The following is a 72,089-nucleotide window of genomic DNA, read 5'->3' as shown; positions in this document are numbered from 1 at the left end:
AATAATTTTGTATCAATTATATATTAATATTGGAGTTTAGATTTTAGATTTTTTTCTTTTTATAGAATTTATGGAAGAAATTTTCTTTAAAAAGAATTTACATATACGAAATATTTGCATAAAAAAATTACATAAATATTTCAGAAAAAATTTCAGTACATACGAAATTCTATGTTATATGTTTGTCGATGATAGTCAATGGAGTCTAACAATTTAGTATAAAAGAAAGACAATACTAAATTATGGGAGGTCACCATTATCTCCATGCATATTTTTAAATTGTGTAAATAATTGGTTTAAGAAATTTTTTTTAACTAAAAATAAAGAGATTTGAACCCGTAATTTATTAGATAAGTATGGAGAGATTATGTCATTTGAGCTATAACTCATTAGCAAAAAACTTAAGCAAACTTAGCCAAAGTAATAAAATTGAGTAGAATTTGATTGATTTAAGATTATTTGTAAAATTTAAATATTATCTGAGGCAGAAAGCAAACTCAGTTTGATGAGATATTTTTTTATTTTATTTTGAGTTAACAATGGAAGAAAGAGGATGAGTCATGTTTGATGTTAGAGATGTAACAGATATTATATTTATTTTAAAGAAAATATTGTATCAATTCAAATATATTGATTGTTTTATTAAATTTGTTGTTTCAATGGTAATAGTAAATAAGTTAACAATTTTTTAGTTTTGTTTCACAATTTTAATTTAAAGAAAAAATGGACATTTTCTTGTTGGTGTCTCATTATTCCAATTTTAGTGATGATGTAAACAAAAAAAAAATTAAAAAAATAAAAAGAAAACATGCAATTTGTGAAAGAAAAATAAAATGCTAAAATTAAAATAAAGTATTAGAAGATGAAAATGATAAAAAATTTATAAAAAAATAAAGAACTTTAATTAAAAAATAGATAATAAAATACAAATTTTAATTCAGCCTTCTTAAAAATTATTTAAGATTTCCTATTTACTTTGTACTATTAGGGAGACTAAGAATGATTTTGGATTTCGAAGTGTTTTGTAAGAAGGAATGAACTAGTTATTCACAATTTTTGTCCAAAATTCTAGTTACAGAATAATCTAATGTTAATTGACAGTGAATCCTACAATGTGTTAGTGTGTGTTTGGATTTCACACGTTTGCATAAAATTGATTTTACAAAATTGATTTTGATGAAAAGTAAGTTTGGATTAACGTGATTTATGTTTGATAATATTTGTATTAAAATTGATTATAGCAAAATAAATGTTGTTTGAATTATACTATTTAAAATCACTTTTAGATAAAAAATTACTAAAAGAGACATCAATTTAAATTTTTTTTGTATACATGGAAAAACAGAACCTAACAAAAATAATATAAAAAATATTTATTATATAAATAAATAAATACAATAAAAAAATATGAAAGAGAGTACTATAAATTTTATAATGTTAAACAAAAAAAAATATTCTATAATTTTTTAATATTACCCGTACTCTTTCATTTAGTATTATTTTGGACTATAAATTTTTATTATTTATGGTTCTATTGTTATTTATAATTAATTTTTTATTTATTTTGTCTTTTTTTATAGGATCATAGTTTATATTATACAAAATTTTGATAATAAACGTAGTAAATAATAATTACAATTACAAATTTTACAAAATCAAAATAAAAAATAAAAAATTAATATAAAACAAAAATAGAGTACATCAAAGAATAGAAAAAAATCGATAAAAAATAATAAAAATTTCATAAAACCAACAACATATATCATATGAACAAAAAAATACAAACTAAATAAAATTCATATGAATAAAATAAATTAAAAAAATAAAAAAAATTTTATACACAACATAAATACAATGTAATAAAAGATAGAAAAAAAAGAATTCATATGAACAAAAAATAATAAAAAATTATAAAAATTAATAAAATACCTAAAAATTATAGTACAACAAAAAAAAATCAACAATATTTGTCGTATGTATAAAAGAAATATAATAAAATAAATAAAAAAATCATATAAACAAAGTCAAACAAAAATAAAAAAAAATCATAAAAAATATACATATAAAAAATAGTATAGGAAATGATAAAAAAACACATATAAAAACATAACATCAGAAATCGTAACACTAAAAATTAAAATATGAAAATGAGTACTAAAAATAATAAACAATTAAAATATTCAATTTACTAGTAACTGAAACAAATCTGAACGATTTTGATTGAAAGAAAAATGAAAGAAAGAACTATGAAAAAGTAGAAAGAACTAGAGAGAACTACTATGAAGCTTATAGTTATTGGTATCCTTTTTATAGAAAAAAATGAAGGGTAAGGTTAGTAAAAAAAGAAGAAATTTTTTCACCTAATTTTTTAAAGATAATTAGCAACCATAAACGTGAAAAGTAGAAGCTACAAATTTTAGCTTCTTTTCAACGTGGGTTCAGAGGCAGAATCATTTCTGCATTTAGAAAGAAAAAAATTACCAAGAATAAAAGTAAAATTTTCAAAAAGCTCAAACGCACTTCTTTCTTCGTCAACGTGTTTGCCAAAAATTCAATTAACAATTATTTTCTGCACTTTTTGGCTTGATAATGTATTGCTATCATTGACAACTATTCCCGCACTTTTGACTTTCATGTTCTATTAGGGTCATCCTTAAACGCTCCTTGCTAAGTATGGAGTGCTGTACACCTTGTGAATTTGTAAATCTGAACTCTTCATTTATTATATTTTATTTGAATGACCTGGATTTAAAAAGGTAACCTGTTAATCAGGTTAATCATTTTTTGATAAGTTTTAGATTTTTTTTTATAAGTCTCAGGTATTGGGCTGAAGTTCAAAATAAAAAAATAGTATATAAATATTAAAAATAACATGTTTGTAAAAAAAATTATTGGACTTTAAAATTAAAATAAATAATACATAAAAAATAAATTGAAAATTCATGTACTAAATTTAGAAAAAAAGATATATTAGAATCTTAAAAAAAATAATATTAAATATATATTATGTATATAATATTAAAATTTAAATAAAATTTGTTTTGTGTGAAATAAAATTATAATATTAAATATAAACACAATGCTAAAAAATTTTGTGTTATATATATATATATATATATATATATATATATATATATATATATATATAATTTAAATAAATTTTGTTTTATGTGAAATAAAATTATAATATTAAATATAAATACAATGATAAAAAATTTTGTGTTATATATATATATATAATTTTATTTTGTGAGAAACAAAATTAAAACATTAAATATGAACAGAATGATCAAAGATTTTGTATTATACTAATTTAATTAAAAAAACATATATACAACGTAAAAAGCAAACAAACATATAATAATTTTATTTTGTGCGAAACAAAAATTCATAAAAATTTTTATTAACAATTTTTTTATTGAAATATGTCATTTTACTATATTTATAATATATTATTTGGGATAATTATATTATTTTAGTTAATATATATTATTTAAAAAATATTTAAAATTTATTATTTTGTATTAAGAATATTATTAAAAATATATTATTAGTTTTTCTTAAAATAATATATTTTTTTCTTTGGTTCAAATACTATGACAATAAATTTTTTTTACGTAACTGTGTCTACTCAATAAATATTATATTCATTTATTTCTATATTGTATGTAAAATAAATAATTAATGTTTAAAAAAGTTAATAAAAAAAAATATTCTTTTTTTTTTACCAACTCTTAGGTGAATATAAAGACTATGTCATTTGAACTATAACTCAGTTAACAAAGAAAGAAATATTCTTAATTATATATTAAATAAAATAATTATTTATTAGGCTCATTCTTATACAAATAAAAATTTTTCTTAGTTTTATATAGGTAATATTTTATACCAATTAGCTTCAAAATTTAATTATTTTTTGAATAAATTAATAAAAATAATACAAATAATTATTTAAATATAATTGTATTTTAATTTTTCATTCTATTACGTACACGTTGAGGATAATTTGCTCATGTATCTTGTGCTTTGATTGCGTTGTCATCCGAGAATCATGGCGCCTTCATGGAGACCGGGTTCTTCTACAAAATCAGTTTTACGTTTGGAGTTAGCCAACCAGCAGCGACGACAGACAGCGTCTTCCTTTTCTATGGCAGCAATTTTTCGGGCTTTGAAGATCCATTTATGGTAGATGTGGAATGGGGCGGGTTCAAGAGCATCAAAATCTGTGGCTAGACAGAACAATAGTGGAAGCACCTGCTAGCAAACAAAATAGTGAAAATGCTTGAAGACATCACATCAACAATAACACAATAACGGAGAAAGTCGATCAAATTTTTCTGAGTACTTTTCTGGTGTAAAGATAATCCTGTGTTAAACGAGCGAATTAGTTTTTTTTGTTAGTGCCGGTTTGTTTGTTCAGCCCATGACAAAAAAAATAACAATAATAAATAAATTTAATTTACCTAATTACTTTTGATAGCAGGTTAACTTTTAAAGAGTACTGCACTCCCTACTTTACCTAGAGTGCACTAGCTTTCGCCGTTCTATTATTATAATTGACAGATTCGTCTTTGACATAACATACCCCAATTATTTAAATTTAGTTCAATTTTGATTAAAATTGTTCTTTTGGTAGTGTCAATTAAAATTTTTTCCTAATATATTAAAATTGAATTGTTAAAAATTAAATAATATAGCATAAATTCATAATAAAATTATCTTATATTTATTTACTTAAAACAACTTTTTTTTTAAATGTTGCCTATCATTTTTATTATCAAATTAGTGTATGTTTCCGTACACTGTACAGGATAATTAATAAAAATATATAAATTTTTTTATTAAAAGAGATTAAACAAAAAATATATAATAATTATTACTACAAATATTTTATAAAATTATAATTAAAATTAAAGTTTAACTATTTTTAATGTTAAAAATATTAAAAATAATTAGTATTTTTAGTGGTCATCTCACTCGTCTACCTAAGTAAGTATTAGAGTTTCGAATCCTGCCTTGCGTATGTAACAACTCATTGGCTATAGTAGACTCTTAAGAAATGGAGCTTCAATACGTAGAGGATTAGTTCTCGACCCAGGGGCGGAGCTTAGTTAAGACAAAGGGGGCCATGGCCCCCCAAACTTTTGTTAAAAAAATTAGTAGTACTTTTTCAGAAAATAAAAAATAGTTCAGTTGGCTCAAATACTTTTACTATGACTTAAAATACCAAAGTTCAATCTTCATCTCTTATTTTTATTGCATAATAGTTTAGTTTTAAACATTTAAACCTGGTTGGATTTGGACTCAACTGAGTATATTCGCATTTCGCTGCTCCCTCTACCTTTGAATTCAAATATAAAAAATTAGGTATTTTTTATTTATGCAATTTAATATTATTTTATATTTTACTATTTATTTAATTTAATTTTTATATGATAAAAAAATATTAGAATATTCAATAAATATTGATATTATTATATTTGTATAAATTGATAAAAAAAATTCAATAAATATTATAAATTTTAATATTTGTCCTTCTAACTTCTTTTTTACATATTTTACAGGATATATATTCAAATTTTTATATAAAATAATCATAAAAAAATCAAAGAATTGATGTATTTTTAAGAGGAATGCTAATATTTAAGAAGGAGAACATATAACTTTTACAATATCAACACTTTTAGATAGTTTTTTTACTTTAATGAATCACCAAGAAAGTACGATACAACCTTCAAAAGTTTAAAGAGTTGCATCCGATGAGTTTGACCTTAATTTTTTGGAACGAGATCCTAAAAATCGACTTTAAATTTGACAATATCACCCAAATCAGAAAGATGAGGTTGGACGAGTTTATCTTAGATGGGTCCATATTAAAAATATTTTGACAATTATCTTTTATCTGGCCCCCCAAAATTATCTTTTAATAAATGGAGCTTCAATCCGTAGAGGATTAGTTTTCGACCTGTCGAGTTGGAAAATACAGTGAAAGAAAATAGTATTTGTCTTGAAAGTAGAACAATTCTCATTGATGATAGCAATACTTATGGATATTTGCCTTTGTTAAAATTTAACTGTGACAGTTTTATTTATTGGTATCATATTCATTCAGGAAGTCAAACAATATGATCAACGTTATTACCAATTAAAATTTTATATTTTATTACATGATTTTCAAGCTTTTAAACTTATAAACTTATGTCATTACAAAAGCTATTAGATTGATTAATATCTTTTGGTAATATTACCAAAACACTGTAGTTGAGTATATTAATTTGTGTAAAAAGAAACTATAATAACTTTTGTTATTCAATATATAATTTATTCTATTAAAAAATAAATTATTATTCCTAGATTGGAATATATTTTTTCTCCATTTTTATATCATTTTATTTGACAATAATTGCCATTAAAGAAAAAATGAATAACTACACTATTTTATAATATGATATACAAAATAATTTTTTATTTTAAAATTAATTATGGTTAGTGAAAAAAATTCAAAATATTTTCTTACATAAATTTAAATTTAAATTTGAATTCAGAATTGATTAACAACTCACTTTTTTTTAATTTTAATAGCAAAAACAAAATTAGTTAGTTGTAAAATATTTAGCATTTAATAATTTTAATTATTTAAATTTTAATTACCAAAAATTGAGTTAGAAATTAATTATAACTTAATAATTGATATATATATATATATATATATATTAGTACACAAATAATAATATCTAATATATCATTTAATTTTTTAACAGAGTTAATATATAATTTATTGAAGATTAATTTATTGTCTAAATTTTTTTATAAATTTTGTAGTATGTGAAAATAGTGATCTTATTTTTTATTATTATTTAAAAAATTATTCATAATTTTTTATTATGAAATAACTTAATTAATAACCTTTATTATTGTTTTTCTACCAAAAAAATCATGTTTATATTATTTGTATATTTTTTAATACTAATAAATATGTAGGTATTTGCACTATTATATTTATTATCATAGATAATGGCTTAAGTTACTTATTTCTATGTTAAATAATATAAATTATATTTTATATATTAAATTCATCAATTTATCCATATTAAGAAGAGAAAAATTTGCAATAGATTGTATGTTATAAAGATTAGTTAATTTACGTATAAATTATCTTTAGAAAAAAAAAGAGATAATTTATCACATATAATAATCCTTGATATATGTAGTGTCATGTATATATTAGGGTGATCTATTTTAATCATGTCAGTGAATTATTATTATTCACTTTTTCAATAAGATAGTAAATAATATTTAAAATTAAAAAAAAAAGATAATTAGAATTTTTTAGTTTGATTATAAAATCAATTGTAAGTATACCTAACTTTTATATATACAAAATATAATCATATTTAATAATATAGTATTTATTACAGTAATGACTCAAAATATTAAGTTAAGTGAGTAAGATCAATCTAGGTCTATTGTTAGGATTCTAAATCCGAATTAGGTTCATTATCTTAAAACCCGATGCAAATAAAGTTCATGTGTCCTATCTCAAATCAGCTCAAATTGAATTTTCGTTGTTAGTTAGATATAGTAATAGATACTCGTGTGGACACGGCGGCGGACCCCTTTTCCCGTCCTTCGCTCCTGTTTAAAAAAAAATATATCCCGTTCGCTCTCCATCTTCGTCGTAAGTCCCCTATTTAATTATCCCCTTAACGAATGCAGATACCCACGATTATTTATCAATATTATTTGAAAACTTTTTAAAAAAAATAACAAAAAAAACTATAATATAATAATAATAAAATAATCAATTCAATATAATTTAACACAACTCATATATATTCATCATTAAAAATAACATTTAAAAAATAAAAATAAAAACATCTTCCAACATAATAACATAATATTTTAGAGCGAGACTGAGCGACATAATGACGAACTTAAGAGGCAGAGAAAGTGAGTTCGAGGAAGAGTAGATACAAAATTAAGGCTAGAGATAAGTCTAGAAAGAAAAAAAAAGAGTTTAAATTGGAGACAAAAATTAGGATTACCAAATTTAAGAAATGAATATATATATATAAGGATAAATCAGTAATGTATATTCACGTGGATTTAACGGGTCCTTTGAAGAGGGTACCTATGTCCCATCCCAATCTATTTCACGTGAACAGGTCTTTACCTGTAAAAGTTTTACTGATCCCATTTAGTCCCAGATTGGCTAATCTTTTTTATCATTCCTAAATAACCAAAGTTCAAATTATATCATTTTTATAAAATAGTAACACCCTTAAAAATTATTAATCAAAATACATAAAAAATATATAAAACAAAATCATAGAAAATTTTAGCAAAATAAAGAAATTACAAAGATTATAACGGAAGTACAAAAAAAAAGAAAAAAAAAGTATAAAATATATTCTAATTATATATATATAAAATAATAGGTAAAAAATTTAAATTAAATTCATTTATTTTATGTTCTTATTCATTATTTATTAAATAATTTAATATTTATTTTGGTCAAATTAAATAATTAATATAATTAATTATTTATATTTAATGTTATTTATTTAGTAGTATAACTAAAACATATTGAAATATTAAGAATAAAACTAAAACTAAATATTAAGGATAAAATAAAAAAAAATTATATGTACTATTTTATAATTTTTTTAAATAAAAATAGAAAATAATATATTTATAAATAAATAAAAATTATTATTAAAAATTGAATAACCAGATAAAACAAAAATAAATTATAACTTATAAAAATAATTTATAAGATTTGTTACACAAATATTAAAATGTATGAACCGTCGTGATGTCACTAACACATACAAATTATACAATATAAACAAATGTATAAAAGTAAAAATAAAATCTTCAAACTCAATCAATGTAACAATAAATGAAAATTTTGTTATTTATCTACTAAACGCGGTAATTAATATTGGACAAAATAAAATCATATTTTTATAAATATATTTACAGATAACTAAAAAATTAAAAACAAACACACTAAACAATATAGAGTATCAATGGTAAAATATAGCTTAAAAAAGTCACTTAAATTCAAAAAGAACATGCATGTGATGAATTATAATAAATTTATATATGAGGAGTAAAAATAAAATAAAAAATAAAAAAAAAATAAAGAGAATAATTAAAAGAAGGTAAAACAAATAATATGTGAAATAAATAAAAAATATATTGTAATAGAAGATTAATATAATAAATGAATATAACAGATAAAGGAGAAAAATTAAAATACGATATCATTAGACAAATTTCAAGAAAATTTTTTTGAAGAAGAACCTATTAATCAACTTTTATAAAAATATTATAACAAATTTAAAATGTCTTTAACAAAAATAATTCTATTAATCAAAATACATAAAAAATAATTGATATAAAACAAAATTACAAAAATATTTAGCAAAATTAAGATAGAAAAAATAAAAATAAAGAAATTACAAACATTACACTCAAAGCACAAAATAAAAAGAAAAAAGGGACGGAAAGCACATTCTAATTATATATCATTAAAATATATTATTGAATTATTAAATTAAAAAATTAAATTGATGTCTAAAAATAATTACTAAAAATAATAAATTCTGATGACTAAATATAATAAATTAAACTAAAGAAAATTTGAAAATATTATCTAAGAATATAAGAATCATAAAATATATAATATAGGAGTATATATACATTAATAACAAAATAAAATTGTAGCTTATAGAATTGGAATCCTTCAATATTTTTAAATGAATTAAATGAATTCATTTAAAAATAATAAATATTCATTCACTATAATAATTAATACACATTTTATTTATTGGACAATACTAATAAGAGAGCAATTAAAAAATATATATGACCAATTTAAATAATTTATTTAAGTATCTATTAATTAATACAAAGTATAAACTCGTTACCTTCTCAATAATTAATACTCGTTTTATTATATATATATATATATATATATATATGATAATAAATTAAATTAAATTAAATAAATTCATTTATTTCATTGTCTTAGATATTATTTATTAAATTATTTAATATTTATGTGGTTTAATGAATCAAACAAAATTTTAAATAATTTAATATCTATTCTAATTAAATTAAATATTTGATTAGTTATGATTGATGTAATTTAATGAATCAAATAAAATATTAAATGATAGAATATTATTTATTCTAATAAAATCAAATTAAATATAATTAATTAGTTATAATTAATACAGTTGAATGAATCAAACACATTAAATTAAAAAATAATTTAGCTAACTTGTCTCTTAAAGACATATTTTAAAAATATTTTTTTATAATGTTTTTAACCTATGCTCTAAGGGCACAGTTAGCAGAACCCATAAAAAAAATACTTAATTAGTTAATACAAATAATTAGTATACTTGATTTGGTTCAATAAATTAAAAGAAATAAATGTGAAAGGAAGAGATAAAGAAAAAGTGAACGAATAAAAATGTGTAGTTATCAAAAGACAATTAAAAAAAAATCTTTTTTATTTTTTATTTATTAATTATTAACTTATTATAATTAATGTCACACTATTTATAATGTGTTATTCATCTTACAAATTAACACAATCAATTAGTTTAATTATAGATAATTAATTATAATTGATATAACTCATTTCACTATACTTTCTAAAAAAATAATTAAAAAAACACGTTTTAATTTTTTGTTAAAGTAAAATAAAATAAAATACATAAATTGAATAGATATAAATATGAAAATTATAAAATTTTATTAACAATTCAAATAAATTAGTACCATAAAACTGAATTTAATGTCTATTTAAAATAATTACTAACCTTCTATTCTTCTAATTATTAATAATTTAAATAAAACAATACACTATAACTTTTTTTTTTATTTATTTTAAGTAGTTACTAACATTTTATTCTTTTAATTATTTTCTTGTCTTATTTATCATTCATGCTTTCGATCAAATATATTAATAAACAAATAAACTAAATTAACTACCTTAATTATAGTTGGACTATTCAACAATTCAACATAATCTTTTTAGTTTAGGTCCCTGACCTTTTGCCCTGCGGACATTTTTACCCCTGACCATTAAAAAATACTTTTAAGTCCCTAACCTTCACAAAACTTGGACAGATCAGTCCCTGACAGAGGCATTTGGACGGAGGGACTGATCCGTCCAAGTTTTGTGAAGGTCAGAGACTTAAAAGTATTTTTCAATGGTCAGAGACGAAATAGTTTGCGGGACAAAAAGTCAGGGACTTATTTGTCCTTTTCTCAAATAAAAAAATATAGAGTAATTTAGTTTTATGAACATTAATTATGTATTGTGAAATAACCTAAAATCATAATGTAATTTATTTTTAAAAAATTAATCAAGCATTATTGTTAATTATGAAATAACCTAAAATTATAATGCATTTTATTTTAAAGAAACAATCAACTATTAACATCAATAAATAAAAACTATCGTCAAAACACACATTGAATTTAAAAAATAAAGATTGTTAAGTAATTAAGATTTATTTTGAAATAAATAGTAAAAAAAAATTATAAACTATATTCTTTCATAAGTAACCCTTTTAAGTTGTACGTTATGTTTGGTATAGTTTATTTGTATATTATTTAAATTGACATTGTTTTTATAACGATCATTTATTCTTAATAATTGTTAGAGTTTTTGATACCTTACAATAATTATCTATAAAGAAGAAACATATATATTCTGAAAAAGTTATTAAATAAAATTATTTTTTTTTACCCTATTTTCACATTAAAAAATTTTTTGTTTTGTCTTTTTAAACTATTATCATGTTATTATAATTGTTAAAATAATATTGAAAAAAAATCTTTAAAAATAGAAATAGCGATGACACTTCGAATAATTAATTCAATAGAATTAAATTTAAATGAATAAGATGATTCAATTAATTATACAGATAATAGTACATTTATAAATATTAATAATAAAAATAGTCTCACTAATGTAAATGACTAATACAATAATTATATGAAAAAATAAATAATTACATAATTGCATAATTTTCAAGATCCTATATGATTGAATTTAATGGACAAATTAAAAAATATGTATATGATAATGTCCTAATATTTTAGTATACTGTAAATCATACTATAATTTTATATATCATATTATAACTTTAAGTCAACTCCTTAAACACATGAAGTACACATGATAAAAGAGAATATTACAAAATAAATTATAGTAAGATTATTTAAAAAATCCTAAAAAAGACACATCTCTTTTGTTAATCAAAAGCTAGAAGGAAAAAATATGCGCCTAATAATGAGCAACTAAAATAGACAAAAATCTTTAAAAAATATAAAATAATGAAATGTATAAGTAGTGATAAAAGAAATAAAAAATAAATAAATTACAAAAATTATACTCTAAACACAAGAGAGAGCAAAAAAGAGAAAAAAAAGAAGGAATGAGTAAAAAACACATTATGATTTTATATAAATAGATGACATTAAAAAAATAAACTAATTAAATTAATTCATGTATTTTGTTATCATATTTATTATTTACTAAAATAATTTAATATTTACTCCAATCAAATCAAATCAAATAATTAATATAATTAACTAAATTAATTAATTAATATAATTAATTTGAAATTTAAATATCTAATCAAATTAATTAATTGATATCATTAATATTCGAATATTTCAATAAATTAAAATTGAAAAATATAATAATTTATATCATAAAATTAGGACATGGAACTTGAACGGATTCCAATACTTTCTCCAAGGCTCCGCAACGTTTTTTTTTAATTAACCTATTTTTCAACTAACTAGTATATGTTTCCGTGTCCTGCACAGAAATACATAAAATTATATAAAATTGTGTGTTAAAAAATTAAAATTAGTGTATGTTTCCGTATCTTGCACAAAAAATACATAAAATTATATAAAATTTTGTGTTAAAAATTTAAAAATATTTAAAAAATTAGTATTTATCTTAAATCAATTTGAATTAGTTGAGTGATTATCTCATTCGTATGCTTAAGCAAGTATTTAGAGTTTAAATTACGTCTTGTGTATGTAGCAATTCATTAGCTAATGACAATAAATAGAGCATCAATATGTGGTGGATTAGTATCATATTAATTCTTAAAATCAAGACAATATAATCAACGTTATTACCTGTTAAAACTTCATATTTTATGATTTGATTTCCAAACTTGTAAATTTATAGACTTATGCTATCACAAAAACTATTAGATTGGTTAATATTCATTGATAACATTACTTATACACCATCGTTAAGTATTAATTTGTGTGAAGAAATCGAAACCGTTACAACTGTTGTTATCCAATAATTTATTCCATTAAAAAATAAATTATTATCTCTTAAATTGGTAAATATATTTTTTTTTCAATTTCTGACACCATCTTATTTGACAATAGTTGTTATTAGAAAAAAAATGACCACATTATCTTACAATATAATATAGAAAATAATTTTTTTGTTTTAAAATTAATTTTGGTTAGTGAAATAAAATTAAATATTTTTATTTTCTTACTCAAATTTAAATTTAAATTTTAAATGATTAATAACTCACCCTTTTTAATTTCAATAATAAAAACAAAATTAATTACGTGCAAAATATTTAGCATTTAAATATTTCAATCATTTAAATTTTAATTACCAAAAATTAAATTAAAAATTAATTATAATTTAATAATTGATAATATATATATATATATATAATTTTTTTATTATGTAATTAACTTAATTAATAATATTTATTTTACTTTTATACCAAAAAAATATCGATTTATATTATTTATATATTTTTTATATTAATAAATAAGTGGGTATTTACACTATTTTATATTTATTATCCTAGATGATGGCTTAAGTTACTTATATCGGATGTTAAATAATATAAATAACATCTTATGTCTTAAATTCATTAATTTACCCATATTAAGAGTAAAAAAATTATGTAACAAATTATATATTATAAAAATTAGTTGATTTATACATAAATTAACTATATAGTAATTACAAAAAAATTATGTTTATTATATATAATAATTCCTAATATATGTAGTTTTATAATCTATTTTAATTATATGAGTGATTATTTTTATTTTATTTTTATTATATTAATAAATATTATTTAAAATTAGAAGAGAGAAAAATATAATTAATTTTTTTTTTAATTTGAATTAAAAACTCCCTTGTACGTATATTTAATTTTTATATATACTAAATATTATAATATTTAATAGTATAGTATTTATTATAGCAATTAATCAAAATATCAAAATATTAATTCAAGATATATTTAGACCAAATAAGACTACTCAAGCAAGTAACCTAGCTCTATTATCAGGGTCTCAAATCTGACTTAGGTTTACTACCTTAAAGCCCAATGCAGATGAAATCAATACGTTCCTTCTCAAATCGACTTAAATTGGATCTTCATTGCTAGTTAGGGATGGTAATAGGTACTCGTGAGGGAGCGACAGGCCTAGGGGTGTTTATGGTTTGGTTAATTCAAAAATCAAACCAGATTTTTGGTTAACCAAAAATATAGTCTTGGTTATTAACCAAATTAGTTTTACATTATAAAACTGGTTATTAACCGGTTAGTAAAATTCAAAACCGGTTTTAAAATCTTTATTGGATCTTCACAGGCCCTTTTCCATCCCTCATTTCAGTTTTTTTTAAAAAATGCTTACCGTCCATTCTTCATCTTTGTCGCAAGTCTCTATTTAATTATCCCCTAAAGGAACACATATACCTACAGTTATCTATGGATATTCTTTGAAAAATTTTAAAAAAAATTAACCAAAAAAAAATTTAATATAACAATCATAAAATAATTAATTCAATATAGTTCATAACATAATCATTATGAAAAATAATATTTAAAAAAAATATAAAAACATCTTACAACATAATGATATAATATAAATTTTTGGGATAAGACTGAAGCAATGTAGTGATAAACTTGAGAGGTAGAGAAAGTGAGCTAGAGAAAGATGTGAAATTGAGGCTGAAGATGAGTCTTAGAGAAAAAAGAGGGAGTCCAATTGAAGGAAGGAATTAAGATTATTAAATTAAAGAAATAGTTTTATGTATATATAAATTATGGCAAATCAATAATTTCATATTCACGTGGATTTAATAGGACCTATAAGACGTACGTATATGTCCGTCTCTATCCATCTCATGTAGGAAGGTCCCCACCCGTGGATATTTCATCGTCCCATCTAGTCCCAAATTGCGACTAATTTCTTGGAATACATGTTTTAATTAATTTTTTAATCATCTTATTGCTACTATATATTCATTGGTCCGTGACATAGAGTTACTCCAGCCACTCAGTAAGTTCCTAGATAACCAAAGTCTAGGTTATATCATTATCATAAAGTCATATGTATCTTTATTATACAATATTAATCGAAGATAAATAATAGTTAAGAGTTATTTTTTTTATATATATAACAATAACTAATATTATATATTATAAATTGTGAAATCATAATATTTTAAGAATAATGTATAAACAACTTAAATGTTGATAAGTTTGGACAATTTAAAAAAAACAAAAGATATTAAAAAATTACATGTTGATCCATATATAAGAATTTTTTAAAAAAAATTTGTACATAGTGTATAATTAATATTTATATAATTTGACAAAATAAATTAAAAATTTAAATCAACTATAATAAGGGCTCAAATTTAAATTTTTATAAATAAAATTATATTATTTTTTGTGAAAGTAAATAATGCAATAAAAATTTCATAGAATAATTATTGGTTCTCAAATAATAGAAATAAAATTATATTAATTATATTTATCATATTTATTAAATAATCTAAATTTATAAAGTTAAATATTCATAATATGTATACTAAAGTAGAAAATGATATATTTATAAATAAAAAATTATTATTAAAAGTTGAATATGAAAATAAAAAATATTATAGCTTGTAGAAATGGTTTTTCAGATTTGTCACATAAATAATAAAAGTTAAGTATCTATATAAATTAAATTATATTAAATTATGAGATATTTAAATATTTAATTAAATTAATTATTCATTCATTAATATTAAGTAAATTCAATATTTTATGACCTTTAGAAATAAAAATAATAAAACACACACATTACGTTACCAAAAACTCTAACATGCTATGTTGCTATGAATTAGATATTTAGAACGTGAATTACAAAATTGGACGTAACCGGATAACAATCATTTAATTTCTTTTCTTTGGTTTTACTTTAAAAAGATTTTGAACTAATATTTAATTTTGATTGTCATTTTTAATGTGATTTTTTAAGTGGTAGCATGTTAATTTTAGCGCAGCTAGATATATTTTAAATGTAATCAACATTAATTTTGGTTTGGTAGCATGACGAAAAGATAGTCTAATTAAAATTCTCTATATATAGAACAATAATCTAAAAATAAAAAAATAATAAAAAAACTTATCTCTATGTTTTTCTGCATAAAGAATATTAAAAAAAATAATCGTTTAGCTACATTAATGAATAGTGATTGATATTTGAAATCAAATATAGGTGATTTCTTCTAAATCCATGGCAATTTTGTGGGTAAGTTACTCTTGCACATGTGTCATCATCTCAGTCATTGATCAAGTAAAATTTTCAACCTTGCATTAATGCATTTAATAAATGTGTTTACACTACATTGTATTTTATAGTATTTACATTATACCACATAACGTATTTATACTGTGTGTAATGTGCAAATAGTTGATTTTACAAATCCCTCCCCAAATACCAAAGAAATCAAAATCTTTCCAAAATACCATTTGAATGTCTACAGCTTCTTCTTCTTCTACCTCTCAAAATACACTTAGAAGGAACTGCTTCTTTTTCAACCTCACTGCTTCTTCTCCCCTACTGACCACTGCTCCTTCTTCTCTAGCCTTCCTGTAAGTGATGGGTGTGATTTTTCCGGCGTCCCACTCGCAAAACCTTCCCCAAATACCCGTGTAATGTCCACTTCTTCTTCTACTACCTCACTGCTTCCTCTACCATTCCTATAGGTGACGGGTTTGATTTTTCCAGCGACCCACTCGCGAAACCTTCCCCAAATAATCGTGTAATATTCAGAGCTTCCTCTTCTACCTCGCTGTTCCTCCAACCGTTCCTGTAGTTGAAGCGTTTGATTTTTCCGGCGACCCACTCGCAAAATCTTGCCCTAAATACCCGTGTAATGTCAACAGCCTCTTCTTCTACCTCATTCCTCTGATTTCTTCGGTGACTCATCGTTAGTGACAGATTTTTTCGAACCCCGTCGAAGACCCTGCCTATTGCTTCTTCGTCTAGGGTTACGCAGTTGTCCTTTTCTGTGACTCACAGGCGGAGTGAAGTATTTCCGAAACCGTCGAAGAACATAACTCATCCCCTTGCCGGGAACGGTTCCGTCGATCCACGTCGAAAACCCTCTCGAAAAACCATTGTAAGGCCTACTGCTTCTTCTTATAGCTGATTCGTTTCTTTTTGTTGTTGATTTTCATAACCAATTTTGCGTGATTTGTTCTGTTATTCACGTTCTTTAATCACCATTAATCAAAGCAGATTGTTTCAATTTTGAATGCAATAGTTGGTAATAGTTGTTCATGGTGGTGTTTAATATTAATCAGATTGATGGCCAGTGATGCATGCTCCTCAAACACGAGACGAGGCAGAGGCGAAGCCGGCGGACAACAGGAACTGATAGCTGGATATGCAAGTTCAAGTTCACTGCAACCTGCGGATGTAACAGATGGTGTTGCCCCAAAATGCTTCTGCGGAAAATATGCTATCTGTTACATGTCAAAGACAGACAGCAACCCGAATAGGCTGTTTTTTGGATGCCCATTGTTAAAGGTAAGCACCCGATTCTTCATGTATGATCACTAAGTTTATGCTAAAATTGGCTAAATTTTGAATTTTTGGAATGGAGGTTTAGAATATAGACTTTGGTTATTTTTCCCTAGATCAAGTTGTTGTGGATGTGATTTTTAGTTGTTTAATGGCATGCCTATTGGTTATGAAAATGATTTGATTTTGTGAGCAATATGCTGTTAAATTGGGTTGATATTGTATATGATTTGATATTGATGCTGGTTAATTATGAAGAATGATTGAGAACTGGGAAAAAGTTGATTTCTTGAAAATAGATGTACCTAGATTAAAAATGTTGATTTTGACATGAATTCACATGGAACCTGATCTGATATAAAAATGGCTTTAAAATTTGAAAGGTTTTTTAATATTTAGCCTTTAGGGATTAATTACATTCACATATGTGTATTAGATTGAATTGGAGTGTTTTGTACCACCATACATTCAATGTGTTCTATTTTATATAGGTGACAGAAGCACACTGCAAATTCTTTCTCTGGGTTGATGACCACATTGTAAGGGTCAGAGCGGGGGAGGCTACAAGGGGATCGGGTGATGGGAAGCAGAATCATGTTGAAGAACATTTGAGAATGGATAACCTGATAGCACATGTAGAGGAAAGAATAGTGAACCTAGAGAAGCTGCTGAACAAGAAAAGTATACAAGCAGAGTTGAGGAAGAAGACTAGAGAAGCAGCTGCAAGAGAGATGGAGGCTTCATCAACAAAGTCTAACCATTAGATCAAAACCGGAACCTGAAGCACCTCTATTAGGTTGAAAAACTTAAGAATAATTTCCTTCTTTCAGATTTTTTCTGCTAGAATGTAGACACACAATTGCTTGAAGCTTTTAAAGCAAAAAATTGTCGATGTCGTTTATTTGATATGGGCAACATGGTTGGAATTTGATTATGTTTTACCTATAGATACGTATATGTTTTATGGTATTTATTTTTGTGACTTAGTTATCAAAGTTCCCTACTAATTTCAGTAGCATATGAAGGCTAATATGTTGTAGTAAGTCAGCCTGAATACCAGAAAATAGCAACCTTTTTATTACTGAAACGAATGCTTAAGATTGCAGTAATGTTATAACTCAATCTTCGGCAATTCTGTAAGTTTAGGAAGGTGAAGGGCATGACAATATACACCGATGATTTGGTTGGTAAATCCATGACAAATCATGCAGCCACCACAATAGATAATTGACAAGATCTGTTTTTCTTCTTATATACTAGTGTGCAGCATAAATTTTAAGTTGTGAGAGAATGAAGAAGCTGAAAGTAAACTAGAATGTTATGTTAGGCTTTAGAAATTTGTTGAATTGCAACTTGTTAGTCAAGTTTAATTGCTTTCATTTCAGAAAATTTCCTGCATAGGTTTCCAAATTCCCAATCCCTTGAACCTAAATAAATCTTAACACTTGTAGTTTATTTGATCATGATGAATGGCCACTGCTTTGTTCTAATACACATGAATTGTTCAGCAAAGGACAGCAGCTATGATGCCTGAAATAAGCTAGCCTGTCTGTTAACATAATGGATTTTAAAGGCTTCATCTCATCAGGTATTGAAGTTGTAGATCATCATCTTTATACCCTTGCACATGATGTATAATACTCTAATTGAAAGATCTGACATTTTAAAAAACCATAACTTCCCATTATTGCTGAATCCTTTGTTTGCTCAATTTGTTTGAATTTATTCACCCCTTCATGCACTCGATTGAATTCCTATTACTCTATAAACCAAAGTAAATGAACGAGTGCTAATGGGTTGATCATTTCAGCGACGTGGCCGAGGAGGTAGAGTGCAACCTGGAGTTTGTTTATGGAGTGCTAATGGCTTATTGCAGGTATTACCAAGTTACCATGTACTGGGTTGCTCTGTTTTTCTTCTTATAAAGTAATATTCAACGAGTATATGGCTTATTGCAGGTTTTACCGTGCACTGGGCTAGGTTCTGCCATCGTCCAACAAAGCAGTGGTGTATACAATTGTTCTCCTGAAACCCAGGGCTATCATGTAAGTTTCTCTTCTAACATTGCCCGTTTATATGTCTGTTTATTTGTCGTCTTTTTTGGTCGAATCGTGTTACATAGGAAAACTTTGGTCGAATTATAGGTCGAAATGTCTCGATTCACGATTATACCAGATGAGTTCTGGTTAGGTATTAAGGTGTAACATAGTATATGATCAAAGGTCATCCAAATTTTTTTCCCCCAGCGTTTGTTACTTTAATTAACTGAATATTTAGTCTTTCTGTCATACTTAGGATTGGGCTCGGTCAACTAACCTGGAAAGACATTTTTTTTTGTAGTTCAAGTTTATCTAAAAGTAAAGTGGGCTATCTATCAATTTGGGCCAGCTACAAAAACAATTAGTGGATAATTCAAATGAGGATTAATGCAGCAACTGGCTTGAAATCTGTTAAGCCCAACTCTCTCCGGAAATTTAAAAGAAAACCAAGTTTTTCCAGGTAACTATTTATTCCATTCATGTGTGTGTTAACCGTTAATTTGATCAATCTTTTTTTGGAATAGCATTTCTTGATTGAATATTCGCCTAAAATGTTAGTAGGTTAACTGATATTTCTCACATAATCCCTATACTAGGATTGTTAGAAACAGAATAACACCATTATAAATCTCCTGTACATAAGGAACACTACATGACACATCGAATTAGATAGATTGAGGTTGTTTTGCAACCATTTCTCTTAATTTTGCCTCCTTCAAACCAATGTAAAACATACAATTGTAAAGACCAACTGAAAGAAAAAACACTAGGAATTAACCAGTGTCATAACAGTTTTGGGGATTTCATTAACAAAAAAAACATAATTAACATCAACCGGAATACTAAACATAGAGTTTCAACCAAGTTCCACAATACATGTAATCAGAGTAGATCTAAATGTCAATTATTTCTAGACAGGAAACATCCCTGCAAAATACTTGAGTGTAGACTTTACTGTGATCGGGTGTGGCGTTTCTGGGTATCGCCATGCTCTCCTCACCAATAGATTTCTAGTTCCATGTTCGATGTCATATTCTGTCAACACAAGCTCTCTGTACCTGTAATTGACGAGTAACTCTCTTTCCTTTGAATTGTTCACCAACAAAAGTAGGTTATCATCGACGAATAGTATTGGATTTTCTCTGATGCTTCGACTCGCAAACCTGTAGTATTGCTCTAATATTCTGTTTCCACCGGCGTCTTCAATCAAGTGCCAAATTGCTGCGACATAACCAAATTCATTGTGTGTATGAGCGAGGAGTGCAACTTTTTCCTTGTGGGTTAGTAAATTGTGAACGGTATATATTGCACCTACTGGGATAGACACCTCGCTAAATGATTCATCTTCAATACTGTAACATAAAACAGACTTGGGTGTAGCATAGCTATCTCCTGTACCAGTTATCCAATACGCATGACCATTATTAAAAACAGAGTTAGGGTCAATTTTTTCTACACCAGGGAGACAATCAACGCAGTGAAACCATGTAGAACGCCTTGAACAATATCTAGAGAAAAAAACGTAGGCATCAGCTATGTCCCTTTTGCACATATGTATGATTGTGTATGCATCTGAGTTTGGTACATGACCGAAACCATATACTGGGAAATACGATCTACCGTGGTCCCTGTGGGGGTCGGAAATCTCTCTAGAGCATTGTGTTGTCGGATTCCATACCAAAAGTCTTGTATCGTCTTGTTCACGGGAGAACTTGAAACATATGTTCCCGTTTGACACTCCTACAATACGAAACCACCCATGGATGCCAACTCCGAAAGGTTGCTGAACATGCACCTCTTCTCCAGAAGCAGCATTCACTATATATAGTGAATCTGAACCCATTAACAGTAGTGAGTATCCAACATGAAACAAAACATGTTGATCTAACACTTTCTGCCTTCGCATGTGTTGTATGCATGTCTCTAGTTGGCGTAGCTGTCGGTGCCAGAATTTATTCAAGCACATACATCTCCCTACAGCTTTGGCACTACTTCGCAGGAAGATTTCTTGTAGCAGTTCATCCGGAATAATCGGCAAGGGAAGTTGGAATTTAGTCATTTTACTAGACGCGCATTTCGTAGTCTTGGTTTTTGGTTGTGTTTACTTTGTAGTTTTTGAATGGTTGAAGTCTGTTGCTCTCTTTTAAGTAATGAACCTAATTTAGTCTAACTTATTAATTGTGTGAGATGTTGCAACCAACGAGAATTGATGTGGCAGAATATTGTCTTTACCGGTTATCGTAACCTGTTTGAACTAGGTGTTGTGTACCATTAAATTTGTCTCGTCTACCAAAGTTTTTGCCTACCCTAGTAAAAAAATTCCATTGGAATTCCAACATACTCCAATAAGCTTATCTTTGATTTTTTGTTTATTGAGTTTGAAATTAGAAGCAGCCGCAAATTTTCCCTTATTTTGTTAATATAGCCACTAATCTGTTTACTTGATTTCCAATATTGTTGGCCTTATCACAACATTACAACCCCTCATCCTAAAGAAATCCATGTTACTCCCAATTTAATCATTTCCGTAGATTCAACATAAAGTATTTCCAATACCTAATTAGGATGTTACCAGTTACCACTGCCACACCCTCATCCATGTAGCCACAGGTAAACAACAGTCAAGTTTTCCACATGAAAAAGTATTTGTTACCAAATTTTCTTACAAATAATGACTGGAATAAAAAAATACTTCTAATGGTAGACTTGTGTGAGACTTGATCAAAAATAAACCCATAGATGTATATACATTAACAAAATAACGAAGTCCAACACCATACTTTACATTCAAAAAATCAAACCTATTACACAGAATACTAATCGAAGATGTCCACAAAAGTAAACATGTACATATAGACATGGCTACCGAAATACTATTACAAAACATTAGTTCACCAATAAATCTTAAACAAATTAATTTGTCATCTTATGTCCTACGATGATGGTGTTATCTGGTTCACAGACGAGTGACAAACCCCAATTTGACGGTTTGTTTTGCATTGGATTTAGAGTATTTTGATAACCTTTTGTCACATTTAGCCTAGGAATTAGCATGATTTTGTTATCTCTCCCATATTTGTGCTTAAGTGTAAAAACATGCTTTCTAAGCCTTATTTTGATGAATTCTAGTTCTTCTTTGATTCCATAAGATGCCTTGATGTGTTTGCTAGTAATTCCAGGATTGAAATAGGCTAGGCATGGATCAAAGGAAGCAAGGAAGGAAGCATACAAGTGGAGAGAAGCATAAAAAGTCAAAGAAGCAAAGTCAGCCATGCACGCGCACGCGCACAAGGCGCTCGCGCGCACATTGCGAAACAGGCCAAGGACGCGCATGCGTACCATGCACGCACGCGCCGATGATAGCACATGACCTCATTAATGCAACACGTGCCTGGCGATTTGAGAGGGTTTCTGAACCCATTTTTTGGCGCCAAATTGCTAAGGGAAAGGAATAAAAGGATGAAGGATTAAGGGGAAGGCATGGGGAGAATGATCATCATCATTCCCAACCACTAATCACTTTTAGTTTTAATTTTAGTTTTGAGAGTTAGTTTCTAGAGAGAGAAGCTCTCACTTCTCTCTAGAATTAGGATTAGGTTTAGTTTAATAACCTTAGATCTAGATTTTAATTCATGCTTTCATCTCCTTCTACCTTTCAATTCCTTGTTGTTACATTCATTCTTCTTCTATTCTTTTGTTGTGATTTCCTTTATGTTGTTCTTATGTTTTGTTGTAGATCTACTTTTACTCCTTCTATTTTCTTGCAATTCAATTAGAGGTAATTCATAATAATTGTATTCCTTTTGATTGTTGTTGTTAATTCATTGCCATAATTGTTGTTAGATTCTATTTTTGTTATCAAATTACTTTGCTTTTCTTTTATGCCTTCTAAGTGTTTGATGAAATGCTTGGTTGGATTTTAGTATAGATTTTGTTCCTCTTGGCTAGGGTAGAGTAATTAGTGACACTTGAGTCATCTAATTCCTTTGTTGATTGATAATTGGAGAGATTGCTAATTGGTTTGGAATACACTAAATCTAGTCTTTCCTTGGGAGTTGGCTAGGACTTGTGGCTCAAGTCAATTCATCCACTTGACTTACCTTTAATTAGTAAGGGTTAACTAAGTGGTAGCAATGAACAATTCTCATCACCATTGAGAAGGATAACTAGGATAGGACTTCTAGTTCTCATATCTTGCCAAGAGCTTTTATAGTAGTTAGTTTATTTCCATTGCCATTTACTTTTCATGCCTCTCATCCAAAACCCCAAAATAACTCATAACCAATAACAAGACACTTTATTGTAATTCCTAGGGAGAACGACCCGAGGTCCAATACTTCGGTTTATAAATTTTAGGGGTTTGTACTAGTGACAAACAACTTTTTGTATGAAAGGATTATTGTTTGGTTTAGGAACTATACTTGCAACGAGAATTCATTTGTGAAATTCTAAACCATCAAAAATTCATTCGTCAAAATGGTGGAGTTGGCTAGGACTTGTGGCTCAAGTCAATTCATCCACTTGACTTACCTTTAATTAGTAAGGGTTAACTAAGTGGTAGCAATGAACAATTCTCATCACCATTGAGAAGGATAACTAGGATAGGACTTCTAGTTCTCATATCTTGCCAAGAGCTTTTATAGTAGTTAGTTTATTTCCATTGCCATTTACTTTTCATGCCTCTCATCCAAAACCCCAAAATAACTCATAACCAATAACAAGACACTTTATTGTAATTCCTAGGGAGAACGACCCGAGGTCCAATACTTCGGTTTATAAATTTTAGGGGTTTGTACTAGTGACAAACAACTTTTTGTATGAAAGGATTATTGTTTGGTTTAGGAACTATACTTGCAACGAGAATTCATTTGTGAAATTCTAAACCATCAAAAATCCATTCGTCAACGAGTTGCAAGAGTCAGATGGCGAATTTCTTCCATACCTCCTACTAGGTCCTGCGACTGCCCTCCTACTAGGTCCTGCCACTGCACCTCCCCCCTGTTGACGGCGGTTGAACCTGCAGTAATTTTGGAAATTTTATTATACAACAATGAATATAATAAAGTTTGTAGATTTACTTTCCTAAGTAAACAAGTTATTGTTACCTTGACTCGTGAGAACGCGGTGGTGAACCTTGTTGCCTCCGATGCTGCCGGCGTAATAACCTTTCGGTCTCAAACGCAGCCACCTGTTCATCCTTGTTGAAGTGTACGTTGCATCTGTCCGCCAGCCAGTGTTTGATTTGGTCCGGCAATACGTTGGAGGCATATATCTCATCAACGGCTCTGGGCATTTCTACCGAACGAGTATGGTCCCATGAAAGCATGTAGAAGATACCCCAACCTACGTAACTGAGTTCCAGAATAAGCCGTGGAGTTGGTCGATAGAGAGATCTTATCCTCCCCATGTCAGATGCTTTGATCCAGTACTTATCACCGTCTCTATTTGGGTGGATATGGAGACAGTTGTCTTATCTGTCTATGAAGTACAGATCACTGGTTGTGAAGAACGAAAAGTGCCATACAATATGCTGTGGAAACCTTACATCTTCCTATAGTCAGAGAAACAAAATTAGATGTTAAACAGATTTTGAAAAAAATTAGATAAAAAAACGTAAAGAGAAGTAGCGTCTGCGGCATCTGAAGTAAACTTACATCTGTTGGGAATAGGTTTAGGACGAAAGTCTGGTCAGGGCATCTTCTTACGTTCCTTAAGGCATTAACGTAACTAGCCACCACGAACCAAAAAATGAAAAGTCAGTATTGTTAAAAATAAGAAACCATGGAAGGACAGAACCGAAAGTTGAGAAGTAATCAATGTTAAAAAGAACCACCATATGAAGACAGATGGTCATGTGTGTGAAAAAAAAATTTGAACAAAAAGTAGATAATAGTTATATGCTTACCGGAATTCTGGCTCCATCTTTGTTTGCTAATATTATTGACTAGTTTGTGAAGTTGATAGGCGCGATGAGTGAATTAGGAAAGGGTTTAAAATGTTGGTAAATGATTTTTTTTAAGAAGTCAAGTTTTACTTTTAAAGAGGGTAAAACCAGAGGTCACACCGGTTGGATATGAAGTTGAAGGGATATCTTGAAGCCATCCATTAGGATTCAAACCTCATCACTAATCAAACCTTTTCGAAAATCTAAACTAAATAATAAATACACATAATAAACTCTATTTGAATTGTATTACTCTTGTTTTGGTAAAGGTAAATATAGTTTAATAACCATTCATTGGTATACGTATCACTAAATGAATAAACATAACGAAAGTTACACAAAATAAAATAAAAAAAATATAATAAGTTTGATATTGTGTTTATATTTAGGTAAATTATTGAAATCATGTTTACTGAATTGATTTACAAAATATAGGAAATCATTCAAACCTTTTTTAATTAACATAACAAAATGTGGTATTCCATTCAAAAATTAACATAAAGTAATTCAAATAACATAATCATAATTTTTACGACCAAGTAGCATTTTCTCAATCAGTAAGCGCAACACAAAACCTAATATCGAAAATTAACATAAAGTCCTTCAAATAACATAATCAGAATAACTTATTGCAAGCATTAAAGTATTAAAAGTCTATGCAATGGACACAACTATTTTAATGCCTTAGGTATAAATAACTCAGAGCATACTTCCTATCCCCTTAACCAATCGCTCTTCCTTTTTAGATATTTCGTTATAGTATTTCTTTACTGCCTCAAGGACTTCCTGGGATTTCAAATTGAACGGATTCATGACCAGATCAATAGCCAGCCGTAATCTAGTGCTTTCATTTACCTCAGAGAAAAACAAAAAAATTCAGACGCATAAGTTAGATTAAAATTGAGATAATATTTGAAACCATGAAACTAATTTTATTTTATAATTACCTTAATATTGTAGTTACTCCTCCATTGGCACTCCCTCATCCAGGTTGTGACCCAAGCTCCACAATCATTCCTTGTATATTTAAAAAAAGTTTATCAACAGTCTATAACCAACTTAATTTCTAAGGGTACATTATCATAGCAGACGGAATGGTACTGTAAAAAATATTATCTTCCGTAACTAAGGCTGGCCAGAAAAGCAATGTATAGCACTATAACAACGTCAATAAATATGTTAGCGGTCTCTTTTAGTTGTGCAGAAGGAAAATTTATTCATCACACGTTAGCAAATTCATTCATGTATCTTAGTAATTCAGGATTCAACAATCAATAATAACTTATGAGGTTTCTTACGAGTCATCGTTTTGCTCACCAATTTCTGCAGGGTGTATTATAGGATACTCCAAAATTACTGGTCTGTGTGTTGTTTGGTTAGCATAGAAGGTCGAGTCATCAAGCATCTCCTCAATAAAAAGTGCCTGTAATCAAAGTAAAATTTATTTCAGTTGTCAACTCTGGTGTCTGTTCAAACAATTTAGAATTTATTTCCGCCTATTAGAAATTTTGAAACACTACCATTTGCTTCGCACAACGACGGTGCCTGGTTCTGCTTGAGACGCATGGTTTAGAATCCAGTAATATTAGGTGTCTTTTTTCAATGTCAATTACAAGCAGGTACCAGTGCATGTTATCCTCATTCATTGGAACAAAAATCTAACAAAAATATAAACAAATAAATTATATTGGAATAAGCATTTTTTACTTACATTATCATATATTACGAGAATTAAATTAGAAAGTTACCTTGCATAACGATTCAAACTCTCCCATGTATTCCTCAGCGTAATAGCGTTTCAAAGTCTTTGGGGAGTGAGTCCAATTAAGGGCAAATTGCTGAAATTTGATTTTTCGTAAATATGTATAAGATCAATGGAGGCCAGGAGATGGAGATTCTCTTAATGGTTTTCACTCACCGAAAATGTAGTGGGTAAAAACCACAAGCAGGGAAAACCGGTATCCTTGCATGCATCACACATGAGCATGCTTGATGTGAGGTTTATGATCTGCTTCATCGTTCGTTGATTGACGGCCAATAAGAAAAAATATAAACATATATTCCCTTGTTAAAATTATTTTATATGTTAGGAATTTCATTTACGAAATTAACGAATGCTAATGACCGAAAAATTCATACCTCGTCCACCAATGGTTTGTTTGGCAGTAGAGTATACATGACTCTCCTATTAGCGTGCCACAAGTTTGTCTGTGAGATTATCTCCGAATTCAACTCTTCATCCTCCAGATCTGAACCAAAGACGTAGGTTACGACTGAAACTTCGTCCTTGCACAGTGCCATATCAGTTGGGGGACGGAACAGAACAGGCTTCCACTGATACAATGAAAACTAAGCCGTTAGTTATTAATAGTTAATTAGAACAACAAATCTTTAACACTTACTTAACATGATATAACCCACCGCAGGTATCTTTGCGGTTTCCTTCGCTAGTGGCAATTTTCTATCAGCTGGGTTGAAATAGCTAACATATACAGCCTTGTCTAAGCTACTCGTTATAACTGGTTCTGTAGCTGTCTTCTTTCCAGTACCATCATCGCTGAACAAACTTCGGCGAATAACATAATCATCTGGCGGTGTCTGTTCACACTTCGGAGACATTGAACAACACTTTGTAGCCATATGCGATATTGAATCCGCGGCTTGATGAATGATGGACATGTTGGATCTAATCTTCTTGGAGGAATCCAGATTCCTCTCAAGAGTACCGGATGGCATGCTGAATCCGCTCATGATCACAGGCATTACTGTAGGGTTGAAGTTATCAGGCGGACCATTCCGAAGATTAATCGTTTGTGGCATAGTTCCAAACACAGGATAACACGTCTTGGTCTGGGAAGCAATCAGGTTTGAAAGTGTATTCATCATCGTCGACATTTGCGTTACCACTTCTTTTAGGGAAGGTTCTACGACTGTAGTTTTACCGAAGTCGTCGCCTATCTCTTTGCTGGCTCCACCGTTAAAATTTACATGTAGTCGCTGGTCATGCATGGTGCTTCCTCGGAGACTATGAGAAACAAAACTTAAAAATATGAATACTTTATATTCGGAATCGTTTTATAAGGACATCACTAGTTTGTCGAAATGTAATTTAATTCTAACCTTGATGACAGTTCTATCACTTCCTTGTCGACCACTTTTCTTGAGATTTTTCTACTTTGTTCCTTTTTGGCTTCGTCGTCTCCCTTTTCTATTTTTTGTGTTGAGCGTCGCTTTCCTCTGGCAGCCATTGGGTGTTTTAGCGGTCTAATTTTTTTATTAAAAAAAAATATGAAAAATACTGCAACATGTACAGTTAATGAGTTGCACTCCACTAGCAAGCACAATTTCTTAAAAGAATAACAAACATGGTAGGTTGTCCCTACTATTCAAAGGAGTTTTGACAGCTGATTGATATTTGGCTGTAGACCTCTAATATATGAGGTAGTTTACGTATCCAGTTTACATTCCTAAAGTTTTGCAAAAAAATAATTTACATAAAACTCTTTTTCCTGATTGGTAAAAGATAAGGCTCCAACAATTTTTTTTTTAAATTATTTTTGTTGAGTCGAGGTATCCATCTGTTGAATCTATTTGAAGTTATTCAGCTCAATACATTAGTTTATTTACGTTGATGTAGTCAAAGCTAATAAAAATTTTCTGGTAACCGTCTATTTTTTTCCTTTAACCAATCGGTTACTGGAAGATTTGTTTTAATTTTCGTAATGAATGCTTGTCTCCATTAAGTTGCTCATAAAGTAATATGCTCATATAACATAATTGTGTTTGTTGTTATCTCTTATTATCACACACCCGGTCAAAGATTTAGTCCACAACAAAGTTTAATGCGATGGCTAAACACTCGAAAAGGTTAGCATGAAAATAATACACGTATTAAAGTAATTTATGTTTGGTAATTTTTGTATCAAAATTGATTATAGTAAAATAAATATTATTTGGCTTATACTATTTAAAATCACTTTTAGATAAAAAATTACTAAAATAGACCTCAACTTAAATAATTTTTTTATATTATCCTATCATTTTAATTTAGATATTTAAATAGATCTTATTAGTTAATTTTATAATAAAATTAATATTTACTTACTAAAATAAAAATAACATATAAAAATAGTTGCTTCTTGTAAACATTGGTTTTGGTAGCAAAATCACTTCTGCGTTCATAGAAAAAAAGTTTGCCAAACCAAAAGTTGAAACTTTCAAGAAGTCTAAACGTGCTTCTTCTCTTCCAACGAATTTTCCAAACACACCCTTTGTGTGTGTTTGGATTACAGTTTGCAAACGGGAGTTGCATAAAATTGATTTTCCAAACTTGATTTTGATTAAAAGTAAGTTTGTGTAAAAGTGATTTATGTTTGGTAATTTTTGTATCAAAATGGATTATAGTAAAATTTTGGGTGTGTTTGGGAAACCCGTTGGAAGGGAAGAAGCACGTTCAAATTTCTTGAAGGCTTTAACTTTTGGTTTGGTAAATTTTTTTCTCTTAAACGCAGAAGTGATTTTGCTCCCAAAACCACGTTTAGAAGAAGCAACTATTTTTAGCTTCTACATTTTTTTAATGGGCTTTTGGCCATAGATACTAACAATTTATTTACCTTTTACCAACTTTATCCTTTATACATGTTATTGTATTATTTATAAAATTCTTGTTATTTCTATTTATATGAGCTCTATTTTTCTATTATTTATTTTTTTTATTTTTTCAACTGTTTGTTTGACATTATACACTTTTATAATTGTGATTTTTGTGTATTATGTTTGTTATTATTTTTTATAATATGATTTATTGATTCTATTAAATAAAGTAAATTAAATAAAAAATTAACTGTAAATAATAATAATAGTAAAAAATTATAACATACTAAAAATACTTAAAATATATTATATAAAAAGATCATCAAAAACTTTTAGATTTGTTTCAATCACTATAAAGTAAATATTTAATTTTTTTTATTATTTTCAGTACTCTCTTTTATAATTGTAATTCTCGTATACTATGTTTTAGTGTAATTTTTATAATATAGATTATGATTCTATTAAAAAAGATAAATTAAATAAAAAATTAATCATAGATAATAATAAAATTATAAACGTTGGATTCTAAATTAATATTAAGAATAAGATTATTGAGAGTACTAGAATAAGAGTACGATGTAAAAAATTACTAAAGTAACATTTAATACTTAAAAAATGTAACATATTTGATTAAATATTCTTTTATATATATATAATTTATATTTTTTTATTTTTATTTAAAAATATATTTTGTCTATTTTTATATGTTATTTTTATTTTAGTAAGTAAATATTAATTTTATTATAAAATTAACTAATAAGATCCATTTAAATATTTAAATTAAAATAATAGGATAATATAAAAAAAAATTTTAAGTTGATGTCCATTTTAGTAATTTTTTATCTAAAAGTGATTTTGAATGGTATAAGACAAACAACATTATATTTATCTTTGTGAACGCAGGATTGATTATGCCTCTGAAACCACGTTTAGAGTGAATGAATTCGTTGCGTACGGGCTAGGGTTCACGGACTGCTTTCAAAGTGAAACTTTCAAGAAGCTCAAACGTGCTTCTCTCCTCCCCAACGTGTTTGCCAAACACACCCTAAACCGTACACATTGAACCGTGCGCATTGAACTAGAAACCGACAAACAATAAATAATATACACGAAACCGTTCATTAAAAGACCAACCGATCAAACCGTAAACCCTAAACCGCAAACATTGAGCCGAAAACCGCCAAACGATAAAACATCGGCACAAAACCATTCACTATAAGACCTAACGATCAAACCGTGAACCCTAAACCGTACACATCGAACGGGAAACTGCCAAACAATAAACCATGGGCACGAAGACCATTCACTCTGAGACTTAGTCACTAGACCGTACACATTGTACTGTACGCATTGAACCGAAAACCGGCAAACCGTAAACCATATGCACGAAGCCATTCACCATAAGACCTAACTACCAAACCGCGAACCTAAACCGTACACATTGAACCAGAAACTGCCAAACAATAAACCGTTGGCACGAAACCATTCACTCTAAGACCTAGTCACTAAATCGTACACGTTGAACCGTGCGCATTGAACTGGAAACCGGCAAACAATAAACAATATACACGAAGCCGTTCACTAAAAGACCCAGCGATCAAACCGTGAACCCTAAACCGTAAATATTGAACCGGAAACTGCCAAACGATAAACCATAGGCACAGAACCATTCACTATAAGACCTAACGACCAAACCGTGAACCCTAAACCGTACACATCGAACGGGAAACCGCCAAACAATAAACCATGGCCACGAAACCATTCACCATAAGACCTAACGACCAAACCGTGAACCTAAACCGTACACATTGAACCAGAAACCGCCAAACAATAAACCATTGGCACGAAACCATTCACTCTAAGACCTAGTCACTAAACCGTACACGTTGAACCGTGCGCATTGAACCGAAAACCGGCAAACAATAAACAATATACACGAAGCCGTTCACTAAAAGACCCAGCCATCAAACCGTGAACCCTAAACCGTAAACATTGAAGCGGAAACCGCCAAACGATAAACCATAGGCACAGAACCATTCACCATAAGACCTAACAACCAAACCGTGAACCTAAACCGTACACATTGAACCAGAAACCGCCAAACAATAAACCATTGGCACGAAACCATTCACTCTAAGACCTAGTCACTAAACCGTACACGTTGAACTGTGCGCATTGAACCAATAACCGGTAAACAATAAACAATATACACAAAACCGTTCACTAAAAGACGTAGCGATCAAATTGTGAACCCTAAACCGTAAACATTGAACCAGAAACCGCCAAACGATAAACCATGGGCACAGAACCATTCACTATAAGACCTAACGACCAAACTGTGAACCCTAAACCATACACATCGAACGGGAAACCGCCAAACAATAAACCATGGCCACGAAACCATTCACCATAAGACCTAACGACTAAATCGTGAACCTAAACCGTACACATTGAACCAGAAACCGCCAAACAATAAACCATTGGCACGAAACCATTCACTCTAAGACCTAGTCACTAAACCGTACACGTTGAATCGTGCGCATTGAACCGAAAACTGGCAAACAATAAACAATATAAATGAAGCCGTTCACTAAAAGACCCAGCGATCAAACCGTGAACCCTAAACCGTAAACATTAAACCGGAAACCGCCAAACGATAAACCATAGGCACAGAACCATTCACCATAAGACCTAACGACCAAACCGTGAACCTAAACCGTACACATTGAACCAAAAACCGCCAAACAATAAACCATTGGCACGAAACCATTCACTCTAAGACCTAGTCACTAAACCGTACACGTTGAACCGTGCGCATTGAACCGAAAACCGGCAAACAATAAACAATATACACGAAACCGTTCACTAAAAGACGTAGCGATCAAACTATGAACCCTAAACCGTAAACATTGAATCGAAAACCGCCAAACGATAAACCATGGGCACAGAACCATTCACTATAAGACCTAACGACCAAACTGTGAACCCTAAACTGTACACATCGAACGGGAAACCGCCAAACAATAAACCATGGCCACGAAACCATTCACCATAAGACCTAACTACCAAACCACGAACCTAAACCGTACACATTGAACCAGAAACCGCAAAACAATAAACCGTTGGCAGGAAACCATTCACTCTAAGACCTAGTCACTAAACCGTACACGTTGAACCGTGCACATTGAACCGGAAACCGGCAAACAATAAACAATATACACGAAGCCGTTCACTAAAAGACCCAACGATCAAACCGTGAATCCTAAACCGTAAACATTGAACCGGAAACCGCCAAACGATAAACCATAGGCACAGAACCATTCACCATAAGACCTAACGACCAAACCGTGAACCTAAACCGTACACATTGAACCAGAAACTGCCAAACAATAAACCATTGGCACGAAACCATTCACTCTAAGACCTAGTCACTAAACCGTACATGTTGAACCGTGCGCATTGAACCGAAATCGGCAAACAATAAACAATATACACGAAACCGTTCACTAAAAGACATAGCGATCAAACTGTGAACCCTAAACCGTAAACATTGAACCGAAAACCGCCAAACGATAAACCATGGGCACAGAACCATTCACTGTAAGACCTAACGACCAAACCGTGAACCCTAAACTGTACACATCAAACGGGAAACCGCCAAACAATAAACCCTGGCCACGAAACCATTCACCATAAGACCTAACTACCAAACCGCGAACCCTAAACCGTACACATTGAACCAGAAACCGCCAAACAATAAACCGTTAGCACGAAACCATTCACTCTAAGATCTAGTCACTAAACCGTACACATTGGACCGTGCACATTGAACCGAAAACCCGTAAACAATAAACAATATACACGAAGCCGTTCACTAAAAGACCCAACGATCAAACCGTGAATCCTAAACCGTAAACATTGAACCAGAAACCGCCGATTTAGTTTAAAGTTGCTTATGCTAAATAACCTGGTATGATTCATAAAATATGGCGAGGTTTACCCAATTTAATTTCAATTTCGCCTTATTAGATAAAGTTATCGCATGTTCTTTTTCAAGAAGAAACTATAAACCGCACCTAGTGGTATCCATAAAACCATATACATGTATACAACGTAATTAAGGCCATTAAATAATATTCCAATTAGGTAGGTGATGGTTAGTCTAGGACTACGAGCAAGAACATGGTGCAATAAAGTGGAGACCATGCTGCATGACTACAAGAAGGAGGCAATGAGTTGGTGGTCTAAGCATAAAAAACTACAACTACAAACTATATGCTTACAAATTATACCCCATACAACATGGATACTAGAAGGAAGCCCTCAACCATGGCAATCGAATGTTTGGAAATGTTCCATGGAATCGATCGAACTGCATTCAGGATGCTAACGCAAGTCCTTCACCGTGAAGTTAAACAGTCCCTGATGGTCATGGCATTTCTACTGTCAATGGAGACCATGAGACTGAATGGTATTGTGCAAACAGCCATAAAAAATGAAGGCTGGTTTATGAACAGTCTTGCCGAGGAATGTGTCATCTGTTTGCAATGCCTACTATCTCAGGAGTTCTCTGGAGTTGTGGAGAAATCCAGAAAACTCGAAACCCTCGGACACGTGCTGAAAAATGAGCTCACCTTATACCAGGTTCATAGGATGAGATCCGTCCTCCTAACGCTAATTCCCGATACCCTATCAAACATTTGCTCTAGAATTCTAGGCGACATAACAATGGATGCTGTGTGGTTGGAATATCAGAGGAATCCTAAAGAACTATTGGGTTTCAACACACAAGACCAGTGCCTATCGGTTGCACCAGAGGCATTGAATAGACATAACAATGGCCGAGGATTGCATATGCAACAAGGAGGAAGGCAAACTGAGCAAGATAAGGGAAAGCAGAAGTACGTCTGCAAGGAGCTGGATGACGCGGAACGTCCAAAGACACTGATCGTATGCTTCGGTCGAGAGTCCATGCCCATTGCAGATGGCATTGCTGAGTTTTTCTGCAACTTGTTTGGTCATGTGGTTCAAAAGGTGACAGTCATGCCTCGGAGGGACAAAGACTCGGGTGATTTTGCTTTTGTTCTTTTCAACGACGCATCAATCCCGCGCATTATCATGGGGGACAAAAATGTCGTTCAACATACCATACAAGGCATGAAAAGTTGGATCAGATGGTGGACAGGAACACATTATCGCTGTGTGAATTAGTCATACAATAGACGATAAAGGTTAGTGTCGTTTTTTCAGAATAATCTAGTTACAACAGAATCTTTACTTGTTAAGGGAGCTGAAATATACGTTATATGCTCATTTTTTAATATCCAAGTTAAATTATCTTTCCATGTTACTTGATTTTGTTGATAGAATCTTGATCAATTCGGTTCTTTATTCGGCTGTGGTCATGAAGTTTAAATTGGAATAACAAACCCTATGACCATTAATTTAGTTAATGTCGTTTGGAGTCCTTCACCATCCACCTCCCAAACATAAGATATTATTATGTACTTGAACTTGTTGGGACTAACGTAAGAGACATACCAGGAATGTTTTTTGGAAATATATTACTTGAATATCACCTTTTTTAGTTGGCCATTTTAAAATCGGACTGGTGTATGTGGCAGACACTTTGTGTATAAGTTTTAATTTTTTTTGTTGGCCCTAAAGCTGTTGTTAGGAAAAAAATCTTTCTAAAACGTAAAGGATTATACACTATGACCAAAAATTCCGAATGACATTTAAGTGGGCTAGTGACAATGTACTTGTTTTGGAAATCTAGTACGTTTTTTTTTTTCTTAACTTTTTTAAAACCCAAAACCGGGAGAGTGCTCCAATTAACAAATAACAAAGAGAAGAAATCAAATAAACCCAGCATTCTTGAGGGAATACAATATTGTGACAATGAATTTGTTATGGCCACAAACAAATCTTAAACAAGAAGAATAGCTAAACCTCTAAAATTATTTTCATGGTAAAACTGATTGTTTTCCCACATGCTATTGTCCTCATATATGATATGTGCAAACAGTATCATTTGCATTCAGTAGCATTGTATTTGCATGCAGTAGCAGTCACTATCTGGTCGATACACTGCTGATAACTAAACGTAGTCGCAATAAAATAGACAGCAAGATATGGACCATAAATACAAACCATAGTATATCACAACTGGTCACCAAATGTCAAACACATTACATCACATACAAAATAACACATTCAGAATAACATTTTGATTAATTACACTACACAGAAAAATTTATAGGTCTGCATAAATCTGTTAAGTTGACCCCTGGTTGACGGACGAGTCAGGAGAGGTCTCTGGTCGCTGTCGCTTACTAGGACCTGCCTCAGGCCCCCCACCATGTTGCCTCTTGTTTACACTGTAGTTGAGTTAAAAAAATTTAGGCATAAAACATGAAAACGTGAGAAATTAGACCAGAAAATAATGGTCCGATGTTACTAACCCTGACTGCTGAGTATCGAAATATTACTGTTGTTGGCTCCGGCTGTGATTCCTAAGGAACATCTCGGTCTGGTAGACTCTAAGTTGGGCTTCTTTGTTGAGGTAAGCACCGCACACCGAAGCTAAGCGTTGAATAATATGGTCAGGCAACACCTTCGCCGCATACAGTTCATCAACAACACACGGAGGTTCATCTTTCCGGTTAATGTCCCTGACGATCATGTAGAATACTCCCCAGCCAACGTACCTAAGCTCCACACTCAGCAAAGAACTTCGTCTGTACATGCACCGTATCCGACCTAAATCAGTTCCCTTTATCCAGAACCTATTACCATCTCTCTTGGGCGTGATGTGGAGGCAATTGTCTTGAGTGTCAACCAAATAAAGATCAGTGGTACTGTACCACTTGAAGAGATTCACGATATTAGGTGGGAATTCAACATCATCCTGTGACGGAACAAGACAACACCATGGCAACTTAGTTTTCCAAATATTTTTTAACAGAATCATAACAACGAAAGAAGGCAAAATTGTGGATATACGTACATCTGTTGCAAAGAGCCCGAAGACATAGAACTGGTTGTAAGATTGTTGAATGTTCCTTAATGCATTAACATACCTAACCAACATGTAGAAACAACAACAAATAAAACATAGGGGCCCGAAACCTAAAAGAAGAGAGTAGACAAATATTTTGTGACTCTTTATTTACTTATTCTATGCATGCAGTTATTTAAATATGCTCGATTTTATTCTTTACAGATACGGCTGCTATCAAAGGAGGTAGTAAAAATTGAAGAAGATACTTACCGGAATCCAGACTCCATTCTTGGTTAATTACTTCGACGATGGCTGTGGTTGAAGGGAGGGAGATGCCAAGGAAGTTTTCAGACGAAAAATAGTTGATTAATGAGTGTAACTTTTTTTCTTTTCAGTTATTTTGCTATGTTACTATGTTAGTTGAGAATTTATTAAACCTTTTAATGTAAAATTAATCAAAACGTCGAATCAGTGGTAGAGGGTACTTATTATTAGCCAACTCTGTGTTATCCCAATGTTTGGAAAACGTAAAATATCCTTTAATTCATTGATTATCAAAATGTTTTGGAAATGTGTCGTTTATAAATGTGCAAAGATTTTTTTAGTTTTATGTAGTTTAATAATTTTCATTGAAGAATTTAAATGTAAACAATAATAGTTATCAAAATGGGTAGTCACAGGCATTTTAAAAAAGAAAAAAAGATACCCAGTAATCAAATTATTTAAAAAATTGAATTTAAATTTAAAAATTTTAAATCGTTTGTTTCGAGTTTCTAGCGGTTTTATTTTAATCTAGCATTAAATAAGATAGTAACAATTGTTGTAGAAATTAATTTTCAATGGAAATAGTAGTAGTTACGTATAAACCGACTAATTAAATTAATTATTTTATTTAAGTCTTAAAATGTGTTCCAATAACTTTGCAAACATTAATGCGGTTAATAACAAACAATTAATAATTTCATTTTCCTAGGATTTCTTTTTTTTTTTTTTGGGAGGTAAATTAAATTTTATTTAGTTTTTCTTTGAAAACGAAATTTGATGGAGAGGGATTTACGGGGAGTTATTGGGATAGAACAGAATATTTGTTGGAGATTATCGAAAACCGCAAGGTTTAAGTAGCTAAATTACTCACTAAATTTTTTTTTTAAACGCCGCGTTTTTAACCCCTCATTTTTTACTATATATTTTCTTTTCATTCACAAGCGTGTAACATAAGTATCCTTCAGTAATCACTATTCACCTTCCATCTTCCTTCACAAAACACTTCGCATAGTAACCCCAACCTAACACAGAATTTGCTGCTGAAGGTATCAACTCCAACAGCTTCGTCTCGGAGAAAATGTCAAACAAGGTGAAACTCTATCCTAACTCTTCTCCTGATAGTGATCAGTTGTTAATCATCATCTGCATGTAGTGTGAATGTAATAAAAAATGTAATCGTTGTAAAATCAAAATAAGATAGTTAAGCATTTTTTAAATGAATGGGTGACTGATTTGGGTTTCTGATTTGTTCGTCTGAAAAGGATTTTATGCATTTAGGTTTGATTAAGATTGTTCTGTTAAAGATTCAATAGATCACCACAGTAAACCAGTTCAACAAAATATAGTTGCACTGTTTGTGGAAAAATTGAACCACTTTGTTTCCAATTCCAAAAACATTCATGTGTGTTGATTTTAAATCAAAAGATTCGACTGTATAAGGTTTTTTAAATGAACTCTGATTCTGTTCCTTTTTGAACTTGGCAACTGTGTGACACTTGCCATAGATGACGTCTTCGAAGGACAAGGGTAAGAGAGTTCAAGCGATTGATAACGGTACGACACAGAACTACAAGATGAGGTTTCTTAAGCCAGTAATAAGGCCTTCAATGTTCAAACTGGTAATTAACATCCGTTTCCTTAACACCTCTTAATTTTAAGGTTTTTGCAATGCTATCGATGTTTTGACAGAACTTGACCTATTTGTAACTGTCATTACCTATAACTCCCGATGAGCTACCAAACCGTACCCCCTACCTGGACCTGGTTGTGCCTGACGGAAGGAATAACCCCTGTAAGTGCTTCTGGACGCAACTCCAAAGTGGCAAAATTGCATTGTCTCGAGGCTGGGAGGAGTTCTATCAGATGTACAAAATCAATCTGGACTCCATGCTATATTTCACACACAAAGGAAACTCCAATTTCCAAGTTCGGATTTTTGATTTTGGTGGCATTGAGAATTCATACCAACTCCGTGATCCTGAAGAACCACCATATGTAAGGACTGGTAATTATGAAATTGCAAAGTGTATCAACATCCCTCCTTCAGCCAGTGCTAGAGCGGTTGCCGCAAAGGTCAAAAGCAAGTGGCCTTTTTTTGTGATGGACCTAACTGCTCGCATGATGTCGTCGCGATTGTTGGTAAGCGTTAAATTGTTGCAACAATTTGGTTGAAATATTGTTTTACTGAAGTAAGCATTAAATTAGCTAATACTAACTGAAATTTCTTGTGTTATAATCAGTCGAACATCCCTCATCTCAGTCACTTCACTGGTCAGAGGCATCCTATCATCCTCACACATGGCCACATACAGGTCGAAGCTACATATACAAGGTACAATAGAAAAAGGGATGGTAGCTTCGGCGTTATTTCTGGAGGATGGGAGAACTTTGCTTCATTGTGCAACTTCAAGCCAGGTGGTGTGGGGGTCTTCGAGGTGATATCAAAGGAGCCAGTGACGATCATCCAGGTTCGATGCAGATAGGATGCATAACGATGAGTGGCTGAAGGCGCTTAGCCCCTGTGTTTGACCTCTTTGTCATAATATATCATGCTAAGACTTTTCCCGTAGGTTTAGAAAGTATTATATATTTCTTGTTTGTTGAACAATTACATTGACTTTTTTTGGGTGTTATTAAGTTGAAAACAACTTTTGGTATTAACTAAAACAGAATCGCATTCGCAAATATTATAGGTTTCTGCTCGTTTTTTAATTGACTTTTCCATTTTAACTTGATTGGACAAAAATTAGTTTTCCAAGTACAAATGGCAGAGTTGCCTTAATTTTTTTTTTCTGAAGTATAGCCAGGATAAATTGATTACTTTGTTGGCCTTTACAAAAAATAAAAAAAAAAATTGGCCCAATAGGTGAGGAAGACAACAAAATCTCATATTTTTGTAGGTGGAACTCTCTTTATATGTTGGGTTTTAAATTGACAATTTAAAGGGGGGATTTTTTTTAAAAATTGGTTTGGTTTGACCTTAAAATGTTTAAGAAAAAAAGTAAATCGAGAAAGATGAAAGCACCGGTAATGTTTGAATGAAGCCGTATGTCACCAGTTTTTTTTGTTTTTTTTTTAAGTTGGTTTAATGAAAAATGTTTTTCTTTTTGATACATGAACAGAATAGTAAAAACTTAATTCGGCCCAATCAATGAGTAAAATAGCCCAACCGTAGTTTCTTTTAATGACTCAAGGGTGGGTAATTTATTGTGGTTGGGCTTGGATCTCAGCTGGGCCACTGGTCTAGCGTGGAGTGTGTGCCTTTTTTTTTAATTTCTTAAGGGGGCAATTATATGGTTAAAGGATACAGATTGAATGGGATGTTGACAAGTGGCGATGATGGTGGATGCAGGGGACATGCTTGGCAGAGCTCTGCAAGCTTGCCTGCCAATTTTGTTTATGGGGGAGCCGGCTGATGGAGTAAAGCTATGTGGTTCCAATGGGTGGTACGTGGGCTGGGTTATTGCGTTGTGTTTTTTGGTCTTGGTCTTCAGAGGTGGACTTGTTTAAGGTAGTTGGGCCAATGGGTGGTGTGGGCTTATTCACTTTGCAGTGGGGTCATGTGGTTTCATTTTGCAGGTCCAGAGCATAGATAAGAAGAGGTGGATCTGGAAGAGAAGAACGAGAACCACAAATTGCCGATCCTAATGAGATAAGACTTTATCCACATCCAAGATCACTCTATCCAACACCAAGCGAGGGTTCTACAAATGGGCAGATTGTCTTCAACCCCATCAACGCTCGTTCGGTTGAGGTTTTCCCTAATTCCACAAATCGTCACAATTAGTGGTAGTATCGTGGATGCCCTATATCGTCTCACATGATGACTTGTTTCTCGCTAAATCAAAGTGGCTCTATCGTCGATACGATGGTAAGTTCTTCTCGGTTTATGGAATAATTTGTGAAGTCGTTATATTAGGTTGTGTATTTGGACATGATTTTGTTGGAACATGGTTGTTAATGTATATAATTGATTTGATGAATGACTTATTGAGTGTTTTATACCTGATGTGTCTGTCTGGGATTTCAGATTGTGTTCGGGAAGCAGTGTTCATTCCAATTGTTGCTGGGTGGACTTTTGTGATCCAAGATGCACGTTGGTCGATGAAATTGACAGCCATGTGGTTGCCGTCGCCGTTCGGATGCTGGAAACTGCAGTCACAGGTGAAGCCACTCAATAACCGAACCCAAAGCAGCCAACAAATCTGACTATGAAGGTAAGACAATGGCGTGATGGTTGTAATGTGAATAAAATTTTCAGAGTTACTTGGTTAGGCTCTTTTAACACAATATTGTCGAAGGTACCAGCGGGTGACGGGAAAAAGGTTTGACTGAGAAAAAATATAGATGCTCGTGTCTGTTTGAATGAAAGTTGGTATGGAGTTGTTGGTTTCTTAGCGCTAAGGCATGGGTATTTTGTTGTTTTTTTGTGCACTGGTAAATCCATGATGAATTCCTTGTGACCCTACTGAGTGAATAGATGATTGAATTTTCGAGGTTGATCCGTTTCCATCAGGAGCACCGGGATGTGGAAAATGATTTTCCGTATCACTTCCTACTGGTCATTATGAAAATATTTCAAACTTGACTAGTCATTCTTTGCATCAGTCAAAGTGGATCACAATTAATTCGTATACGGATTTAGCATGTACTTGAAAACCACAAAATATCCATGCTTTAATCTTAAGAACTCAGGAAGTGCATACCAACCTTCATTTAACCAAACACTATCATCTACCTTCCTCCGTCTGACTTTTATTCCGTCACCCGTTGGTAGCTCCGACAAAATTGGAGTTGATACTCCTTCCCACTTAGCCGAACAAGGAACGTCTTCTGTAGTCGGCTTGACACACTAAATTAAAGTTCGACAACATGTCATCGGCTACAGACCTCGATAATATTGCCTTGGGTTTTGTCTTGAGTAATTCATAATTTTCATACGTAGCAGAAATCCGTCTATGTTTCACGAACGATTGTACTTACGACCGCGGTACCTTTTCCACATACTTCTGCACGGAAGAAAAAAGCAAAATATTAACTAACGATATCTCATCTCAATGCACGACGAGTATGCGCAAAGGGAACAGATGACGTTGCTTCTCCCCCAAGAGTTCAGGAAGATGGTGAAAACGAGAAGTACCATTCCCAAACCAACTTAGGCACTTGTGCTGCAGTACCGATTCATTTTTCCACGGAAGATATCCGTCTAGAGGTAAAAAAAATGCTTCTTTTTTCTAATTTAGAGTATAAGTGTCCCGGATGGTGTTTGGGTGCATGCAGTAGAGCTATTAAAAGAATCCGACTAATGGATGGTTGGTCCATGTGATGTATTTCTTTGAATTTATATACTTATATTTAACATAGGCTGTTGTTGTGTATGTAGGTAGAACACTGGGAAAGGAAATTGATGAAGAACCTAGAACCCAAAGGCTAAAGGGTAAGTAGCAGTTTCGTGGATCCTTTTTTTTCAGGTTTACTGAATTAATTGATTTTTTTGATTCGTCTATTGTGTATAGTTGTCGTGATGAGTTTTCTTAATATCAGGTCATAATAGTCAACAATGTTACAGATGCTGGATGACTACATTTTGGAAACATTCAAGCTCTCAATCCCAGGAAGCAAAACCCTGCCTATCAAATTAAAGTCATGCCGTAGTCAAGTAGCTGATAACATAGAAAGATTCGCTATTGTACAACTTAAAGAAAATGTCCGCAGTGTTTCAAACATTTATTGTTCCTAGTGTTAAATTCTGTTAGTATGTAAGACTCTAACAACATCAAAATGTTATTGAACCTAATAATCGAAACTATGATATGAGCGAATAGAAATCTGTTTGTGTATACGAATCTTCTGCTTCATATATCTATATATATATCAAACTACTTTCATACACAGTGTGCCATTTCCCCTTAAATAAAATTTTCAATGAATATAGGAAATCCATAATAACAAAGTAGATTCACAACCTCAACGTTACAAAAGAGATTTAAAACCATGTATGAACAATTCAACCTTGGAGAATACAACCCATTCAATCTAATAATTTGGTTGGTAAATCAAATGCACTAAGAAAGGAAAAAAATCAATTAACACAGCTCTATTTTTTCAACTGTATTGCATAACCACAATGGTAGGAAGTCCTTACCCCAAATGCAACCACAATAAACTGCAACTAAACGACAGCAATGTAAGCAAAACACATGCATATTATTCAACATTATTGTCATCATAATGGACTAAGTAGGGAAAAAATTCAATTTGCACAACTCTAATTGATCAACTGAATTGCATAATCACAATGGTAGCAAGTCGTTACCCAAAAGTCAACCACAATTTACTGCAACGAGAATATAGCTATGTAAGCAAATCACCTACATATAATCGAACATAATTATCAGCCTAATGGACATATTCATAGTTAACGTAAATAAATACAACTTAAAACTCCTCAATACCAAGCAGTGACAAATACATTACGGTCAGAAAATCAGGATAGATCACGCTTTTAGAACCAATTATACTTGCATTGCACTAAATTCAGAAGACTAATTCCTTGAAATGGTCAAAGCGTCCTATGCATCGACGCGAACAATGCCATGTACGATCCTTGTTTGTTGCCACAAGGGAGTGACGATGGTAACTGATCTCGGACATCATTATCGAATTCATAGTTCGTGAATGAATGTCTCTTGTCCTGCTGTGACTCCTTCACCTGCTGATAACATCATAATCCCCAATCAGAAACTATAATAATGCATACAACCATAATGGTCATTCATCGCAAAGTGGTTAAGAGGAGTTTTATGCATCACACATGTGTTAACGAGTCGAGATTTTTATTGAAAACACCATTCGTGGACGCGATGTCAATGGATTCGCTGCTTTCACGGAGGCTCCGCTGTTTTATAAATTTTTTTTAGACAAGAAGAAGGAGATATTCATTAATTTACCCAATTCATGACACGGAAATTAGATGTTTATATTCAAAAAAATTACCTTGACAAAAGTGTTTTCTTTACCCTTCCGGTTCCTCATACCCGTTGCCATAAACTTCCTTGTTCCACCCTTTTTAAAAGGCTGCCCAAACAGAGGAGCATTCACATAGTTTAATGGTTTTTAAAGGGACACACATCGAACAAGATTTTCACAGCAGGAGTCTATTTAGAATAAACAAATCGTACCTTGGTATTAGGTCCTGAGTGGTGTTCGGACTTAATTGAGAACGACCTCGAAGAATTAGCAAACCTTTCTGGACTAAAACCTGAGTCCTTGGCTGATGCATTGCCGTATGATCGATCGCGAGGGTTACCTTCCACACTATGCTGCATCAGATCTGGACAGCGCTTGTAGTAATGACCGTACTTGTGGCAATTAGAGCATGATCTCTTCTTCCTCCAAGAAGACCTCTTGGAAGGGGCTCATTTGCTTTTGACAACAAAGGGATCGTTGATGCCTTCCACGTTAATATTAGGAGTTGACTTGCCTTGTTTGCGTGACTGCAGGCGGATAACTAAATTGACAAGTTCAGACTGGACTTCATCAAAGTCTGCAAGATCCTTGCAGGCAATATCACACAGCTTGTTCAAATTCGATGCCAATGCTCCAACTCGAAACTTTAAGACCCTTTCGACGTCATCATTCACAGGCATTTCTGTGCTAATAAATTCGTTCTTTGCATTCTTTGTCCACCTTTTGTATATCAACGAATCTGGTAACTCAAGTATGTTTTCGAACTTCATGGCACAGAAGATATGACTACAGGGAATACCACGTGATTCAAACAGCTTGCACGAGCACGAGAACAGATTCTTACCTCTATCGACTTCCACCCGTCAATCTCTGGCCGGGTCTCCGAGAGCAGTCACACTGAACTCTACCTTGTCCAAGGTTGTGCTTAGTACCATTATATTCAAAGCCCCTGCCCTCTGAATCTCATTACGAATTTCCTTGAAAATGTTTCGCGTGTAATAACATGATGCAGATCTTTCATATACCTCCAACGAGGTAATCATCACTGGCTCTGAGCACTGAGACTTAAAGTCAGCTATTAATTCGTTGTTTCTATACTCCTTTAAGGCCCTATCCAGGTTATGCATGAAGCCAATGAGGGTGTTCTTGCGATTAACATAGAATCTGATGAGAGAATTTATACCTTCACACTGTGATGTCGTCCTTATGTAACCGAAAAACTTATCCCGGAGGAAACAATGGGACCACATCTCACGAGTTTCGTACGTCTTTTCCATCCAGGTACTGCCAACAAGGTTGTGCTTATCCAAAATGGCTGCCCATCTCCGATCAAAGTCTCTCTGGTCGTTGTTGTCGTATATAAGACCCTTAAAATCGCGCAGGAAATTAGGATTCTTTATATTTTCACATGCATTTCTCTGCAGATGCCATCCGCATAACCGATGGGTCGCATCAGGCAGAATATTCTTGATTGCATTTCGCATGGCAAGGTCTCGGTCAGTTATTACTGCTTTTGGACTTTTCCCACCCATCGCTTCTACAAAGGTTTCCAACAACCACTTATACGTCTCTGTGGTCTCGTCGGATAGTAGGCCGGAGCCGAAGATAACAGTCTGCCCGTGATGATTGCATCCAGAGAAAATGACCAAAGGCTTGTTGTATTTATTCTTCTTGTAGGTTGAATCAAAGGCAACAATATCTCCAAAGCAGTGATAGTCGATAATTGACTGCCCATCTGCCCAAAAAATATGCTCCAGCCTTTCGTCACTAGTGAACGTATACTTTCCAAAGAACATCGGATCGTTGTTTGACTTGTCAATCAAATAGTTTATTGCCGCATTGGCATCCCCGTTTTTAACTTTTGCCCGACGATAGCGATCGATGTGGTTGTACAAATCTTTCCGTGTGAAGCCAGCATGACGATATCCACCCTTTTGGAATGCAATATACCCCATAATGTGGCAGCTCTTGACACCAAAATTATGAAGATTTTCCACTTGGACTCTATCAGTGACAGTTAGACGACGATTGGCCGGTACCAGATGCACAAATTGGGGTGGTGTCAGATCGTGGTTGTGAGATTCCACAAAACATGATACCTTCCATCTACTGCAGCCGTAGTCAAGCTTTACCCTAAGCCGAGTTGGACACTTGGTTCGCGTTAGTGACCTTGCCTCCCTTGATCTATCATCCATATCAAGATACCTCATATTTCTCCAGCCCTCTTTGTTGCAAACAAGTTGCCTGCTAATGATTCTACCTTGATTATCCCTAACCACGTCGTCCTTCCTCATTACAAATCCATGCCAACAAGAATAAGCGTTATAAAATTGGCAAGCCTCATCCTCAGTCCTAAAGTCCAGGTTCCAAATATCCTCCACCATTAAATCCGCTATTCTTTTTACACCACAAACTTCTTCACTCTTGCTAGTGGAATCCAGCGAATCCACATCGTCGTCATCAGCATCATCTTCTGCATTTGGTTGATAATCGAAATCATCACCCAAATCATTATCAGAATCATTCTTAACATCATCCTCCTTTATGGACATAATTTAACCCCTGCCATAATTTTACCCAAAAATGTCATTAAACAGAGCCAATGGCAGCAACTACGGGAAGCTAAACTAAGCTGCATGTAAAATTAAATGAACCAAAACCAATTAAACTAACCCAATTGTTTTCGACCCCAGTATTAGGTATTTATTTTGAATTCCCCAAAGCTAGCCACAGCATAGAACTGGATAATGTAACTTAATTTCCAAATTCAAGGATAGCAACCCAACACCCTAAACAGAGAACCGTTTAAAAGACATAGACTATCATCCAAATTAAACTAATCTGGATTAAGAAAAAAACTTAATCGGACATACCTTGATGACAACCAGAGGTTGAGCTTCAACGGATAAAAAATGCACTGTCGGAGTCGGAGGGAGGTGACCTTTACCTAATCCGACGCACCTAATTCGAAGGCAGCCGAAAAATGAATGTTGGTAAACCAGCTTCCAGCAGCCGCAGCTTCGGATCTAGCAGAAGTTCTGCTACAAATTTCTCTACCGGAGCCACATCAGTTTAGCGTTTGCCCTCTCCTCAGTTGACGTCGACGCCAATCCGACGAAAGCAGAGTACCAGTTCCGGAACTTGTTACTCGAAGGAGATCATGGACACTGGGTATAGAACGATGGCGAAAAAATCAAATAGGGTTGGGTAGTGGGTTCTAGGATAACAAATTTCAGGGTTGGGTAGTGGGTATAGAACGAAGGCGAAAAAACCAGTGGGCAGTGGATTCTATGCGTTTTTCAGGAAGTGAAACATGAATTAAAGGCTTGTGAGACATGCATGTTGAATTTCAGAAAGTGATGGAGGGTATTTTATAAAATGAAAAACAAGTTATAGATTATAAATTATAATTATAAATGTTCCCCAATACACTATATAGTATATGTATACAATAATTAATGTAGTATTTGTTATAGTATATGTTCATTAAAGGCTTTTGTTATTATCAATGAATGCAATTAATGAAAGGTTGAAAATTTTTTTGATCAATGGTTGAGATGATGACACATGTGCAAGGGTAACTTACCCACAAAATTGCCATGGGTTTGGAAGAAATCACCTCAAATATATTGTTTCTTTAGAAATATTCAATTACATAAATACTATCTACTTCGTTATACAATAGTTCAGAATCTTAATTATTTGTCTTCTAAATTGAAGACCTCTACATTTTTAAAAATGTGATGAAATTTCTTTATATATATCACCATGTTACAGCAAAATACACCAAGCTCTAAATAGAAATCGAAATCAATAGCTAAATAAGGGAGAAAAAAAAAGAGAAAAAAACTGAATACATGAATACATGAAAAAAACTGAATACTTGAACGGATTCCAATACTTTCTCCAAGGCTCCGCAACGTTTTTTTTTAATTAACCTATTTTTCAACGAGCAATGCTAGGGAACCAAAAGGGTATTAGCAAAAAATCAGCCAAAATATTTTTGGTGAATTCAAAATTTATACGAATTAATATATATGGATGTTTCTTTTGCTAAGTATCAGAATGTTTTTTTTTCATACTAAATGGATGTTCTTTTATATATTTTTCATATTTTTTTGTATTGCAAATGTGAATGTCTTTATTTCTTTAAAAATTTCATTTTTTTAAATTTTATAGATATTTAATTATTTTTGCTAAAATATAATTGGATGTTTCTTTTGTTAAGTATTAAGATGTTTTTTTTCATATTAAATGAATGTTTTTTTTATAATTCTATAATTGTGTAGTTTGCAGTCTCTTTAATCATCAAAATGGCACCTAATATCGCAAAACGCAGAGAGCAACATCTGCAACAAAAAAAAAACATAAAATAAAAATAAAAAATAAAATTTTATTATTTTCACTTTTTTTATAAAAATTAAAAATAAAAAACACTAAAAATAAACTAAAAATAAAAAAGCAAAAGCTGCGATGGGTTGGGCTATAGCTGTTCATGGCGCGCCCGCGACATTTCCCGTTCACTGCCACATGACCGCCGCCAGCCCTGTGAAGAAGCCCTCCGCCACTGCCTTCAAATTGGCGTCGAAGCTCTTGAATCCAATTCGTCTCCTTTGGACGTGGTTGAGCTCGTGGTACAATAATAACCGTAACGGTATTTGTCTTCACTTTCATCAAAGATCCTGTGATCTTATGCTTTTACTCTTCTATATAGGTTCGTGAACGGGAGAATATTCCGCACTTCAATGCTGGTAGGGGTTCTGTGTTGAGGGCGTCGCGGAGAGCATAGAAGTCGCCGGCGCTTCCAGCAGCATTAGCAAGAGAGAGATCTGTGTGTGATTATTGAAGGTGAGTAGGTTAACGTGAGAGAAAAGAGGAAAGCTTTTATAGGTTTTAATTAGGTTTATCTAATTAATTTTAAATTTTTTAAATTTTAAATTTAAAAATTTTAAAATTAATTATTAATATAAATTAATGTGGTTTTGTTTAGTTTTTGGCTATCCCTCTTGGTTCTATATACTTTTCCTTTTTCAACTAATTACTTCTTGGCTACACTTGTGACTCCTAGTTAATTTCCTTCCAGAAGTCAAGCCAAAACTATTCACACTTTGCTATCATATTATTAGATTAGATACTAGATATTAGGCGTCAATATATGTCTAGTCTCTAGAGAGAGTATCCTATTATTTGCGAGGATTATATTATGTGGATATCAAAATCAAGAATTATGTTACTTAGATATCAAAATCAATTACTAATATATATTAGAATATAAATTTTTATTAAAAATAAATTAATTCACACATATTATATTAGTGAGTAATTTTAATATACAAATTATATTTTTTGAATTTGCAAATAGTGTAGTCATATATATAAGTTCTCAGCATCTGATTAGACAATGTACATTGGATATAATATCTCCATTCAAAGTCTCGTCATTCTCAATGCAATAAACAAAAAACAAACATAAAAGGCTGAGTAGCACCAAAACATCTTCTACTCATATGACCTAAATATGCAAATTTCAAAATTGCGAGGTTTACCGGCACCAAAATAATCAGTTGGAATGACCAGAAACCTTGATGAAAGAATAGTGGCCAATCTGGCCATAGCAGAGTTTTGAGTGTTTTTGGTAAAAGAATTCATCACCAGACTGCATCCATTTGACTTGGCCGAAATTTGGCACCGATAGTTAGGCAATAACTCTGGCTGAATGCAGAGAACACTGACAGCATTTCCAAGACCGGCAACAAAATTCTGGACTATGAACAACTTTCCACCATTCACTTCTTGAAGTATAGTGACGTCATCATCAGAATCCAGTGTGACCTTGAAGGGCTTATCGTACGAAAACCTCACTCCGGCGCTGGCAGAGGAACCATGCTCAGTTCTATAGTGGGCGGGTAGATCCGAGAATGATGAGACGAAGTCACAATGTGAGTGTGGACAAGAGCATGGGACAAAGTTGCATTGGGATTCATGGCCAGACTTGTCACTGTAACGCAGTGTTTCCGTGCAACCGTATTTGGCATTAGCGCATAGAACTTTAATAGATTCCAGAACTTTCTCCAAGGCTCTGCTACGAATGGAACCTATTGACAAGAAGCAGGAGGCACACTTTTTCTCAAGAATGCGCGAGCAGCAAGCAGAGCAAGCAACATGACCATTTTCACACTGATAGACTGGAGTGGTGAGAGGATTAAAGCAAATGGGGCAATCAAGGACGTCTGGGTCTGAAAGGAAGAAACTGAAGGACTTATCTTGTGCAGAAGAACCTTTCTTACCTGAGGCTTTGACTGTTACAGGTTCATCATCAGGAACTTGTTCTTCTTTTGCGCGAGAGCGATCTTGCTTACGCTTTCGGCTTGTGGCTGCTATGACTTTCTTCATTTCTATGATCTTTCTTTCTGTCTAATCTTTTCACAACTCAAACTCATATACAGAGACTAGAGAAGCAGAGATAGGCACAGAAGCTGAATAGCCCCAAATTTCTTTTCATTAAAAAATCAGTTAATCAATATAGAGGCCATCTGCCAAGTACCAAGGCAGTATCGCTTTGTATTCTGTGAGGGTATAAATGAAATTTGGACACTAAAAAGTTAGGTCTATATTATGAAACCTGGACTTAGATAAAAAAAGGAAATAAAATAACATCAATAATTTAATATGCCCAAAAAAAATCAGAATCCATAAATTTTAATAATGATTTTTTTTTTGTTACCAAAATACTAAATAAGTAACATCAATCGGTGGAAAAAAGGTAACAAGTTTAGCATTTTGGACTGGGAAGGAAAAAAAAATTAGAAGAATAAATTTATTCGAGTAAATAACAATTTTTTTTATAGAATTTATGCGAAGAGATTTTTTTTTTTGAAAAAAATTTACATATACAAAATATTTGCATAAAAAATTACACAAATATTCCAAAAAAAATTTGTTAGAATTTTTACATAATTCCTTAATCTAAAGATTATCAATGTTAAATTATTAAGAAAGAAAATACTTGAATGCGGAAACGTACCTGAATTCATAAACATGAATCATGATAGGAAGAATTTAGATCTTGTGGTTCTTTCGATCTTCCTCAACCAAACCCTTCTGTATTCCTAGGCAATTGAATTGCAAGTTTGCAACTTCTCTAATGGGGAAAGAGTTGTTGAGGGATATGTTGGGAATCGAAATCCTAAATGTACTATTTATATTTGGGCATGGTACCTATTAAATCCTAAAACTCAAATAAAAATAGTATCTAAAGTTTAAGAGATAATATATCTAAAATCCAAAGGATAATTATCTAAAATAAAAAAGATAATATCTGGTTTTATTTTTATTTAATTTCAAATTAAAAATAATTATGACTGATTCAATTTAGCATTTATAACAATAAATGAGATCACTATTATATAAATTATTTAATTTAAAATGACATAATTATGATTATAATTAATATATGTATTACTCACAAATAAATTAAAAAATTAAAATAATTTTCTACCAAATTTCACTACATACAAAATTCCATGTTATATGTTTGTGGATGATAGTCAATGGAATCTAACAATTTAGTATAGAAGAAAGACACTAAATCATGGGATGTCAGTATGTCACCATTATTTCAATGCATATTTTTAAAATATGTAAATAATTAGTTAAAAAAATAGTTAAAAAAAAACATTTGATATGAACAAACTTAACCAAAGTGATAAAATTGAGTAGAATTTGATTGATTTATGATGATTTATAAAATTTAAATATTGTCTGTACAACAAACTCAGTTTGATGAGATATTTTTCTTGTTTTGTGTTAACAATGGAGGGAAAAGGATGAGTCATGATTGATGTTAGAAATGCAACGGTATTATATTTATTTTAAAAAAAATATTGTATCAATTCAAATATGTTGATTGTTTTATTAGATTTGTTGTTTCAATGGTAATATAGCATTTTCAAATAAGTTTTGTTTCACAATATTAATTCAAAGAGAAAAAAGAACATACATTTTTTTGTATCGGTATTTCATTATCCCAATTTTAGTAATGACGTAAACAAAAAAATTTAAAAAAATAAAAAGAAAACATGCTATTCACCAAAGAAAAAATAAAATGCTGAACTTAAAAAAAAATTGAAAAATGAAAATAACAAAAAATTATACAAAAATAAAAAATTTTAATTAAAAATAGAAAATAAAATACAGATCTCAATTCAGCCTTCTTAAAAATTATTTAAGATTTTCTGTTTTATTTTGTGATACAAAAAAGACTAAAAATAATTTTAGATCTTAAAGTGTTTTTAAAAAAAGAATAAACTAAGTATTCATAATTTTTGTCTAAAACTCTATTTACATAATAATCTAATGTCAATTGCCAATGTAGAATACACTATGAATTATTTTTGTACTTTTTGAACTTGATTACTACCATTGACAACTATTTTCACACTTTTGACTTTCATACTCTATTATTATGATTGACAGATTCGTCCTTGACATAGCATATTCCATTTATCTAGATTTAGTTTTAATTTTGATTAAAATTGTTCCTTGGGTAGTGTCAATTGAAAGTTTTTCCTAATGTATTAAAATTGAGTTGTTAAAAAATTAAATAATAGAACATGAATTCACAATAAAATTATCTTAGATTTATTTACTTAAAACAATTTTTTTTTTTAAATTTTGCCTACCATTTTTTATTATCAAATGACATAAAATTAATTTAAATAATTTGTATTAGTTTGTAGCCTCTTGATAAGTTGGAGAAACAAATTCATTCAAACAGTAGATAATAAGAATGATATATATTTAAATTTTTTAATGTAAAAATTAAAATTATAAAGTATAATGATTTATTGTCTTTTTTTATTTTAAAAATTATAAAAACCAAAAATAGGATAATAAATAATTTTGTGGGCAATTTACATAAATAAATTATTTGCCCATCAAATTTACGCAATTACATTGTTTCAAATATGAAGACGCAAATACATAATATTTATAGAAACCGCTACTGCCAGTAGCGGTTTACCAAAACACATAATTCGCTATAGCCAGCAGCGGATTACATGTAAATGGGGAAACACAGAAACCGCTAGAGGGAGGCAGCAGCAGTTTACGTTGACTATGAAAACAAATAATAAAACTAATATTTATCTAAAAAAATAATTACAAAATAAATAATTAATGGTATATATTATTTAAATAATATCATAAATAAAAAAAATTTAATTTATCATTTCACAGTATAATTTAAAAAATATAAATATGCATGTAATAAATTTTTTATTTATATTTATTATTAAAAGTGAGACCAAATTACAAATAAAAAAATACAATACTCAAAATATTAAATTATATAAACTAAGACTAATTTTTTTTATTCTCATCTCTTTTAAAATTTATAAACCAAGACCAAATAATATATATTTTCTATAATTGTAGAAGTTTTTTGTTAAAATTTTATTTTATTTAAATATTTAAAAAATTAAAATAAAATTAATTTTAAATTTTAAATTTTAAATTTTAAAATATAAATTTTTATATATTTATTAAATCTATGTTGATAGAGAGGTATAATTATTCTGATAGATATTAGTAATTTTATTTTTTTTAATTTATAAAAATAATTCATAAGAATATAAAATTTTATCAATTAATATGTATTTAAAAAATCATCTTTAAATTTTAGCTATATAACTCAAAAGGTCATTGCATTTATATTTTCTAAGATTTTAAAAAATAAAAACTATTTGTATTTTATAATTGATTGATTGGATAAATAATAGTGATAACATCATAATTTTTGATGAATAAAATAGAAAATATAAATATGTATGTAATAATTTTTTATTTGTATTTATTATTAGGATGAGACTAAATAGCAAATCAAGGAGTGAGTACTCACAAAGTACTAAAATATATAAACTAAGACTAATTTTTTTTATTTTCATCCCTTCTAAAACTCATGAATGATAAAATAATTTATTTTTAGTAAAAAATTCACTAAAGTATACTTTTTTTTTTTAAAATTACTTCATTTTTTATCCATATAAATCATATGATTGCAAAAAATATATACTCAACTTAAATTGCTGCTGCCTCCAGCGGTTTATGCACGTGTCCCAATACACATAAACCGCTACTGGCAGTAGCGGTTTATGGCCAAGCATCAACAAACAGAAACTGCGACAGCCTTTAGCAGTTTCTGTGTTCCCCCATTCACATGTAATCTGCTGCTGGTTATAGCGGATTATGTGTTTCGGTAAATCGCTACTACAGTAGCGGTTTCTATAGATATATGAACAATGTATTTACGTCTTCATATTTAAAACAATGCAATTGTGTAAATTTGAGAGACAAATAATTTATTCATGTAAATTGCCTTAATTTTGTTTATTCTGAAAATTGTAAAGTATAATTTTTTCGGAAAAGCTCTGCATACAAGCCATTAGGGCTTGTATGCTTTACAAGCTCATTAAACAATAAAATGAAAATACGCGCTGCTCCACATACGTTGATTACACGCGCTATATAAGATCCCGCGTATATCTAACTACCAAATTTAAAATATTTGTTTCCTTCTTCGTTTTCGTTATTTTGAGATTTGGTTGTTCTTCTTCTCGCGCGTCTTCCCTCGTTCTTCTCCATCGTTCTTTTTCTCTCCCTTTCTCACTGGTATGTTCTTCGTTTACGTTACTTTTTTCTCTCTCTGCAACTCGAGCTTCGTTTTCTATTTTGATTTGTTGTTTTCTGAAATCAAAGTTTGAACTCGTTTTGAAGATAATGGATCATTCCACCTCAGATTCTCAGCTGAATCCAGGCGAAGTGGATTATGAATTTGAATCTAACGAAGTTCCTGAGGTTTGATTTACATAATGAATTTTCTTTCAGTAATTTGTATAGCATTGTGTAGTTGAAAAATTGCTGAACATTGACTGTGAAACTAACACGTTAACATGAATCTGTCGATTCAATGTATTAGTTGTGATTAATTATCTGAAATTTATAGCAGACGCTCGGGTGTAGATCAGGTCTTTTTTTGGGTGTATTTTTGCTAGAAGTGTGGGTGTATCTATACTACTGGTTTTGTTATTTTAATTGAGTTGTTGTTGTTCAGGTGTATTATATCAGACATGATTGGGTGTGTTTTTAGTTTTTGACATGGTGTATTCTGCAGCCTGTGTATTTACAGTTTATGGCTTTAAAGGTCATTGTGTAGTTGAGTTGTTGCGGTTCGGCTGTATCATATTAGGCATGATTGGGTGTATTTGAATCATATCTATGGGTGTATTCACAGTTTCTGACACGGTGTATTGTGCAGCCTCTCTCGGTTGTTGATGACGAGCTTGTTCCGAAGGTTGGAATGACCTTTACCACCCTTGAAGATGCTGGAAAATTTTACAGGAACTACGCCAAGGTTGCAGGTTTCTCTACAAGAGTTCGGTGCACAAATAGGAAGGGAAACGAGATTAAGAATCAACTGATTACATGTAGCAGAGAGGGAAAATGGAAATCTAAAATATCTCCGACCGAGAAGACCAATCCTACAGCCGGTTTAAACTGTCCTGCAAGAATTTATATACACACATTGAAGGATGTCGGTGCTTGGATTATTTCAAAGGTTGTGCTCGATCATTCACACCCCTGCTGTCCAAGCAAAGCAGAGATGCTCAAACAGCACAGGAAACTAAGCATGTCCATTCGTTGTACAATAGAGAATAACGAGGAGGTCGGTATCAAACCAAGCAAAACATACCAATCATTTGTTGCGGCTGCCGGGGGTCATTGCGAGTTAAATTTTATCGAAAAGGACGTGAAGAATTACATTACGAGGGAAGTGCGAAATGTTTCCGAACAAGAAGATGCAAAGGAATTCGGGAAATATTTGTTAAGAATGAAAGAGAAGAATCAGAATTTCTTTTTTGAGCTCCAACTCGAAGAGGATCAATCGATTAAGCTGGCTTTTTGGGCCGATGCAAGAAGCAGAGCCGCCTTTGAGTATTTCAGAGACGTCATTTCATTCGACACCACCTACAATACAAACAGGTAACAAACTGCCCCTGTTTATGATGCTAAATTAATTTATTTTTACGAATCCTTATCAGAGGTGTATATTGGCTGTTTCATTGGGTGTATGCGAAGCATTTGTTAAGGTGTAACTAATGATTTTGCATTCTGGACCATGGTAATTTGTTTCAGGTATAATTTGGTCTGTGGTTCTTTTGTCGGGGTGAATCACCACGGTCAGTCAACACTTCTCGGATGCTCTTTGATGAAGAACGAAGAAATTGAATCATTCAAATGGTTATTTCAATGCTGGCTTCGTTGCATGGGAGGAAACGCTCCGAAAGGGTTTCTCACCGATCAGTGCGCATCAATGAAAAGGGCTTTAGAGGCCTGTATGCCAACAACAATTCACCGTTGGTGTATTTGGCACATCATGAAGAAGATTCCAAGCAAATTAAACGGGTACAAGGGACATGCCGATATCGAACAAGAAATGAGCCAAGTTGTTTGGAACTCTCATAGCAAAGACTCATTCGATAGGAATTGGAATGATTTTCTACTGAATTTTGGTCTTGCGGACAACAAGTGGCTTTCAGGTAATGTCTTTTTAAAATCTGCAGCAGAGGTGTATATTGCATGTTCTCTCGGGTGTATTTACAGTTTGTGTTTGAGTGTATTATGCAGATCTGTACGAAGACCGTCACATATGGGTTCCTATCTATCTGGATCACCACTTCTGGGCAGGGATGAGAAGCACACAAAGGAGCGAAAGCATGCATTCATTTTTTAACAAGTATATCACCCGGAACAGCTCGCTTATTCAGTTCGTCAAACAATACGATAATTGTCTCATAAGCAGGGAGCAAGCAGAGAGAGAATCAGATGCTGCAGATTTTCATACGGTCATACCGTGTGCAACCAAATCCTCCATTGAAGCTCAGTTTCAAGAGGCGTACACTCATGCAAAGTTTAGGGAAGTCCAAGCGCAATTCAGAGGAAAGGCGAATTGCATCACCAGATTAAAGAATTCCGCTCTAGGCTATTCAGTATACGAAGTCGGAGAACAAGTTTCCAGCTCAATATTCAACAAGTTCGTGGTTACTTACGACTCAGTTGCAGCCGAGGTAAAATGCCAATGCTTATTATTCGAGTCGAGAGGGATACTGTGCCGTCACGCACTAAGCGTGTTAAGCTTCGAACAAGTAAGCCAAGTGTCACCTAGATACATACTGGAACGATGGAGCAAGAAGGTAAAGAGGCGACACACACACATCAAGAGCAGCCACGACGAGCCACTAATGGAGCCAAGAAGCAAGAGGTTCGACCAATTGGTTTTTCGTTCGCAAAATATTTGCGAATTTGCCTCTGAATCGGAGGAGCTGACTGCAATTCTGCACCGTGCGTACGATAACGTCATGGCCGAGATGGAAGCATTAAAAGCCAAAAGGAAGGGGACATCTTCTTTATCCCACGAAGACGCCAACTTGGAATCCGTTAACGAGCTTCAAAGCCCGCCAAGGATTCGAACAAGAGGACGTCCAAAAAACAGGCTAGGTTCAAAGCTGGAGAAACAGATCGCAAATGCCACAAAGAAGAAGAAGACGAAAGTTTTAAGCGAGGTAAAAGTAATGTTCTTTAAATTTGTGGCGATTGAGTTTATTTTTCTCGTTAATAGGTTAGCTAATGTGTAAGTGTTATATTCAGATAAACCTGTTTGATGCTGCATCAATGGCGCATTCAAATTCCAGCCAATATCAAGGACACGTTATGAATTATCAGTTCAGGGTACCAGCAGCAGGGGATAACTCTTTGGGTGTATAGTTTTATAGAATATGGGTGTAAAAGCACTGTTCTTTTGGGTGTATTTTTGTTCATTGACAATTTTCATATAGACACATATATAGATTCATATAGAACAAAAGCTCTAAAAATTCGCAGGTTATGGGTGTATATTTGATTTGATGTTTTTCTTCATATTTTAGTACATGTAATTCATACATTTTGAATACAGTACAGACAGTTTGGGTGTATATTTTATGCAATCTTGGGTGTATTATTAGAGTTGCGTTGGGTGTAACAGTTTATAATTTGCGTTTATATATGCCTTGATTTTTTCCTTCATATTTTACCACCTGTAATACAGCTTTTGAATACATCACAGACAGTTTACCAGCACAGATAGTTTAACTATGGGAAAAAATATACATGGAATAGAAGTTGTTGATAAATGACAAATATTTACATCATTTGTTCAATTTACAAACTACCCAGCAGTTGGATTACGCAGTTTCTATATCAGCAGAATTAATCTGACAAAACGGACTCAATAATACAGAGGATGGCTTCGACAGCCTTATAGCACTACTCTACCTAATTGCCCGATCTCTTTCTTTATTCATCTCACTGAATAGTATCCGGGAAGCATACTCCACTCTATAGTGGTCCACCTCCTCCTACAATTAAAAAGTATATTCTGTTTAAACAGCAATATTAGTTCAGTAAAGTAATACAGAGTTATATAGTTCTAAAGACAGTTACCTGTGGCCAATTATCCCATTCATACTTCCCCTTTTTTATGTTTTTCGGCTCAATTAACTCCATCCACTTCATAACGTAGATAGCGCAGTCATAGCTGAAAATGAAGAAAATAAATTACAAATCTCATTTACGAAAGTTTAATGTTCAGACTCACAAATTTATACCTTATTTTTTGGCCTGATATTTTAACATATGATGATTTAATTTTCTTCTCGTTCTCCCCTTTCTGCAGAGGTTCCCCGCCGGCATATGTTATCAATCTTGAAAATACATATCCCTTAAATAGCAAAACAAATCAGTAATACACCCGAATAAATGCACAAGATACACCCAACTGAATGGACAATATACACCCAACACAACTAACGAAATAGACCTAAATATTAAAGTAAAGAAGACAGAGGCAACTTACAGTGAATTTATTAACCTGCTTTCTCTCATCGCTTGGAGCTTTTTTGTGTAGCGGGTCAAGTATATGACATTTCCGCTTTGTTGTATTTATCAGCCATAACCACCAATGCCCCAAGTGGCAAACAGGAGCAAAAATCTGAAGGATTCCCACATTTCAACAGTGCGTTATTTTATTTGTCATATAAGTAAATAAGCGTACTAACAAATTTAGCAAACGAAAACTTACATATCGATGCGAAGTTAATTTTTTTCTATCTATGAAGGGAATGAAACTCGGGTAGGCTTCCACCCTGAATTCCTTTTTCATTTTCGGTGATACAAATTCCCCCTTTGGGTGATCTGAAAGTGCCATGCTCTGCAAGAATTGCGAAACAAGAAATGAAATACTAAACTTACACCCAATTGAACGTAAAAAATACACCCAAATCAATACAGAAAATACACCCAAAGTTCGGAGAAGTAACACTTACCACAATATCGGGGGGAGACAGTATATTTGTTCTTGAAACCTCTTTTCATTTTTCTGGTTGAGGATGAGGCAGATGGCAGATACAATCTAGAAATATATGCCAAAATCAATTTTACATTAATAAGCATTGCAATTGACTTTGGTGTAAAAACATTAATGTTATTCTAATATTACCTGAGATTCTATATCACTTTTTGCCTGGAGGGATACAAGGTGCATTCTCATCAAAATGTATTCTCCTTGGCCAATCAGAGTGCACATCTCCTCATACTCGTTAGTATTGCCATCTGCATCTTCCTTCAGTCTCGTCCCCCAGATGTAGCACTTTTGTTTCATATCATTCGTAATCTGATATAATCCCCCAGGAGTTTGAAACTTTGCAGAACTTTCTCCCCCAGTCTCCCTCTGAATTTGTGGACTTTTTTTTTTTCCCTTCGCCGCACTGCTTGCTATTTTTTGGACCAAATCATCCAATTGTTCTATCAAATTTGTAGATTCAGGAGATTTTGCCCTTTCTGTCTCCTGCGTTGACGCCCCCTCCTGGCTTGAATCAGTCAATCCAAGGCTGAATGATGGCACCCCTGGATCTGTTTTAGGAACATAGGATGCTGTCCGTGCCATCATCAACAGGGCAGCAGCGTCTTCTGCGTCTGGATGACTGCGTCATCATGTATAAGAATAAGAATAAGAATATACGGATGATAAGCAAAGATTGATTTTAGTCTGATGAACTTACATTTTAGTTGGAGCTGGGGGAAGCGTGGGTGTGGTCTCTTGAAGTTGTTTGGGGGTTTCAGGAGTGCTGCACAGTTACAAAAAATTAATCACGGCGTAAAAAAAACTAATCAGGAACAATATACACCCAAACTGTTAGCAAATATACACCCAAACTCTAAACAAATATACACTCAATACTATTTCTTACGTTTCTGTAGTCCCTTCAATCTGTAGCATAAGGGTTGGTTCAAAATCTGTCTCAGTGGTTGTTTGGGATGCCGGCACAAAAACCTGAATCGGGACTCTAAACAAGAAGAAAAATGAAAGGTTAACAACGCCTTTGAAAATAATAAGCTTATAAGGTTGAAATATTCTTGGAAAACTCACACTGCAAGCGCATCTGACGGTGTCTGTTCCCTCACAACCATCATATTTGAATCAGCCGGACTCAACCTAAAATACACCCAAAGAAATTCAAGAAATACACCCGAACAATTCAAAAAGAAGACAGGCTTTGTTTTTTTGAGAACTTACATACTTGCCGTTTTTGCTTTTTTTTTTTCCTGCCTTTTTTTTCTTGAATAAAATAATAAAGGGCTTTTTTTCTAAAAAAAATATATACAGAATTAGAAGTAGAAGGGTAATAGAAGAACAAAAGTAACGGTTATTTGAAAGAGAAATTACATGCTCTGTGACGGCTGGTTTACACTACTCTGTTCTGTGCGCCCTTAAGAGGAAGGACCATCACTTCCGAAGTTCACAGCCGGTATTCTAAAACAGATCTCATGTTATTCAGACAAAATAAGATACAGGTATAAAATACACCCAAATGAATGCACAAGATACAACCAACCGAATGGACAATATACACCCAACACAACAAACTTAATATCCAAACTTATTAAACAACATACACCCAACTTGATCCACAAAATACACCCAAATGGTTCCACAAAATACACCCAAATCATGATAACAAGATTTTATTAAATAATAAAGCTTCTTACGTTTCAGACGACACATAGCGACCTTCTGTCGATCGCAGGTCAGCTCGGTTCTCCCTGCGAAACAAGAAACAATTATTAGCAAACAAAACACACCAAAATCTGAAATAAACAGCCCAGCAAGACATACCCCTCTGCAGCAGATTTATCAACATTTTCCCTTAGCCATTCATCTAGTTCGTCACTTGATATTTCATATGTCTCACTACATTCATAAAAGAAGACGTTAACAAAAATAATTACGATGATAGACGGTAATATAGCTTACGAGGTACTGTACCCATCAAAGTATTGATCTTCTTTAGGAGGTGAATCCTCCACAACAACTTTTTTCTTTTTTGGTTGTGTTCTGGGTGGAAAAAAAAGAGTACCAATCAGAAATAAAAAATTAATTTTATCACAGAATATTATGCAAAGAAGTGCTTACTTTTTTGGTGTTGTTTTTGTTTTTTTCTTTTTCTTCTCCTTCTCTGCAGGTGATGATTCTTCGCTCCTATAAGTTAATAATAGACACTTCAGTTAATACACGAAATCTTTATAATGAAGCCAAAAGAAATGAGTAATAATTTCAGGACATTACTCATCACTTGGTTCAGATTCAGATTCTGAATCAGAATCTGACTCCTCTTGCCTCTGCTTTCTTTTTCTGGAGTCCATTCTGGAAGGCAAACAATCATTATTTAGAACATACTAAAAATACACCCAAATGAATTCACAAGATACACCCAACTGAATATCCAATATACACCCAACGCAGCAAACGAACACACCCAGCTTAATAAACTACACACACCCAACGTGATCAACAAAATACACCCAACTCGAAAAAGAAATTACACCCAAGTATGGTACTTACTTTTTCCCCTTTTTGCTGGGGTGTTTTCTTCCTGAATCCTCTGAGTCTTCTTGAGTCTCAGACTCAGAGGTAGAAGTGTCACTGTCAGTAGCTGTTTCTGTCTCCGAAGACGATGTTGGACTCGCCTTCCTTTTTTTTGTTTTTTTTATTTCTTGTTTTTTTTCTTTTTTTCTTTTTTTTTTCATTTTTTCTCTTGCTCTTGTCTCCGCCATCTTCACAATCCCCTGAAACATTAGATATTTTAGCTAGCAACATTCAGGTAAATAAAATACAAGCAACATATTATGTTTACTTACCAAAATTTCCTCTCTTTCTGCAGTCATTCTTTCCACCAACTGCTCCTTAGTCTAGTTGGCAATCCAAGGCTTTGGTGGTCTTTCAGCCCTCTTCTTGCCTTTTTTTTCTGAAAGATGAAAGTATATTATCATCAGGGCAAAGAGGCAGCCATCAATTGCCTTCTTCTTCTTCTCCTGGTAGTCTGTGATGCCCTTGATCATGAAGGTCAAAACATGCCCCCCCCCCCAGTTTCTCTCCGATATGCCATCCATCTTAAAAATTGGGGCCAGGTGCACGGGTGATATTTTGTTTATCGTCGTTGGCAAAAGGAACGCCATCTGTATGTAGAGGATGAATATCCTCTTGAACATCAGGCGTTCCTCTTCGTTGCCAACGCCGATTTCCATCATTTCATCGGTAAGACTTTTGAGGGTCTTACCCTGGAATCTTCTAAAAATTATTTTGTCATCATCAGAAAGTTTCTTATACTCAACTTTCTCAGGAAACAGATTTTCTACAAAAAGGAAAACAACAAAGTATCAAAGTCGGTTCAAATACACTCAAGCATCAACCTTAAATACACCCAAGCATCAACTTAATATACACCTATAATTTTGAGCTAGTTACCTGTTGCATTGATGCCAAGCGCATCACCTATTGTTTTTGGTGTTATTTGGAAAGAACCATATCCTGTCTTCAGTCTGTTCTCCCCAAGTTTGAAGTTGTTTGCCAGTTCCCTTAAGAGTTGGTGATCCACCCTTAGTGGTGGGATGTGCATCAACCCACCGAATCCGAGATCCCTCACAATTGCCTTCTTCTCCTCAGTCATGTTTATGAACTTATCACTCAGGAGATGTGTGGCACACTTAAGGTCTTTTGTTTGGTTTCTTGCTGCCATTTTCTCTGAAACGAAAAATACACCCAAAGACATTAGTAAGATACACCCATATATATGAGTCAGATACACCCATTAATAATAGTAAGATACACCCATAGATATGATTCAGATACACTCATTGATAACAGTGAGATACACCCATAGATATGATTCAGATAAATCCATATATATCAGTCAGGTATCACTCAAACATGCTTCAATATCAAATTAATTGAGATATCAGTAAGATACACGCATATATGAGTCAGATACACCCATTGATAACAGTAAGATACACCCATATGTAAGAATCAGATACACCCATTGATAACAGTGAGATACACCTATAGATATTATTCAGATACATCCATATATATCAGTTAGATATCAGTCAAACATGCTTCAATATCAAGCCACATTACAAGTTCAAGCAGTATACACCCCAATCTACGGAATAAACCCCCAAAAATCAACAAAAATAGCAGGAGAACTTAGAACAAGAACGTAGAACGACGTAGAACTTAGAAGAACGACGTAGAACTTAGAACAGTGTAACAAAGAAGCAAGAATAATAGTAAACTCTAGAAGAACGACGTAGAAGAAAAGTAAAATATATAGGAATCTTAATGAACTTACGTTGAGTATTGTTGCTTTGTTTTCTCTTCAGATTCTTCACGGAGAGTTTGATGGTGTTTTGATGGAAGTTTCGAACAACGATTTGTATATTTTGAACTTTGATTTTCGCTCGAAAATGGAAGGGTTTCCTTGTCTTCGAAGTGTTTTGAGAAGTGGAAGAAGTGGAAGAGTTTCCCATACGTAACCGTTTGTGTTGAGCGCGTGAAGTGACGCTCCATGTAATCTGTGTTGATGCGCGTGACTTGTGTTTGGGCTGGGCCAACTTGTAAGCTTGTAAGCTTGTATGTGTAGCCCAACCCTAATTTTTTCAACATTATTGGCATCGGTTTTTTGGAGGTGTAAAAAGGCGGAAGCCACAAATGGCAACGAAACGGGGTTTTTGGCAGCCTCATTTTTTATTTGGTTTAATTATTCAATTTATTCTTATAATTTTTAATTAAATTTTTATATATTTTTTAAATTAGCTTTTTATATTATTTTTTATGTTATAACTTAATTTTTTAATATAAAAAATATTAAAATTAATTAAATATTTTTTTATAAATTAAAAATATTTATAATTAAAAATTTAATTAAATTTTTTGACAATATATATTTTGTGAAAAGTATTTTATTAATTTTTTAATATTTTTAATATAAAAATAATCTAATTTTAATTAAGAGTAGCGTAGAAATCTACCGAAGAATTAAACCTTTCTATTTTTATGATTTCTTCTTTTTCGGTCATCAGGGTTCGAGTTTTAAGCATAGAATATAGAACTCATGTAGTAATAGTGTGTGTTGTTATGAATGGGAATTTAATTTGATAGATAACGTGCAGATGAAATAACATAAGATAGAAGATAAATCAAACTCAAAACTCAGAAAAACCAAACATGTCAGTGATTCAGAATCTGTGGCTTTGTTGTCCTCGCACCCAACCCCTTTTATTCAAGATACTCCCAAGAATCTATGTAGCATTCTCACCAAGAGGAAGCACTATTTGGTGCCATTCAATGTCTCAGGCCACCAAAGTTTCCTCTTTTCCAGGTACCTCTTATTCTTCTAACTTTCCCTGAATATCCTTTTTCCCCCTTCCTCTCCATTTACTTCAAGTGTTATTCGTTTTAATTTTCTGGGCAGGCAAATACCTTTATTATGTTTTATTCTTCTGCCAAGATATGACAATTTTGTTTGGTATGTTCGGTTTCTGTGCTATGAATGTTTGCATTGAATTTTTTGAAGATGGTGTGGAGCAAGTTGTGGACAATAATGCCCTTGGTGTTCCAAAAGTGGAGATATTGAAGCAGAAAATGGAGCTTCTTGGTATCAACTTGGATAACTCTTGTTTGCCCGGGCAGTACCATAACCTCTTTTGTCCAAAGGTATCATTTTTACTATCACTGCAATCCAATTTCAGCACCAAGTATTTTTGTATGTGTTGATTTCTCGATGGGGTTTCTTAGTCTTGTTTGTTTTGGATATCTGTCCTATAGTGCAAAGGTGGGAAACTAAAGGAGAGGAGTTTGTCTTTTCACATCATCCCTGATTGGTAAAAAAATTTGCTTCTACTTGCTTTGTTATGTGACTGTAATTGTATGTGATTTTGGTAACATGTTATGATAGAAACTTTTTTTGATGGTGTAGTGAATTTGCAATGTGGAGGTGTTTTCGAGCTAAATGCGGCTGGGCTGGTCGGGTAACATGACATGGCTATATGAATTTTTGTGTCATGTCAAACATAAAAATTCTAATAGGGTGACATGCTACTTCATGGTTATTTGGTTGTAGGTTTTTGCAAACGACAGCAACTTGCACGGTTATGGACAAATGACTGAAGAGAGCTTAGGATTGGAACCACTTGGTCCCAAGGTATTCGAAAATTTCTTCTTCTTAATTAGTACTTAAACGCAGAGGCAAGAAGGTGAAACTATTGTCTTGAATTAGAAAAATTGTATGCCTTTGTTAAAGCCAATTTCTCAATGTCGATTTCCATATGGTGTTGATATATTACAAAGTGCTAGTCACACTATTTGCTTATGTACTGATTTCGCTTTTCCAATTTTTAGCTGATTGCATACTTTAAGGAGAGACAAATATCCGAAAAAACGCTAAGCAGAAATGCTGTCAGGCAAATGTCTGAGAGTAAGGTATTTCAAACAGTGCAATTATAACTTTATAAGGTCTCCAGTTTATTTTTCTTATGATTATAAACTTTTGTTCTTATTGATTGCTACTTGCTAGAAAAATAGAACCAAGATATCTGATTGGTGTGTGTTATACTATACTCTAATATTTTCTTACAGCTATGTTTTTGGTGGCTATGTAGCATTTGGGGTGGCATAATGATATTTTATGACCCTTGTGATGTTTAAAATAACAACGATAAACTGATGATGGATAAAATCTTAATGCATTGCCATACTGGAAGAGATTATGAATCTTTCTATTTGAATCAAAAAGTGGCACTGTGGATATATATTTTTTTAATTCATAGAATTCACACTTCTAAATTTAGTCTTATTGGGTCCGTTATCATGAAGTGGATCAAATTTCATAACTAGTAGTACTGTTATTGAAAATAGTTATTCATTGTGCATCTGAAATTTATGCAGGAAATCATTGCTTTTACTTATAAACAGAATGGATTGCTTGTTGGTTGCAAGTTTAGAACAATGGAGAAAAGATTTTGGCAGGTTAAGTTTTCCATTGTTGAACTTCGTTGGGGTGTTAATGTTAATGTTGTGCTTTAAACTTGAGATAGCTTGTATAATTGTAACTAAACCAATAATACAACATAGATATGCAAATTCATCTGATAAAAATAATTGATCCAGTAAGTTTTGTGTACTTGTTGATATAAAATATAATGTTGATGCTAAATTGGATGCTCAGGTAAAAGGCACTGAGAAGATGCTGTATGGAATTGATGACATTAATCATGCCTCTGAAGTCATCATTGTAAATTCTGTTCACTTCTGTTTCCTATCCTTATCTTCAAATGAAAACTTGGTGAATTGAAGACATTCTAACATTGAGTATGCGAACAGGTTGAGGGGGAAATTGATAAGCTTTCACTTGAGGAGGCTGGCTTCCAGAATTGTGTCAGTGTTCCAGGGGGTGCACCTGGAAAAGTTTCAAAAGATTTACCACCAATAGAAAAGGTTCTTGAAATTAATTACTCATAAAGTTCATTTGATTATGCACAAGAGCATGAAATAAAATTGCATCATTAATTCTTTTCCTGTTGATACTTGAAAAACTTATTTAATAACCCATTTGAGGTATATTGACAAAGTGAAAAACTTACATGAAGGTCATCTTTTCTCTAATCTTTGGATTTGTGCATGCTTGTCTTTATGAAGTCAGGATACTGCATATCAGTACCTGTGGAACTGGAAAGAGTACTTTGACAAGGTAACATATTTGCTGTCTTCTTTGAGTTCAATCTTTCTAAAGCAGAAGTAAACGATTTAGTAGCTTGGCTTTTTCTCTGCTCTTAGGTAGTTCGCATCATCCTGGCAACTGACAATGATCCACCAGGTCGAGCTTTAGCAGATGAGCTGGCAAAACGCCTTGGACAAGAAAGGTCAGGACAGTCATTATTTTGTTATAGTGAGGAATTATGAATATCAAAGTAGAACTTTAGAGTTAGATATGCATGTAGTATGTTGCACATATAGTTCAATAGTTGCGCCTATCAGCTTGGTAATCACTACACACAATTATTAAGAGCAATTCAAAAACTCAACACAGTAGGTGTAATTTGATTTCATGCCTGCCTAGTTGTTGTTTATGTATATTTGAATAAATATAGTACATCGATTTTCAAAATTTCAAGTATATAAAAAGTATAGCAAGTGATTTTGAATTAACAAGAAATTTTCTTGAAATAATCTATAGCACATGAGCTTCTAATCCAACGACATGTGTATTTTTTTTTTTAATTCTCAACTTAAATTGATTTTATTGGATTCAATAAGTTATGTATTCTTTTTTATCATGAGTACAACACTTACATTTGCTTTTATTACTAATTGCTCCATGTACTTTTTGCATATTACTAATTGTTTTCTTTTTTGTTTGTGGATATCAGGTGTTGGCAAGTACATTGGCCAAAGAAAGATGATACCAACTGTTTCAAAGATGCAAATGAGGTATAACCCTGGATTTTCGTACCTTATCCTTTAAAAAATTATAAAATGTTAGTTGACAATTTCATATCTATGCGTAGTTTGGTATTTTCTTGATTTCTTCTTGTGTAAGACATTATTTTTCTTCGGAAAATATTCTTCTTTTCGATGTAATTATTCGATTGTGGTGTACTGGAATAGGTTCTCAAGTACATGGGAGCTGATACTTTGAAGAGAATAGTTGAAAATGCAGAGCCATATACAATTGCACACTATTAGGAACACACATGATCAAAGATTGTATAATTAAAAATGTGAAATGAAGAAACTATTTGCTGGTTTTTACCAAGTTTCTTGGGGAAGCAATGTGAGGGAATTTTGAGCTTCTTTGAGGGATTTAGAGTAGAATTAGAAGGGGATTATTCCATACAGGTTTTCAAGTGCAACAGTGATGAAGATTTCTGTATATCATATTCTTTGAAGTTTGGACTTGCAAATTTAGTTATACACTTTGATTTTTTGTATGAAAAATATATTATATGTATGAAAAAATCAGTTATTCGTAGAAAAATGAGTTAAATAATATATGTATTTACACACAGATACATAATAATTGATTTGGTAACTAATTTTGGTATATATATAGCATTTTTTAAAAATTAAAACAACTTAATATTTATAAAATGTTATTTAAATGAAAATAATGTATGAATGTAAACAAATAAAATGCATATAAGATCAATAAATTAATAAGAAAATAAAAGACATATTATATTCATATTTAAAGTATTAAATAGATATTGTTAGAAACAAGAGACTGAGAGTAATCTGAAAAGTGTGACTGCATATGGTAGTGCTGAACTTATCGAACCATTCACGAGGAGCTTGCTTAAGTCTATAAAGTGCCTTGCGAAGGAGACAAATCTTACGAGAAGGATAAGGATATCCCGGAGGGGGTTTCATATAGACTTTCTTTTTCAAGTCCCCATTAAGAAATGCATTCTTTACAGCCATCTGACTGAGAGACCATTTTTTAACCGCAGCAATGGCAAGGAGAGCTCTAACAGATGTAAGGCGAGCGACAGGAGCAAAAGTTTCTTCATAATCAATACCATACTCTTGTGTGTAACCTTGAGCAACCAAGCGTGCTTTATAACGGTCAATAGAGCCATCAGAGTGAGTCTTGATCTTGTATACCTATCTACTGCCCACAACTTCCTTATCAGAAGGAGGATCAACCAACTCCCAAGTATGTGCTTTTTCAAGTGCCTGTATTTCTTCCTGCATTGCTTTTTGCCAATTTGGATTTGTGGAGGCTTCTCTGAATGACTTAGGTTCATGTTGATGAAGAATAGTAGAAAAGCAATGATAATCAAGATGAGGAGGTGGATGCCTTACCCGAGAAGAACGAGTGGGAGGAGGAGCTATGACGGTAGGAGCGGGATCGCCGTCCGGACTGGAATCATCGGGAGATGGGGAAGGCGAAAGGGCAGGAGCCTCGAGGGGTGGACTTGGGGTAGACCCTGTAGTATCATCACTAGGAAAGAGATCAACATTTGGGTTAGTAAAAAATGGTGACGGAGTAGAAGGAATGGACTCAAAAGAGGAAAAACTAGAGAACATGTGATGCTCCCAGAAGACAACATGACGAGATATACGAATACGGCGAGAGATAGGATCCCAACAACGATAACCCTTATGTTCAGAAGCATAACCAAGAAACAACACATGCGAGCCCGAGGTTCAAGCTTATTATGTTCATGAGGCTGAAGAAAGACAAAGCAGACACAACCAAAAACACGGAGGGAACTGTAATCGAGAGAAGTATGATAAAGACGCTCAAAGGGGGTAGTGTTACCAAGAACAGAAGAAGGGAGTCTATTGATAGCATGAACAGCAGTGAGAACAGCTTCACCCCAAGCACGCTCAGGACAGGAAAAGGAAATAAGCATCGCACAGACAGAGTCAAAAATATGACGGTGTTTACACTCAGCTCTGCCATTTTGTTGAGAGGTACCAGGACAAGAAAACTCGGACAAAGTACCCTGTTCAGCGAGAAAATTTAAAAGTTTGGAGTCACGATATTCCATAGCATTATCACATCTGAAAATTTTAATGACCTTTGAAAACTGAGTTCGAACCATAGTAGCAAAGTTAATGTAAATCTGAGGCAACTCACAACGATTAGTCATCAAATAAACCCAAGTAAAACGTGAATAATTATCAATAAAGACGACAAAATATCGAGCTCCTCCCATAGAAGCGGTGGGAGCATGACCCCAAACATCAGAATCAATAAGATCAAAAGGAGAGCATGCAATAGAGGAATTGTTATTAAAGGATAAGACAGGTTTCTTTGCAGTGCGACAAGAAATGCAATCTAAAGACTCATTTTGAACTTGACCTAAAACACTTGTAGATATAAGAGGACGCAATTTTCCTAAGGAGCTATGGGCAAGACAACGGTGCCACAAGTGAAGAGTAGATGGAGAGGAAGTAGCATAGAGATTTGTAGAGGGAACATGAAGGTTCTCGAGCTCAAATAAGCGTCCGACCTTACAGCCAGTCCCGATGATCTTTCCCGTCCGACGATCCTACACACGACAACCAGAAATAGAAAAAATGACATCAAATCCGAGTTCAACAAGCTGACCGACAGAGATAAGATTAAAATTCAATTTTGGAATAAAATAAGCATCAGAGAGATGAATATTGGACTGGAAAATAATCCCGTGATGTGTTGCATGTAAGAGGGAACCATTAGCAGTGTTGACAGAAGGTGCATTTGTAGTGGGAGACAACGACGAAAAAAGATGACGCAGAGGAGACATATGATTGAAACAACTAGAGTCAAAATACCATTTAGAATTACCTGGAGGGGTGGAAAGAGTAGCGGGGGTATTACTAGAAAAAGAGAGAATTTGCTTAAGAAGGGTTTCAATATCTGATGGAGAGACAGAAGGTGTGTTGAGAGATGTGGAAGAGGTGGACTCAGTAGCAGCAGCAGCAATAGAGGCAGGCACATGCGGAGAGTTGTTGGGACGAGGTTGATACTTGTTCTGATCTGAATGTGGTGGTCGAGTAGGACAGGTAGCAATCAAGTGACCCGAGAGCTTACAATAATGGCAGAACAGTTTCGGGCAGTTGGAGCCAATGTGGCCTTTTTGTTTGCACTTACGACATTCAATAGAAGGACAGTCAGAGAAGGAATGTCCAGGCCGGTTACAGTTGCGACAGATTTTACCCTTTCTCTGTCGGTGGCAGCAAAGACATTTTCACTTTTAGAACGAAGCAATCCCAAGCGCATTTCTTCAGACTTGAGACAAGGAAGAGCATCTTCAAGACTAGGCAAGGGATTCTGATGAAGAAGAGAAGCCCTGACCGGCTCATAGTCATCAGTAAGTGCCATCAGAAATTGGATGAGACGTGTCCGGTTCCGATAATCCTCATATGCCTTAGCATCAGTGGGATCTTTAAGAA

The 72,089-nt window shown here is 32.3% G+C and overlaps 8 protein-coding genes and 1 pseudogene across 9 annotated transcripts; 4 read left to right on the top strand and 5 right to left on the bottom strand.

The window, feature by feature from the left end:
- Positions 1 to 17,685: 17,685 nt before the first annotated feature.
- Positions 17,686 to 18,665, top strand: LOC148566680 (uncharacterized). The gene is made up of 2 exons (XM_088484374.1): positions 17,686 to 17,907; positions 18,393 to 18,665. Exons 1-2 carry the CDS (start codon positions 17,686 to 17,688, stop codon positions 18,663 to 18,665), a joined length of 495 nt encoding a protein of 164 aa, XP_088340500.1.
- Positions 18,666 to 20,850: 2,185 nt separating this feature from the next.
- On the bottom strand, positions 20,851 to 21,999 carry LOC110271425 (F-box/kelch-repeat protein At3g06240-like). The gene has a single exon (XM_021122343.1). It carries the CDS (start codon positions 21,997 to 21,999, stop codon positions 20,851 to 20,853), a length of 1,149 nt encoding a protein of 382 aa, XP_020978002.1.
- A 12,780-nt stretch (positions 22,000 to 34,779) lies between these two features.
- Positions 34,780 to 35,688, top strand: LOC107636088 (uncharacterized). The gene has a single exon (XM_016339624.1). It carries the CDS (start codon positions 34,780 to 34,782, stop codon positions 35,686 to 35,688), a length of 909 nt encoding a protein of 302 aa, XP_016195110.1.
- A 3,561-nt stretch (positions 35,689 to 39,249) lies between these two features.
- On the top strand, positions 39,250 to 40,227 carry LOC148566679 (uncharacterized). The gene is made up of 3 exons (XM_088484373.1): positions 39,250 to 39,363; positions 39,479 to 39,883; positions 39,985 to 40,227. The coding sequence occupies exons 1-3, from the start codon at positions 39,250 to 39,252 to the stop codon at positions 40,225 to 40,227; spliced, it is 762 nt and encodes a 253-aa protein (XP_088340499.1).
- Positions 40,228 to 44,901: 4,674 nt separating this feature from the next.
- Positions 44,902 to 47,097, bottom strand: LOC107636089 (protein FAR1-RELATED SEQUENCE 5-like; annotated as a pseudogene).
- A 3,115-nt stretch (positions 47,098 to 50,212) lies between these two features.
- LOC107637600 (E3 ubiquitin-protein ligase SINA-like 10) lies at positions 50,213 to 51,106 on the bottom strand. The gene has a single exon (XM_016340996.3). It carries the CDS (start codon positions 51,104 to 51,106, stop codon positions 50,213 to 50,215), a length of 894 nt encoding a protein of 297 aa, XP_016196482.1.
- A 9,184-nt stretch (positions 51,107 to 60,290) lies between these two features.
- Positions 60,291 to 61,279, bottom strand: LOC110271423 (uncharacterized). The gene is made up of 4 exons (XM_088483530.1): positions 61,236 to 61,279; positions 61,057 to 61,152; positions 60,868 to 60,933; positions 60,291 to 60,789 (listed from the first exon to the last, which is right to left on the bottom strand). Exons 1-4 carry the CDS (start codon positions 61,277 to 61,279, stop codon positions 60,291 to 60,293), a joined length of 705 nt encoding a protein of 234 aa, XP_088339656.1.
- Positions 61,280 to 61,930: 651 nt separating this feature from the next.
- Positions 61,931 to 62,509, bottom strand: LOC148566678 (uncharacterized). The gene is made up of 4 exons (XM_088483636.1): positions 62,433 to 62,509; positions 62,280 to 62,345; positions 62,133 to 62,201; positions 61,931 to 62,057 (listed from the first exon to the last, which is right to left on the bottom strand). Exons 1-4 carry the CDS (start codon positions 62,507 to 62,509, stop codon positions 61,931 to 61,933), a joined length of 339 nt encoding a protein of 112 aa, XP_088339762.1.
- Positions 62,510 to 65,195: 2,686 nt separating this feature from the next.
- On the top strand, positions 65,196 to 69,194 carry LOC107638948 (primase homolog protein). 2 transcript variants are annotated; one of them, XM_016342347.3, is made up of 13 exons: positions 65,196 to 65,526; positions 65,722 to 65,861; positions 65,973 to 66,028; positions 66,124 to 66,175; positions 66,268 to 66,348; positions 66,546 to 66,626; positions 67,092 to 67,172; positions 67,372 to 67,437; positions 67,527 to 67,640; positions 67,846 to 67,893; positions 67,980 to 68,065; positions 68,573 to 68,633; positions 68,811 to 69,194. In XM_016342347.3, exons 1-13 carry the CDS (start codon positions 65,373 to 65,375, stop codon positions 68,886 to 68,888), a joined length of 1,098 nt encoding a protein of 365 aa, XP_016197833.1. In that variant the 5' UTR covers positions 65,196 to 65,372; the 3' UTR covers positions 68,889 to 69,194. The 2 variants fall into 2 exon arrangements, 1 of the variants encoding a protein (XP_016197833.1); XR_002360660.2 differs by lacking the exon at positions 68,811 to 69,194 and having other exon boundaries at positions 67,793 to 67,893; positions 68,573 to 68,625.
- Positions 69,195 to 72,089: the final 2,895 nt, after the last annotated feature.

This window comes from Arachis ipaensis, chromosome B4 (assembly GCF_059453495.1).
Source record: "Arachis ipaensis isolate K30076 ecotype BB chromosome B4, ASM5945349v1, whole genome shotgun sequence".
Lineage (NCBI taxonomy): Eukaryota > Viridiplantae > Streptophyta > Magnoliopsida > Fabales > Fabaceae > Arachis > Arachis ipaensis.
This window is presented reverse-complemented; position numbering and strand designations above follow the sequence as displayed.

Bases quoted from the DNA above. Each gene is read 5' to 3' on its own strand.
- LOC148566680 (XM_088484374.1), top strand. From the start codon at position 17,686: ATGGCCAGTGATGCATGCTCCTCAAACACGAGACGAGGCAGAGGCGAA. The intron at 17,908-18,392 runs GTAAGCACCCGA...TATTTTATATAG, and splicing joins TTGGATGCCCATTGTTAAAG to GTGACAGAAGCACACTGCAA.
- LOC110271425 (XM_021122343.1), bottom strand. From the start codon at position 21,999: ATGACTAAATTCCAACTTCCCTTGCCGATTATTCCGGATGAACTGCTA.
- LOC107636088 (XM_016339624.1), top strand. From the start codon at position 34,780: ATGGATACTAGAAGGAAGCCCTCAACCATGGCAATCGAATGTTTGGAA.
- LOC148566679 (XM_088484373.1), top strand. From the start codon at position 39,250: ATGACGTCTTCGAAGGACAAGGGTAAGAGAGTTCAAGCGATTGATAAC. The intron at 39,364-39,478 runs GTAATTAACATC...ACTCCCGATGAG, and splicing joins GGCCTTCAATGTTCAAACTG to CTACCAAACCGTACCCCCTA. The intron at 39,884-39,984 runs GTAAGCGTTAAA...TGTTATAATCAG, and splicing joins TGATGTCGTCGCGATTGTTG to TCGAACATCCCTCATCTCAG.
- LOC107637600 (XM_016340996.3), bottom strand. From the start codon at position 51,106: ATGAAGAAAGTCATAGCAGCCACAAGCCGAAAGCGTAAGCAAGATCGC.
- LOC110271423 (XM_088483530.1), bottom strand. From the start codon at position 61,279: ATGATGGTTGTGAGGGAACAGACACCGTCAGATGCGCTTGCAGT. The intron at 61,153-61,235 runs GTGAGTTTTCCA...CTTCTTGTTTAG, and splicing joins CCGTCAGATGCGCTTGCAGT to AGTCCCGATTCAGGTTTTTG. The intron at 60,790-60,867 runs GTAAGTTCATCA...ATGATGACGCAG, and splicing joins CCCCCAGCTCCAACTAAAAT to TCATCCAGACGCAGAAGACG.
- LOC148566678 (XM_088483636.1), bottom strand. From the start codon at position 62,509: ATGGACTCCAGAAAAAGAAAGCAGAGGCAAGAGGAGTCAGATTCTGAT. The intron at 62,202-62,279 runs GTAAGCACTTCT...TTTTCCACCCAG, and splicing joins ACAAAAACAACACCAAAAAA to AACACAACCAAAAAAGAAAA. The intron at 62,058-62,132 runs GTACAGTACCTC...TTATGAATGTAG, and splicing joins GAAGATCAATACTTTGATGG to TGAGACATATGAAATATCAA.
- LOC107638948 (XM_016342347.3), top strand. From the start codon at position 65,373: ATGTCAGTGATTCAGAATCTGTGGCTTTGTTGTCCTCGCACCCAACCC. The intron at 65,527-65,721 runs GTACCTCTTATT...AATTTTTTGAAG, and splicing joins CAAAGTTTCCTCTTTTCCAG to ATGGTGTGGAGCAAGTTGTG. The intron at 66,349-66,545 runs GTATTCGAAAAT...TCCAATTTTTAG, and splicing joins TGGAACCACTTGGTCCCAAG to CTGATTGCATACTTTAAGGA.